Consider the following 72,089-nt stretch of genomic DNA (forward strand, 5'->3'; position numbering starts at 1 on the left):
TAGATCACGAGAGTGGCAATTGATTGTGTTGAGAGAAATTTGATTGCCAAGAGATTGGGATCCAATTATTCACAATCCGCCATGGATCTATACCCATGATTGAGAAGGAGTTGAACCAAGTCAATTCATGATAATTTACATCTCTGATCCCTAATGATCTCTCCATCATTCATTCTCATCTCCTTTGTTCTTTAGTTCTTGAATACCCACTACCCAATTCCCTTCTATTTTCTTGCAATTTATCATTCCGTCACTTACACTCTGTTTTCTATTCCTTGCAATTTACTTTTCTGCTCTCTAAAATTCTGCACTCTTTAATTTCTTGCAATTTATTTTCAATGTCATTTAAGTTTTTTGCATTTTAAGTTTCAGTTATTTACTTTCATTTTCTTTCCCTATTCTAGTTCTTTAAATTCCTTGTCATTTAACTTTCTGCAATTACATTCAACAATTAAATCTCATGAATTCAAAACCATGTTTGCTTGACTAAATATATCATTTAACTAAAGTTGCTTAATCTACCAATCTCTGTGGGATCGACCTCACTCTTAGTGAGTTTTATTACTTGATGCGACCCAGTATACTTACCGGTAAGTACGTGAAATTAATTTTTTATGTATCACACGGCACGGCTAATCATCTGTCGGTTCTCAATCAGGTTGGAGTAGAATCCATTGATTCTTTTGCGTCTGTCACTAACGCCCAGCCTTCAGAAGTTTGAAGCTCGTCACAGTCATTCAATCATTGAATCCTACTCAGAATACCACAGACAAGGTTTAGACCTTCCGGATTCTCTTGAATGCCGCCATCAATTCTAGCTTATACCACGAAGATTCCGATTAAGGAATCCAAGAGATATCCACTCAATCTAAGGTAGAACGAAGGTGGTTGTCAGACACACATTCATAGGTGAGAATGATGATGAGTGTCACGGATCATCACATTCATCAAGTTAAGGAACAAGTGATATCTTAGAACAAGAACAAGCTGAATTGAATAGAAGAACAATAGTAATTGCATTAATACTCGAGGTACAGCAGAGCTCCACACCTTAATCTATGGTGTGTAGAAACTCTACCGTTGAAAATACATAAGAACAAGGTCTAGGCATGGCCGAATGGCCAGCCTCCCAATGATCTAAGAACTAGGCGTCCAAAGATAGCTACCCCGGTGATCAAAAGATCTAAAAATAATCCAAAGATGAGAATACAATAGCAAAAGGTCCTATATATAGAGAACTAGTAGCCTAGGGTTTACAGAAATGAGTAAATGACATAAAAATCTACTTCCGGGCCCACTTGGTGTGTGCTTGGGCTGAGAATTGAAGCTTTCATGTGTAGAGACTTTTCTTGGAGTTAAACGCCAGCTTTTGTGCCAGTTTGGGCGTTTAACTCCCATTCTTGTGCCAGTTCCGGCGTTTAATGCCGGACAGTTTTGAGCTGATTTGGAACGCCAGTTTGGGCCGTCAAATCTCGGGCAAAGTATGGACTATTATATATTGCTAGAAAGCCCAAGATGTCTACTTTCCAACGCAGTTGACAGCGCGCAAATTGGGCTTCTGTAGCTCCAGAAAATCTACTTCGAGTGCAGGGAGGTCAGAATCCAATAGCATCTGCAGTCCTTTTCAGCCTCTGAATCAGATTTTTGCTCAGGTCCCTCAATTTCAGCCAGAAAATACCTGAAATCACAGAAAAATACACAAACTCATAGTAAAGTCCAGAAAAGTGAATTTTAACTAAAAACTAATAAAAATATAATAAAAACTAACTAAAACATACTAAAAACATACTAAAAATAATGCCAAAAAGCGTATAAATTATCCGCTCATCACAACACCAAACTTAAATTGTTGCTTGTCCCCAAGCAACTGAAAATCAAATAAGATAAAAAGAAGAGAATATGCAATGAATTCCAAAAACATCTATGAAGATCAGTATTAATTAGATGAGCTGGGCTTTTAGCTTTTTGCCTCTGAACAGTTTTGGCATCTCACTTTATCCTTTGAAATTCAGAATGATTGGCTTCTATGGGAACTTAGAATCCAGATAGTGTTATTGATTCTCTTAGTTAAGTATGATGATTCTTGAACACAGCTACTTTATGAGTCTTGGCCGTGGCCCAAAGCACTCTGTCTTCCAGTATTACCACCGAATACATACATGCCACAGACACATAATTGGGTGAACCTTTTCAGATTGTGACTCAGCTTTGCTAGAGTCCCCAATTAGAGGTGTCCAGGGTTCTTAAGCACACTCTTTTTGCCTTGGATCACAACTTTATTTTTTCTTTTTCTCTCTTCTTTTTTTTTTTCGTTTTTCTCCCCTTTTTTTTCGTTTTTCTCCTTTTTTTTTGTATTCACTGCTTTTTCTTGCTTCAAGAATCATTTTTATGATTTTTCAGATCCTCAGTAACATGTCTCCTTTTTCATCATTCTTTCAAGAGCCAACATTCATGAACAACAAATTCAAGAGACTTATGCACTGTTCAAGCATACATTCAGAAACCAAAAGTATTGCCACCACATCAAAATAATTAATCTGTTATAAAATTTAAAATTCATGCAATTCTTCTCTTTTTCAATTAAAAACATTTTTCATTTAAGAAAGGTGATGGATTCATAGGACATTCATAACTTTAAGGCATAGACACTAAGACACTAATGATCATAAGACACAAACATAGATAAACATAAGTATGATTTTCGAAAAACAGGAAAATAAGGAACAAGGAGATTAAAGAACAGGTCCACCTTAGTGATGGCGGCTTGTTCTTTGATGAGCGGATATTTTATACGCTTTTTGGGGGTAATTTCATGTAGATTTTAGTATGTTTTAATTAGTTTTTAATAGAATTCTATTAGTTTTTAAGCAAAAATCATATTTCTGGACTTTACTATGAGTGTGTGTATTTTTCTGTAATTTCAGGTATTTTCTGGCTGAAATTGAGGGAGCTGAGCAAAAATCTGACTTAGGCTGAAAAAGGACTGCTGATGCTGTTGGATCCTGACCTCCCTGCACTCGAAATGGATTTTCTGGAGCTACAGGAGTCCAATTGGCGCGCTCTCAACGGCGTTGGAAAGTAGACATCCAGGGCTTTGCAGCAATATATAATAGTCCATACTTTGCGCAAGGATAGACGACGTAACTTGGCGTTGAACGCCAAGTTCATGCTGCTGTCTGGAGTTAAACGCCAGAAAAACGTCATGATCCGGAGTTGAACGCCCAAAACACGTCATAACCTGGAGTTTAACGCCAAGAAAGGCCTCTACTCGTGGATAGCTTTAATCTCAGCCCCAGCACACACCAAATGGGTCCCAGAAGTGGATTTCTGCACCAATTATCTTAGTTTACTTATTTTCTGTAAACCTAGGTTACTAGTTTACTATTTAAACAACTTTTACAGACATTTCTTGGACCTCATGACATTTTCAGATCTGAATTACATACTCTGTGACGGCATGAGTCTCTAAACTCCATTGTTGGGGGTGAGGAGCTCTGCAGCGTCTCGATGATTTAATACAATTCCTTTGTTTTCCATTCAAACACGCTTGTTCTTATCTAAGATGTTTATTCGCGCTTAATTGTGAAGAAGGTGATGATCCGTGACACTCATCACCTTCCTCAATCTATGAACGTGTGCCTGACAACCACCTCCGTTCTACATCAAACTGAATGAATATCTCTTAGATTCCCCAACAGAATCTTCGTGGTATAGGCCGGATTGATGGCGGCATTCATGAGAATCCGGAAAGTCTAAACCTTGTCTGTGGTATTCCGAGTAGGATTCTGGGATTGAATGACTGTGACGTGCTTCAAACTCCTGAGGGCTGGGCGTTAGTGACAGACGCAAAAGAATCAATGGATTCTATTCCAACCTGATTGAGAACCGACAGATGATTAGCCGTGCTGTGACAGAGCATAGGAACGTTTTCACTGAGAGGATGGGAAGTAGCCACTGACAACGGTGACACCCTACATAGAGCTTGCCATGGAAGGAATCTGCGTGTGAGAAGAGGATTTCAAGGAAGAGTTGAAGTCAAAGGACAAAGCATCTCCAAAACTCCAACATATTCTCCATTACTGCACAACAAGTAACGCTAGTATTCTTTATTATTCCAACTTACAATTTTAAGTAGTTTGGCTTTTTACAAGTAAAATCCAATTAACCTTATTGGCATCCTGACTAAGACAAATAAAATAAGTATTGATTGCTTCAAGCCAATAATCTCCGTGGGATCGACCCTTACTCACGTAAGGTATTACTTGGACGACCCAGTGCACTTGCTGGTTAGTTGAACGGAGTTGTGAAGTTGATTTTGGACCAGGCTCCATTATCATATTCCGTAAAGAGATACAATTTCGTCCACCAAGTTTTTGGCGCCGTTGCCGGGGATTATTGAGTTTGGACAATTGAAGGCTTATTTTATTTCTTAGATTAGGAATAATTTATTTTTATTTTTATTGTTATAGAGTCATTAAATCTTGATAGGATAGTTTCTTTTCAAAAATTTTTCTTTTCAAAATTTATTATTGTTCTTTTAATTAATTGCTAATTTTCGTGAGTTTAGTGTCTTGTTCTAAGTTTGGTGTTAATTGCATATTTTATATTTTCTCTAAAATTCTCGTGTTGAGTTTTCTTGGTTCTTCCTTGATTTTCAAGTTGTTCTTGATAATTGGTTATACCCTTTGGAACCTTTTTCAAAAATAATTTTTCTTGGATTGAATCTTGTACCAAACTCTAAGTTTGGTGTTTTCTTGTTAAGTTTTCTTTAATTTTCGAAAATTTGTTTTGATTTTCTAAAAATTTTAAGTTTGGTGTTCTTTCTTTTGTTCTTGGTGTTCTTGTGAATCTTCAAGGTGTCCTTGAGTTTTTCTTGTGTCTTGATCTTAAAATTTTTAAGTTTGGTGTTCCTTGGTGTTTTCCCTCCAAAAATTTTCGAAAATAAGGAGCATTGGATCTAAAAATTTTAAGTCTTGTGTCTTTTGTGTGTTTTTCTCTTTCATCATAAAATTCAAAATTCAAAAAAAAATATATATTTATTTTCTAACTAATTTTGAACTACTTTTTTTTTCGAAAATTTTATATTAAAAATTCAATTTTCAATTTCAAAATATTTTCACTTTCATTTATTTATTTCGTTTTTATTTTTATAAAATAAATAATACCAACACATTCCACAGTCCTTTATAAACAAATAACTCTATTGTTCAATATGGAAGCAAGTGGGAATGAACAGTCCAAGAGGACTCTGGGGTCATATGCTAACCCCACTACTGCTTCATATGGGAGTAGTATTTGTATACCCTCCATTGGAGTTAGTAGCTTTGAGCTGAATCCTCAGCTCATTATCATGGTGTAGCAAAACTGCCAGTATTCCGGTCTTCCACATGAAGAACCTACAGAGTTTCTGGCACAATTTCTGCAAATTGCTGATACAGTACATGATAAGGAAGTAGATCAGGATGTCTACAGATTATTACTGTTTCCATTTGCTGTAAAAGATCAAGCTAAGAGGTGGTTAAATAACCAGCCTAAGAGCAGCATAAAAACATGGAAACAGCTGTCAGAAAAATTCCTGAATCACTATTTTCCTCCCAAACGGATGACACAGCTAAGGCTAAACATTCAAGGCTTCAAACAAGGAGATAATGAATCCCTTTATGATGCTTGGGAGAGATACAGAGAGATGCTAAGAAAGTGCCCCTCTGAAATGTTTTCAGAATGGGTGCAATTAGACATCTTCTACTATGGGCTTACAGAAAAAGCTCAGATTTCTCTAGACCACTCAGCTGGTGGATCTATACACATGAGAAAAATAATTGAAGAAGCTCAAGAGCTTATTGATACAGTTGCCAGAAATCAGCATCTGTACCTAAGCAGTGAATCCTCTATGAAAGAAGAAGCTAAAACAGTAACTGCAGAACTCAGTCCAGTGGATCAGGCTAATGAATTCAATCAGCAATTAGATTTTCTAACTCAGCAGCTAGCCGAATTCAAGGAAATATTACAGGAAACAAGAATGGCTAACAGGAATATGGAAGTACAATTAAAGCAGACAGAAAAGCAACTGTCAAAACAAATAACAGAAGAGTGCCAAGCAGTTCAATTAAGAAGTGGGAAAACATTAAATACCTCACTTCAAAGCAGCAGGAAACCAAGAAATGAACAAGAGGATACTCAAAATCCCTCTGAGGACAATCAGAGCCCAGAGAGGAACAAAGCTGGCGCTGAACGCCCAGACCATGCTCATTCCTGGCGTTCAACGCCAGGAACAAGCATGAATCCGGCGTTGAACGCCCAAGGGGAACATGGTTCTGGCGTTCAAACGCCAGTAACAAACAAGGAAGTGGCGTCTAACGCCACCCCAGCCCCCACCATTGGCATTCAAATGCCAATGGGGAATCAGTCACATACAAGTGCTGATAACACCCCTTCTAAAAAGGCTTCCCAACCCACTTCTGTAGGTAATAAACCTGCAGCAACTAAGGTTGAGGAATATAAAGCCAAAATGCCATATCCTCAAAAACTCCGCCAAGCGGAACAGGATAAGCAATTTGCTCGCTTTGCAGACTATCTCAGGACTCTTGAAATAAAGATTCCATTTGCAGAAGCACTTGAGCAAATACCCTCTTATGCTAAGTTCATGAAAGAAATCTTAAGTCATAAGAAGGATTGGAGGGAAACTGAAAAAGTCTACCTCACTGAAGAATGCAGTGCAGTCATTCTGAAAAGCTTACCTGAGAAGCTTAAAGATCCGGGGAGCTTTATGATACCATGCACATTAGAGGGTAATTGTACCAAGCAAGCTTTATGTGATCTTGGGGCAAGTATCAACCTAATACCTGCATCTACTATCAGAAAGCTTGGTTTAACTGAAGAAATTAAACCAACCAGGATATGTCTTCAACTTGCTGATGGCTCCATTAAGTACCCATCAGGCGTGATTGAAGACATGATTGTCAAGGTTGGGCCATTTGCCTTTCCTACTGACTTTGTGGTGCTGGAAATGGAGGAGCACAAGAGTGCAACTCTCATTCTAGGAAGACCTTTCCTAGCAACTGGCCGAACCCTCATTGATGTCCAAAAAGGGGAAGTAACCTTGAGAGTCAATGAGGAGGAGTTCAAGTTAAATGTTGTCAAAGCAATGCAACATCCAGACACCCCAAATGATTGCATGAGTGTTGATATTATTGATTCTCTGGTAAGAGAGGTCAATATGGCTGAGAGTTTGGAATCAGAGCTAGAGGACATCTTTAAAGATGTTCAGCCTGATTTGGAGGAGTCAGAGAAGATAATAGAACCTCTGAAAATCCCTCAAGAAGAGGAGAAACCTCCAAAACCCGAACTCAAACCATTACCACCATCCATGAAATATGCATTTCTGGGAGAAGGTGATACCTTTCCTGTAATTATAAGCTCTACCTTAGAGCCACAGGAAGAGGAAGCACTAATTCAAGTGCTAAGGACACACAAGACAGCTCTTGGGTGGTCCATCAGTGATCTTAAGGGCATTAGCCCAGCCAGATGCATGCACAAGATCTTTTTGGAGGATGACGCCAAACCAGTGGTCCAACCACAAAGGCGGCTGAATCCAGCTATGAAAGAAGTGGTGCAGAAGGAGGTCACTAAATTACTAGAGGCTGGGATTATTTATCCTATTTCTGACAGCCCCTGGGTAAGCCCTGTCCAAGTTGTCCCTAAGAAGGGAGGCATGACAGTGGTTCATAATGAAAAAAATGAACTAGTTCCTACAAGAACAGTTACAGGGTGGCGTATGTGTATTGATTATAGAAGACTCAATACAGCCACCAGAAAGGATCATTTTCCTTTACCATTCATAGACCAAATGCTAGAAAGACTAGCAGGTCATGAATACTACTGCTTCTTGGATGGATATTCAGGTTATAATCAAATTGCAGTAGATCCCCAGGATCAGGAGAAAACGGCGTTCACATGCCCATCTGGAGTATTTGCATACAGAAGGATGCCATTTGGCCTGTGTAATGCACCTGCAACCTTTCAGAGGTGCATGCTCTCAATTTTCTCTGATATAGTGGAAAAATTCCTGGAAGTCTTCATGGATGACTTTTCAGTATTTGGAGACTCATTCAGCTCCTGCCTTAACCATTTAGCACTTGTTCTGAAAAGATGCCAAGAGACTAACCTGGTTTTAAACTGGGAAAAATGTCACTTTATGGTGACTGAAGGAATTGTCCTTGGGCACAAAATTTCGAACAAAGGAATAGAGGTGGATCAAGCTAAGGTAGAAGTAATTGAAAAATTACCACCACCTGCCAATGTTAAGGCAATCAGAAGCTTTCTGGGGCATGCAAGATTCTATAGGAGGTTTATAAAGGATTTTTCAAAAATCGCCAAACCTCTGAGCAACCTGCTAGCTGCTGACACGCCATTTATCTTTGATAAAGAGTGTCTGCAGGCATTTGAGACTCTGAAAGCTAAATTGGTTACAGCACCAATCATCTCTGCACCAGACTGGACTTTACCATTTGAGTTGATGTGTGATGCCAGTGACCATGCCATTGGTGCAGTGTTGGGACAAAGGCATGACAAGCTTCTGCACGTCATTTATTATGCTAGCCGTGTTCTAAATGACGCACAGAAGAACTACACAACCACAGAAAAAGAGCTACTTGCAGTGGTTTACGCCATTGACAAATTCAGATCCTATTTAGTAGGATCAAAAGTGATTGTGTACACTGATCATGCTGCTCTTAAATATCTACTCACAAAGCAGGATTCAAAACCCAGACTCATCAGATGGGTGTTGCTTCTGCAAGAGTTTGATATAGAAATAAGAGACAGAAAAGGGACAGAGAATCAAGTGGCAGATCACCTGTCCCGAATAGAACCAGTGGAAGGGGCGTCCCTCCCTCTCACTGAGATCTCTGAAACCTTTCCGGATGAGCAACTGTTTGCCATCCAGGAAGTGCCATGGTTTGCAGACATTGCAAACTACAAGGCAGTGAGATTCATACCCAAAGAGTACAGTAGGGTGCAATCAAAGAAATTAATCACAGATGCAAAGTACTATCTTTGGGATGAACCATATCTCTTCAAGAGATGTGCAGACGGAGTAATCCGTAGATGTGTGCCTAAAGAAGAAGCACAGAAGATCCTTTGGCACTGCCATGGATCACAGTATGGAGGACATTTTGGAAGTGAGCGAACAGCCACAAGGGTCCTCCAAAGTGGCTTCTACTAGCCCACTCTCTATAAAGATTCCCGAGCATTTGTGCTTAATTGTGACAGCTGCCAAAGATCAGGCAACTTACCTCACAGTTATGCCATGCCTCAACAAAGAATCTTGGAGATTGAGTTGTTTGATGTATGGGGCATTGACTTCATGGGACCTTTCCCACCATCATACTCAAACACTTATATTCTGGTGGCAGTGGATTATGTATCCAAATGGGTGGAGGCTATTGCAACACCCACAAATGACATTAAAACAGTGTTAAAATTCCTCCAGAAACACATCTTCAGCAGATTTGGTATCCCTAGAGTGTTAATTAGTGATGGGGGCACTCATTTCTGCAATAAACAGCTTTATGCTGCTCTGGTTCGTTATGGAGTTAGTCACCGGGTAGCTACTCCATATCACCCACAGACTAATGGGCAAGCTGAAGTCTCAAATAGAGAACTCAAAAGAATCCTGGAACGGACTGTACTTAACCGTAGAAAGGATTGGGCAAGAAGCTTGGATGATGCTCTGTGGGCATACAGAACAGCATTTAAGACCCCTATAGGGACCTCTCCATACCAACTTGTGTATGGAAAGGCGTGTCACTTGCCAGTGGAACTGGAACACAAGGCCTACTGGGCAACCAGATTCCTGAACCTTGATGCCAAGTAAGCTGGAGAAAGACGATTGCTTCAGTTAAATGAGCTAGAGGAATTTAGACTCAATGCTTTCGAGAATGCAAAAATTTACAAAGAGAAAGCAAAAAGATGGCATGATAAGAAATTGTCATCCAGAGTCTTTGAGCCAGGGCAGAAAGTTCTGCTATTTAATTCCAGGCTCAAAATATTCCCCGGGAAATTAAAATCCCGGTGGAGAGGTCCATATGTGATTACAAGCGTATCACCATATGGATACGTAGAGCTTCAGGATAATGAATCCAACAAAAAGTTCATTGTTAATGGACAGAGAATTAAACATTATCTTGAAAGTAACTTCGAGCAAGAATGCTCGAAACTGAGACTTGATTAGAACTCAGTGATAGTCCAGCTAATGACATTAAAGAAGCGCTTGCTGGGAGGCAACCCAGCCATTTACAAAGTATATTTACTAATTATATAAATTTTCTTTTTTTACAGGTATAGGTCCAAATCTCTTCAAGGTAAAATAGCAATTGGTTGAAGTCACAGAGTTACAGGGAAATTTGGAAGCTCACTGGCGTGAAAAAGCCAGTAAGAAATACTTTGGGCGTTAAACGCCCAAAAGAATCTCCCTCTGGGCGTTTAACGCCAGTAAGGGTAGCCATCTGGGCGTTAAACGCCAGAAAGGAGCATCTTCTGGGCGTTAAACGCCAGAAAGATGCACCTTCTGGGCGTTTAACGCCAGTCTGCTAGCATCCTGGGCGTTCAGAAAAACGCCCAGTGACGAAGGACTTTCTGGCGTTCAACGCCAGAAAGAAGCACCAAATGGGCGTTGAACGCCCAGGAGAAGCAACATGTGGGCGTTGAACGCCCAAAACATGCACCATGTGGGCGTTCAACGCCAGGATGATGGGAGGAGGTAAAATTCGTTTTTCTTTACAAATTTTCTAAATTTTTAAGTTTCAATTCATGATTTCTTGCATAAACATGTTTCAAAATGTCATCCTTCAAAATCAAATTGGTTTTCTAAGAATCCTAATTTCTAAAATCCCTTTTTCAAAAATATCAAATGTATCTTAATTCCTAAACACAAATCTTTTTCCAATCCAATTCTTTTTCAAATATTTTTAATTTCTTCTCATATCTTTTTCAACTCATCTTACCTTTATTTGAAAATGCCTTTCCTTCTACTCCTCTCCTTTCCTTTCTTTTGCTTGAGGACAAGCAAACCTCTAAGTTTGGTGTGATTTGCCATGATCACTGAGCTAAAACTCATTAAGATCATGGCACCTAAGAGAACAGGAAGAGCAAGGATGTGAACTTAAGGGAGCTGAAGCGTCAGATTCTTGAAGGCACCCCACAGACTAGAGGAACATCCACTTCCCAAAATACAGGTTGTTAAGTTCTAATTCCAGCTTTAACTCTGTGATAGTATTATTATAGGATTTTACCTTAGATGTTATATAGTAGTAGTAGTAATTAGTATGTCTATTTTGATTTTATTTCCAATTAAGCTATAATTTATTTTTCTCATCATCATCAGGCATGAATAAAGTAGTAGAATTTTTTAGAATAAAGAAGTAATCTATATTTATGAGTTCTTAGTAATAAAGACTATAATTAATTATATGTGGTGGCAATACTTTTTGTTCTCTGAATGAATGCTTGAACAGTGCATAAATTTTATCTTGAATTTTATGAATATTGGCTCCTGAAAGAATGAGGAACACGAAAAATATTATTGATGATCTGAAAAATCATGAAATTGATTCTTGAAGCAAGAAAAAGCAGTTCAAAAAAAAAAAAAAAAAAAAACAAGCCATGAGCACTAGCCAAGAGTAAAAAAGGGATCCAAGGCTTTGAGCATCAATGGATAGGAGGGCCCAAGGAAATAAAATCCAGGCCTAAGCGGCTAAACCAAGCTGTCCCTAACCATATGCTTGTGGCATGCAGGTCCAAGTTACAAGCTTGAGACTGAGTGGTTAAAGTCGTGATCCAAAGCAAAAGAGTGTGCTTAAGAGCTCTGGACACCACTAACTGGGGACTTTAGCAAAGCTAAGTCACAATCTGAAAAGGTTCACCCAGTTATGTGTTTGTGGCATTTATGTATCTGGTGGTAATACTGGAAAACAAAGTGCTTAGGGCCACAGCCAAGACTCATAAAATAACTGTGTTCAAGAATCAACATACTACACTAGGAGAGTCAATAATACTATCTGAATTCTGAGTTCCTAAGGATGCCAATTATTCTGAAAATTTAAAGATACAGGGGGATGCCAAAACTGTTTAGAAACAAAAAGCTACAAGCCCCGCTCATCTAATAAGAATATGAGCTTCATTTAAAACTCTAAAATATTATTACTTCTTAATTTCTACTAAAGCCTATTTTATTTATCTAGTTGCTTGAGGACAAGCAACAGTTTAAGTTTGGTGTTGTGATGAGCGGATATTTTATACGCTTTTTGGGGGTAATTTCATGTAGATTTTAGTATGTTTTAATTAGTTTTTAATAGAATTCTATTAGTTTTTAAGCAAAAATCATATTTCTGGACTTTACTATGAGTGTGTGTATTTTTCTGTAATTTCAGGTATTTTCTGGCTGAAATTGAGGGAGCTGAGCAAAAATCTGACTTAGGCTGAAAAAGGACTGCTGATGCTGTTGGATCCTGACCTCCCTGCACTCGAAATCGATTTTCTGGAGCTACCGGAGTTCAATTGGCGCGCTCTCAACGGCGTTGGAAAGTAGACATCCAGGGCTTTCCAGCAATATATAATAGTCCATACTTTGCGCAAGGATAGACGACGTAACTTGGCGTTGAACGCCAAGTTTATGCTGCTGTCTGGAGTTAAACGCCAGAAAAACGTCATGATCCGGAGTTGAACGCCCAAAACACGTCATAACCTGGAGTTTCACGCCAAGAAAGGCCTCTACTCATGGATAGCTTTAATCTCAGCCCCAGCACACACCAAGTGGGCCCCAGAAGTGGATTTATGCACCAATTATCTTAGTTTACTCATTTTCTGTAAACCTAGGTTACTAGTTTACTATTTAAACAACTTTTACAGACATTTCTTGGACCTCATGACATTTTCAGATCTGAATTACATACTCTGTGACGGCATGAGTCTCTAAACTCCATTGTTGGGGGTGAGGAGCTCTGCAGCATCTCGATGATTTAATACAATTCCTTTGTTTTCCATTCAAACACGCTTGTTCTTATCTAAGATGTTTATTCGCGCTTAATTGTGAAGAAGGTGATGATCCATGACACTCATCACCTTCCTCAATCTATGAACGTGTGCCTGACAACCACCTCCGTTCTACATCAGACTTAATGAATATCTCTTAGATTCCCCAACAGAATCTTCGTGGTATAGGCCGGATTGATGGCGGCATTCATGAGAATCCGGAAAGTCTAAACCTTGTCTGTGGTATTCCGAGTAGGATTCTGGGATTGAATGACTGTGACGTGCTTCAAACTCCTGAGGGCTGGGCGTTAGTGACAGACGCAAAAGAATCAATGGATTCTATTCCAACCTGATTGAGAACCGACAGATGATTAGCCGTGCTGTGACAGAGCATAGGAACGTTTTCACTGAGAGGATGGGAAGTAGCCACTGACAACGGTGACACCCTACATAGAGCTTGCCATGGAAGGAATCTGCGTGTGAGAAGAGGATTTCAAGGAAGAGTTGAAGTCAAAGGACAAAGAATCTCCAAAACTCCAACATATTCTCCATTACTGCACAACAAGTAACGCTAGTATTCTTTATTATTCCAACTTACAATTTTAAGTAGTTTGGCTTTTTACAAGTAAAATCCAATTAACCTTATTGGCATCCTGACTAAGACAAATAAAATAAGTATTGATTGCTTCAAGCCAATAATCTCCGTGGGATCGACCCTTACTCACGTAAGGTATTACTTGGACGACCCAGTGCACTTGCTGGTTAGTTGAACGGAGTTGTGAAGTTGATTTTGGACCAGGCTCCATTATCATATTCCATAAAGAGATACAATTTCGTCCACCATTCTTCCTCTTGAATATCTTATGGAGTGCTTGAGCTCCTCAATGTCTCTTCCTTGCCTTTGTTGCTCCTCTCTCATGATTCTTTGATCTCTAATTTCATGGAGGAGGATGGAATGTTCTTGGTGCTCCAACCTTAGTTGTCCCATGTTGGAACTCAATTCTCCTAGGGAGGTGTTGATTTGCTCCCAATAGTTTTGTGGAGGAAAGTGCATCCCTTGAGGTATCTCAGGGATTTCATGATGAGTGGGATCTCTTGTTTGCTCCATCCTTTTCTTAGTAATGAGCTTGTCCTCATCAATGAGGGTGTCTCACTCTATGTCAATTCCAACTGAATAACAAAGGTGACAAATGAGATGAGGAAAGGCTAACCTTGCCAAGGTAGAGGACTTGTCCGCCACCTTATAAAGTTCTTGGGCTATAACCTCATGAACTTTTACTTCCTCTCCAATCATGATGCTATGAATCATGATAGCCCGATCTATAGTAACTTCAGACCGGTTGCTAGTGGGAATGATTGAGCGTTGGATAAACTCCAACCATCACCTAGCCACGGGCTTGAGGTCATGCCTTCTCAGTTGAACCGGCTTCCCTCTTGAATCTCTCTTCCATTGAGCGCCCTCTTCACAAATGTCTATGAGGACTTGGTCCAACCTTTGATCAAAGTTGACCCTTCTAGTGTAAGGGTGTTCATCTCCTTGCATCATGGGCAAGTTGAATGCCAACCTTACATTTTCCGGACTAAAATCTAAGCATTTCCCCCGAACCATTGTAAGCCATTTCTTTGGGTTCGGGTTCACACTTTGATCATGGCTCTTGGTGATCCATGCATTGGCATAGAACTCTTGAACCATTAAGATTCTGACTTGTTAAATGGGGTTGGTAAGAACTTCCCAACCTCTTCTTCGGATCTCATGTCGGATCTCCGGATATTCACTCTTTTTGAGTTTGAAAGGGACCTCGGGGATCACCTTCTTCAAGGCCACAACTTCATAGAAGTGGTCTTGATACACCCTTGAGATGAATCTCTCCATCTCCCATGACTCAGAGGTGGAAGCTTTTGCCTTCCCTTTCCTCTTTCTAGAGGTTTCTCCGGCCTTGGATGCCATAAATGGTTTTGGAAAAACAAAAAGCAATGCTTTTACCACACCAAACTTAAAAGGTTTGCTCGTCCTCAAGCAAAAGAAGAAAGAAGAGAGTAGAAGAAGAAGAAATAGAGGAGATGGAGATGGCTTTGTGGTTCGGCCAAAGGGAGAGAAGTAGTGTTTAGGGTGTGTGAAAATGAAGGAGTGAAGATGGGTTTATATAGGGGTATGATTCGGTTATGTAAGGGTGGGTTTGGGAGGTAAAGTGGTTTGAATTTGAATGGTGAGGTAGGTGGGATTTTATGATGGATGGATGTGATTGGTGAAGAGAATAGTGGGATTTGATAGGTGAGGGGTTTTTGGGAAAGAGTGGTTGAGGTGATTGGTGAATGAGTGAAGAAGAAGAGAGAGGGTGGTGGGATAGGTGGGGATCCTGTGGGGTCCACAGATCCTGAGGTGTCAAGGAAAATTTATCGCTGCACCAAGTGGCGAGCAAAAATGCTCTTTATGCCAATTCTGGCGTTAAACGCCAGGCTGGTGCCCAATTCTGGCATTTAACGCCAGCTTCTTGCCCTTTCCTGGCGTTTAACGCCAGTCTGGTGCCCCTTTCTGGCGTTAAACGCCCAGAATGGTGCCAGACTGGGCGTTAAACGCCCATTTGCTGCCCTTACTGGCGTTTAAACGCCAGCAGGTTCTTCCTCCAGGGTGTGCTATTTTTCTTTCAGTTTTTCATTCTTTTTTTGCTTTTTCAATTGATTTTGTGACTTTCCATGATCATCAACCTACAGAAAACATAAAATAACAAAGGGAAATAGATAAATATAACATTGGGTTGCCTCCCAACAAGTGTTTCTTTAATGTCAGTAGCTTGACAGTGGGCTCTCATGGAGCCTCACAGATACTCAGAGCAATGTTGGAACCTCTCAACACTAAATTTAGAGTTTGAATATGGGGGTTCAACACCAAACTTAGAATTTAGTTGTGGCCTCCCAACACCAAACTTAGAGTTTGACTGTGGGGGCTCTGTTTGACTCTGTTTTGAGAGAAGCTCTTCATGCTTCCTCTCCATGGTGACAGAGGGATATCCTTGAGCCTTAAACACAAAGGATTCTTCATTCACTTGAATGATCAATTCTCCTCTGTCCACATCAACCACAGCCTTTGCTGTGGCTAGGAAGGGTCTGCCAAGGATGATAGATTCATCCATGCACTTCCCAGTCTCTAAGACTATGAAATCAGCAGGGATGTAGTGGTCTTTAATCTTTACCAGAACATCCTCTACAAGTCCATAAGCTTGTTTTCTTGAATTGTTTGCCATCTCTAGTGAGATTCTTGCAGCTTGTACCTCAAAGATCCATAGCTTCTCCATTACAGAGAGAGGCATGAGGTTTACACTTGACCCTAGGTCACACAAGGCCTTCTTAAAGGTCATGGTGCCTATGGTACAAGGTATTGAAAACTTCTCAGGATCCTGTCTCTTTTGAGGTAATTTCTGTCTAGACAAGTCATCCAGTTCTTTGGTGAGCAAAGGGGGTTCATCCTCCCAAGTCTCATTACCAAATAACTTGTCATTTAGCTTCATCGTTGCTCCAAGGTATTTAGCAACTTGCTCTTCAGTGAGATACTCATCCTCTTCAGAAGAAGAATACTCATCAGAGCTCATGAATGGCAGAAGTAAATCCAATGGAATCTCTATGGTCTCATTATGAGCCTCAGATTCCCATGGTTCCTCATTAGGGAATTCATTGGAGGCCAGTGGACGTCTATGGAGGTCTTCCTCAATGGCGTTCACTGCCTCTTCCTCCTCTCCTAGTTCAGCCATGTTGATGACCTTGCACTCTCCTTTTGGATTCTCTTCTGTATTGCTTGGAAGAGTGCTAGGAGGGAGTTCAGTAATTTTCTTGCTCAGCTGTCCCACTTGTGCCTCCAAGTTTCTAATGGAGGACCTTGTTTCAGTCATGAAACTTTGAGTGGTTTTGATTAGATCAAAGACCATGGTTGCTAAGTCAGAGTGGTTCTGCTTAGAATTCTCTGTCTGTTGCTGAGAAGATGATGAAAAAGGCTTGCCATTGCTAAACCTGTTTTTTCTACCATTATTGTTGTTGAAACCTTGTTGAGGTCTCTGTTGATCCTTCCATGAGAGATTTGGATGATTTCTCCATGAAGGATTATAGGTGTTTCCATAGGGTTCTCCCATGTAATTCACCTCTTCCATTGAAGGGTTCTCAGGATCATAAGCTTCTTCTTCAGATGAAGCGTCCTTAGTACTGCCTGGTGCAGCTTGCATTCCAGACAGACTTTGAGAAATCAAATTGACTTGCTGAGTCAATATTTTGTTCTGAGCCAATATGGCATTCAGAGTATCAATCTCAAGAACTCCTTTCTTCTGATTCGTCCCATTTCTCACATGATTCCTTTCAGAAGTGTACATGAATTGGTTATTTGCAACCATTTCAATGAGTTCTTGAGCTTCTACAGGCGTCTTCTTCAGATGAAGAGATCCTCCAGCAGAACTATCCAATGACATCTTGGACAGTTCAGACAGACCATCATAGAAGATACCTATGATGCTCCATTCAGAAAGCATGTCAGAAGGACACTTTCTGATCAATTGTTTGTATCTTTCCCAAGCTTCATAGAGGGATTCTCCTTCCTTCTGTTTGAAGGTTTGGACTTCCACTCTAAGCTTACTCAATTTTTGAGGTGGAAAGAACTTTGCCAAGAAGGCATTGACTAGCTTTTTCCAAGAGTTCAGGCTTTCTTTAGGTTGTGAGTCTAACCATATCATAGCTCTGTCTCTTACAGCAAAAGGGAATAGCATAAGTCTGTAGACATCAGGGTCAACCCCATTAGTCTTAACAGTGTCACAGATTTGCAAGAATTCAGCTAAAAACTGATGAGGATCTTCCAATGGAAGTCCATAGAACTTGCAATTCTGTTGCATTAGAGAAACTAATTGAGGCTTAAGCTCAAAGTTGTTTGCTCCAATGGCAGGGATAGAGATGCTTCTCCCATAGAAGTCGGGAGTAGGTGCAGTAAAGTCACCCAGCACCTTCCTTGCATTGTTGGTATTGTTGTTGTTTTCGGCTGCCATGGGTTCTTCTTCTTTGAAGATTTCTGTTAGGTCCTCTACAGAGAGTTGTGCCTTAGCTTCTCTTAGCTTTCGCTTCAAGGTCCTTTCAGGTTCAGGGTTAGCCTCAACAAGAATGCTTTTGTCTTTGCTCCTGCTCATATGAAAGAGAAGAGAACAAGAAAATATGGAATCCTCTATGTCACAATATAGAGATTCCTTGAGGTGTCAGAGGAAAAGAAAAATAGAAGGAAGAGGTAGAAAATTCGAACTTATCAATGAAATATTGAGTTCAAATTGTGCATTGAGGAGTAGTGTTAGTCCATAAATAGAAGGATATGAGAAGAAGGGAAGAAATTTTCGAAAATTAAGTAAAAGATTTTTTTAAAAACATTTTGAAAAATTGATTGATGATTTTCGAAAACTAAAAGTGGGTAAGAAATCAAGTGATTTTTGAAAAAGAATTTGAAATTAGAAATCAAAAAGATATGATTGAAAACTATTTTGAAAAAGATGTGATTAAGAAGATATGATTGAAAAGTTATGGTTTTAAAAAGATGTGATTGAGAATATATGATTTGAAAAACAATTTAAAAAAAGATTTGATTTTGAAAATTAATGACTTGGCTAACAAGGAAAGATATGATTCAATCATTAAACCTTTCTCAACAGAAAAGGCAACATACTTGAAATGTTGAATCAAATCATTAATTGTTAGCAAGTATCTTTGAAAATGGAAAGAAATTGATTTTGAAAAAGATTTGATTGAAAAGATTTGATTTGAAAAAGATTTGATTTTGAAAAGAGTTTGAAAACTTGAAAAAATTTGAGTTAAAAACAAAATCTTTCCTCTTGTGCCATCCTGGCGTTAAACGCCTAGAATGGTATCCATTCTGGCGTTTAACGCCCAAAACACTACCCTCTTGGGCGTTAAACGCCCAACCAGGCACCCTGGCTGGTGTTTAAACGCCAGTTTGCCTTCCTCACTGGGCGTTTTGAACGCCCAGCTTTTTCTGTATAATTCCTCTGCTGCATGTTCTGAATCTTCAATTCTCTGTATTATTGACTTGAAAAGACACAAATTAAAAATATTTTTGGATTTTTAATAATGAGGAATAATCAAAATGCAACTAAAATCAAATAACAATGCATGCAAGACACCAAACTTAGCAGTTTGTATACTACTGACACTAACAAAATGAGAATGCATATGACAAACAACAAAAATACTCAAGATAAGAGAATTTAAAGATTAGAGCAAGGAAATCATCAAGAACATCTTGAAGATCACTTAAGACACATGAATGAATGCAAGAAGAACAGAAACATGCAATTGACATCAAACTTAACATGAGACACTAGACTCAACAAGAAACATACAATATTTTTGGTTTTTATGATTTTGTAATTTTTTTTGGATTTTTTTCGAAAATTAAGTGGAAAAGAAAATAAAGGTATCAAAATTCTTAATGAGAATTCCAGGAATCATGCAATGTTAGTCTAAAGCTTTAGTCTAAAGAAATTAGACATGGCTAGCCAAGCATCAGCAGGACATTACATTCAAGAGCTAAATTGATGAGAATCAATCAGCTTTGTTGATGATAAGAACATCACCTTGAAACACTAGAATTCATTCTTAAGAACTCTGAAGAAAAATACCTAATCTAAGCAACAAGATGAACCATCAGTTGTCCAAACTCGAAACAATCCCCGGCAACGGCACCAAAAACATGGTGAACGAAATTGTGATCATCAATGGCGCCATCAACATGGTACGCTCAATTGCAATCTCAACTCTTTATCACAACTTCGCACAACTAACCAAAGATCTAAGAACTAGGCGTCCAAAGATAGCTACCCCGGTGATCAAAAGATCTAAAAATGATCCAAAGATGAGAATACAATAGCAAAAGGTCCTATATGTAGAGAACTAGTAGCCTAGGGTTTACAGAAATGAGTAAATGACATAAAAATCCACTTCCGAGCCCACTTGGTGTGTGCTTGGGCTGAGCATTGAAGCTTTCATGTGTAGAGACTTTTCTTGGAGTTAAACGCCAGCTTTTGTGCCAGTTTGGGCGTTTAACTCCCATTCTTGTGCCAGTTTCGGCGTTTAACACCGGGCAGTTTTGAGCTGATTTGGAACGCCGGTTTGGGCCATCAAATCTCGGGCAAAGTATGAACTATTATATATTGCAGGAAAGCCCAGGATGTCTACTTTCCAACGCCGTTGAAAGCGCAAATTGGACTTCTGTAACTCCAGAAAATCCACTTCGAGTGCAGGGAGGTCAGAATGCAACAGCATCTGCAGTCCTTTTCAGCCTCTGAATCAGATTTTTGCTCAGGTCCCTCAATTTCAGCCAGAAAATACCTGAAATCATAGAAAAAACACAAAAACTCATAGTAAAGTCCAGAAAAGTGAATTTTAACTAAAAACTAATAAAAATATATAAAAACTAACTAAAAAATACTAAAAACATACTAAAAATAATGCCAAAAAGCGTATAAATTATCCGCTCATCACTTGTCTAGGCAGAAATTACCTCAAAAGAGAAAGGACCCTGGAATGTTCTCAATACCTTGTACCATAGGCACCATAACCTTTAAGAAGGCTCTATGTGACTTAGGGTCAAGCATAAACCTCATGCCTCTCTCTGTAATGGAGAAGCTAGGGATCTTTGAGGTACAAGCTGCAAGAATCTCACTAAAGATGGCAGACAATTCAAGAAAATAAGCTTATGGACTTGTAGATGATGTTCTGGTAAAGATTGAAGACCATTACATCCCTGCTGATTTCATAGTCCTAAAGACTGGGAAGTGCATGGATGAATCCATCATTCTTGGCAGACGCTTCTTAGCAACAGCAAAGGCTGTGATTGATGTTGACAGAGGAGAATTGATCATTCAAGTGAATGAAGAATCCTTTGTGTTTAAGGCTCAAGTGAATGAAGAATTGATCATTCAAGTAAATTCACTCATTTTCTCTAAATAAACAAGTCCTTTTATGAGTTTTGTTTCCATGCATGATGATATCAAGGAACTTGGCCCTGGAAGCAAGGTTGGCGTTGCCAACTCTAGAACCAAGTTGCCAACGCCACACACAAGACACAAGCAAGGAACTTGGCCCTGGAGGAAGCAAAGTTGGCGTTGCCAACTTGAAGCTGGCGTTGCCAACGCCCACACAAGGAACTTGGCCCTGGATTTGGAGCCTCGAGCACGTTGCCAGCCTAGAAATGAGGGGCGTTTTTGAGGACAACGCAGGCTAACAACGCCAAACAATCAAGCTTGGCCCTGGAAGAAAAGGAGCTGGCGTTGCCAACTCAAGATGGGCGTTGCCAACGCCACACAACCAAGCAACAAATGGAGCCCTGGAAGAAAAGGAGCTGGCGTTGCCAACTCAAGAATGGCGTTGCCAACGCCACACAAGAAAGCTTGGCTAGGCACCAAGTTTTGGTGCCAGCCAAGTTGCCAAACGCCCAATGGCGCACCAACCAGGCTGCTAAACGCCCAATGGCGCACCAACCGCGTTCCAAACGCCCAAATGCCGCACCACTCACGTTGCCAACGCTAGATGGGCGTTGTCAACGCCAACTTACCAAAACAAGGCAGCCTGAACATGTCCACTTCAATGGAAGATATCTTGAGCTACAGAGATCCAAATTGAGTACTTCCAGTTGCGTTGGAAAGCTAACATTCAGAGCTTTCCAACCATATATAATAGTCCATGGTGGAGCACAAGATTGGAGCCAAACCAGAGTCATCTTTAGGCCCTAAAAATAAGAACATGAAGTGAAATTCAAGGGAGCTAGAGATGATCCTTGGATGTGGGATCGAGCACGTTGCCAACGTGCACAAAGGGGGCGTGTTTTGCAACAACGCCAGCCTCAAGTCCTTGCCTTGGGAGAGTGATGCTCGAGCACGTTGCTAACTTGGGGTTGAGGGTGCGTTATTCACAACAACTTGGCAACAACTTGGCAGCTTGACCTTACCTTCTTTGAGGAACCATAACTTGAGCTAGGAAAGTCCAATTGAGGTGATTCCAATGGCATTAGAAAATAGACATCAAGAGCTTTCCAATGATGTATAATAGTCCATATTGAAGCTGAAGGTTGACACTCAAATTCTGGGCTACATTTAGCATGAAAGTAAGGCCAAGAAGAGAAAGAGCAAGTTGTTTGCAACAACTTGGGCTAGCAACGCCCAAGTCTCAAACTCACTTCCAGGAAATTGGCATGCACGTTGCCAACGTGCACTAAGGCCTGAGTTATTGCCAACAACGCCCCTCAATGGGCCAGAATTGGTGCCAACTTGCTTTGCTTCCCCTATTCATCACAAAGGCCAACAACTTCTTCAATTGAGCCAAGAATTCAACAAAGAGAAGCCCATATTGCTAAACCAATTGAAGATCTTTGGAAGAGTTTTAAAGTAGTATAAATAGAAGAGATTGATGTACTTGTGGGGGATTTTTTTTTTACACTTTTACTCTACTTTTTACACTTAGTCATTTTTTTACACTTTTAGCACTTGTATTTGGAAACTCTTTTGGTACTTCCGAGAGAAGACCCAGAGAGCTAATTTTGGGTTCATCTTGGAACTTCTCTTCTTCATTTTCTTAATCTTCAAGCAATTACCTCTTCTTTTTCATCTTTCTTTGCAATTTAGTTTAACTTTGATTGATGGCAATTGTTGTTAAAATTGGAGCTATGATTCACTAAACCCCTTTCATTAGGGGGAGGAGCTCTGTTGGTTGGAATGAATTGGTGAACCCATCTCCTCTTTCTCAATTTTAGTGGTTGATCTAAAGAGGGAACTCTTGCTCTTCAAAGATTCAACCACCATCGAGAGAGGGGTTAATCTATATGAATTAAGTGGTGAAATTGATGAATGAGCCACATAATTCAGTTTAGAGTTCATCCTCTCATGGTTTCCTCAATCAACATACCTTGGTTAGTATGTGAGATGTAACTCTCCTTGGTTGAGATTTGGAAATTGTGTGGCTGGATTAAATTGATCTTCATCTCTTCTCATGAACAATTAGATCACGAGAGTGGCAATTGGCTATGTTGAGAGAGATTGAATCACCAAGAGATTGGGATTCAATCACCCATTTGCCATGGATCTATACCCATGATTGAGGAGGATTTGACTAACATCAATTCATGAAAACTAACATCTCTAATCCCTAATGATCCTCTCTATCATTAATTCTCATTTCTCTTGCTCTTAGTGTTGAAAACCCATCACCCAATTCCCTTCTACATTCTTGCAATTTATTATTCTTGTCATTTACATTCTGTTCATTTACCTCTTACCATTTACTCTTATGTTGTTTTAAATTTCTGCACTCTTTAATTTCTTGCAATTTACTTTTGATGTCATTTATGTTTCTTGCACTTTAAGTTTCCGTCATTTACTTGCACTTTATTTCTTTATTCTAGTTCTTTACATTCTTGCCATTTAAATTCTTGCAATTATGTTCAAAAATCAAAATGCTCATGAAATCAAAATCTTATTCGCTTAACTAAATCTACCATTTAACTAAAGTTGCTTAATCTACCAATCTCCGTGGGATCGACCTCACTCTTTGTGAGTTTTATTACTTGATACGACCCGGTATACTTGCCGGTTGTACGTGAAATCTTAATTTTTACGTATCAAGTTTTTGGCGCCGTTGCCGGGGATTGGAAAGATTGACAATGATTAAGTGAAAGGTGGTTTAGATTAAGCATTTTTTTTATTTTTGTTAAGCCCACTAACTGTTTGATACTTTGTTTCACTAACTCCAATTCCATTCTAGTTCTAGAATATTTCACTTGTGATTTTGGTTCTGTTTGTGTATGTCAGGAACAAGTAGACGTGATATTGAGGACGAGAGAACCCGCCGAAGGTTAAGGAGAGCAGAAAGAGGAACGTTCATAGTTGGTGAAGAAGGGTCAGAGGAATCAGAGGGAGAAGATCAAGTCATGGAGGATGAGATGCACAACCCTCCTGGAGGGGTCAATAATAATGGTGGACACGCTAGAAGGGTGTTATCCTCATATACTATCCCTGATCCAAGACATTGTGGGAGCAGCATTGCTACACCAAATGTTCAGGCCAATAACTTTGAGCTAAAACCTCAGCTCATCACTTTGGTACAGAACAATTGCTCTTATGGAGGGGGACCTCTTGAAGACCCAAATCAACATCTCTCTGTTTTTCTGAGGATATGCAATACAGTGAAGACAAATGGAGTGCATCCAGATGTCTACAAGTTGTTGCTATTTCCATTCTCCTTGAGGGATAAAGCCACTCAATGGCTAGAATCATTCCCCAAGGAAAGCCTCAATGATTGGAATGAAGTGATGGGCAAATTTCTAGCAAAATTCTACCCACCTCAAAAGGTCATCAAGTTGAAGAAAGAGGTTCAGACTTTTAGGCAAATGGAAGGGGAGTCATTGTACGAAGCCTGGGAAAGATATAAGGCACTAATGAGAAGATGTCCACCAGACATGTTTAGTGATTGGGTTAAGCTCCAAAACTTCTATGAAGGCTTAAGCTTAGAAGCAAGGAAGGGACTAGACTACTCATCAGGAGGATCACTCAACATGATGAAAACTGCTGAGGAGGCTCAAAACCTCATTGAGATTGTGGCAAACAATCAATATTATTACTCATCAGAGAGGCAACACAATCCACCCCAAAGAAAGGTGTAATGGAGCTTGAAGGTGTTGATGCTATCTTGGCACAAAACAAGTTAATGCACCAACAAATCCAACAACAAATGGAGATGATAACAAAGAGAATGGATGGTATGCAACTTGCATCAGTGAACACAACAAATCAACCATCACTTGAATGGAACCAAGGTGAAGGGATCACGGTTGAACAACCACAAGAACAAGTTCAATACATGCAGAATACCTCAAACTCTCAGGATGAATTCCATGGTGATACATACAACTCATCTTGGAAGAATCATCCCAATTTAAAGTGGGGAGAAAACCATTGGCAAAAGAACAACAACCACAATCACACCCGTAACACAAACAACCAAAATCACCATACTAACAACACTAACCAATATAGAAAAACACAAAACACATATCAACACCCCCATCATAACTCACAAACCCACCAAAATAACTTCTCTGCACCAACATCCAACTCACAAAATTACCACACTAATCCACCCAACAACTTCCAACAACAATCAACCCCATCATACCTCCAATTGACCATCATGAGGCCAGAATCTCAAGTCTGGAAGCAACCTTGCAAGCACTTGCTCAAACCACTCAAGCTTTAGCTAAGGGACAACAAGAACAAGCGGTCACTATGAAGAACATTGAGAGACAAGTGGGACAACTAGCCAAACAAGCCGAGAAACCAACCCATGTCCTCCCAAGTGACACAATACCCAACCCAAGAGAAGAATGTAAGGCTTTGCAGTTAAGGAGTGGCAAGGTAGTTGGTGAAAGTTCAAATAAAGAAGCAACAAAACCCAAAGAGCAAGACACAGTGGAGAGGCAAGATGGAGAAAAGGCTTCAACATCTAACAAAGGCAAAGAGGTTGTCAAGCCACAAGGCAATCCACCAAGTCAAGGAGGCAACCGTGATGGCAAGGAGAGTATGAATCCACAAAAAGAAAACAAAGATGAAGGAGTGAAAGCTTATGTACCCAAGCTTCCATACCCAACTAGGATACACAAAGGAGCAAAGGACCAACAATTCCCAAGGTTCTTAGAGATCTTCAAGAAACTTGAAATCAACATCCCATTGGCAGAGGCTCTAGAACAGATGCCATTGTATGCAAAGTTTCTTAAGGAGTTGATCACCAAGAAGAGGAGTTGGCAAGAAAAAGAAACCGTGGTTCTCAATCAAGAGTGTAGTGCCATCATTCAACAAGGGTTACCTCCAAAACTCAAAGACCCTGGCAGCTTTCTCATACCTTGCACGATTGGGAGCATGGCTGTTGACAAATCACTTTGTGACCTGGGAGCAAGCATTAACTTAATGCCCCTTACCATGATGAAGAAAATGATGATTGAAGAGCTCAAACCCACAAGGATGTCACTCCAACTTGCTGACAGATCCATCAAAGTGCCAAATGGAGTAGTTGAGAACCTCTTGGTGAAGGTGGGAAACTTCATATTCCCAGCTGATTTTGTGGTCCTAGACATGGATGAAGAGGGAAACAATTCAGTCATTCTTGGTAGACCCTTTTTGGCTACAGCTAGAACAATCATTGATGTGGAAAAGGGAGAGATGATCTTCAGGGTGCATGATGAGCAAATGACCATAAATGTCTTCAAAGCAATGCAACACCCTGTTGAGAAAGAAAATTGCATGAGGATCGATGTAGTAGACTCTTTGGTTGAAGAAGTGCTTGACACAAACCATCAAATGAAACAAGAGGAAGTCCATAACATCAAAGGGCAAGAAGAAAACACGTTGGAAGCATCAAGAGAACCAAGTGAAGCTACCAAAGAAAAGGCACCACAACAAGAGTTGAAACCACTACCTCCTCATCTTAAATATGCATTTTTTGGTGAGAAGGATAGCTTCCCAGTGATCATCAATTCCACATTGAATGCAGAAGAAGAAGAAAAGCTCTTAGTGGTTTTGAGAGCTCACAAAGAGGCTTTGGGGTGGACCATTGATGACTTGAAAGGCATAAGCCCTGCTGTATGCATGCACAAGATACTCTTAGAGGAGGGTTCCAAACCGGTGGTACAACCCCAAAGAAGATTGAATCCTACAATGAAGGAGGTTGTTCAAAAGGAAATCCTTAAGTTGTGTAAAGCTGGGATCATCTACCCTATATCTGACAGCCCTTGGGTCAGTCTAGTGCACGTGGTTCCCAAGAAAGGGGGGATGACTGTCATTGTTAATGAGAAGAATGAGCTTATCCCAACACGAACAGTGACAGGGTGGAGGATGTGCATAGACTATAGGAGGTTGAATGATGCAACAAGAAAAGACCACTTTCCTCTACCTTTCATTGATCAGATGCTTGAAAGGTTGGCTGGCCATGCTTATTATTGTTTTCTTGATGGATATTCTGGGTATAATCAGATAGTGGTTGACCCCATGGATCAAGAGAAGACTTCCTTCACTTGTCCCTTTGGAGTCTTTGCATACCGGAGGATGCCATTTGGACTTTGCAATGCCCCAGCTACCTTTCAAAGATGCATGCTTTCAATCTTCTCAGACATGGTAGAAAAATTCATTGAAGTCTTTATGGATGATTTCTCTGTTTTTGGTGATTCATTCAATACTTGCTTGCACCATCTTACCTTAGTCTTGAAAAGATGCCAAGAAACAAACTTAGTTTTGAATTGGGAAAAATGCCATTTCATGGTACCCGAAGGCATTGTTCTTGGTCATAAAATTTCAAGAAAAGGTATAGAGGTTGACAAGGCAAAAGTAGAAATTATAGAAAAACTTCCTTTGCCAACTAGTGTGAAAGCCGTTAGGAGTTTCTTGGGGCATGCTGGATTTTATAGGAGATTTATCAAAGATTTTTCCAAAATAGCAAAGCCACTAAGCAATTTGCTGGTGGTAGAAAATTCTTTTATCTTTGATGATGAATGCAAGCATGCTTTTGAAACTCTAAAGGCTAAGCTCACCACAGCACCAATCATCATACCCCCAACTTGGGGACTACCTTTTGAACTCATGTGTGATGCAAGCAACCTTGCAATCGGTGCTGTGTTGGGGCAGAGGAAGGAAAAGAGGCTTCATGTTATCTACTATGCAAGTAAGGTATTGAATGAAACTCAAAGAAACTACACCACAACAGAGAAAGAGTTACTAGCCGTGGTGTATGCCTTTGATAAGTTTAGACAATATTTGATTGGATCTAAAGTCTTAGTGTATACTGACCATGCTGCCATTAAGTATCTTATGTCAAAACAGGATGCCAAACCAAGGCTAATTAGATGGGTGCTACTCCTACAAGAGTTTGACATTGAGATCAAAGATAGAAAGGGCAGTGAAAATCAAGTTGCTGATCACTTATCAAGGGTGCCACAAGATGAATGCCAAGACAACCTTCCATCAATAAATGAAGAGTTTCCAGATGAACATCTCTTGCACATTCAACATGTCCCATGGTTTGCAGACATGGCCAACTACAAGGCAGGAAGAATCATTCCACAAGAGTACACAAGACAACAAGTGAAGAAGCTGTTGCATGAGGCTAGGTTCTTCTTTTGGGATGAACCATTCTTGTTCAAAAGATGCCCAGACGGAATGATAAGAAGATGTGTGCCAGAAAATGAGATGAAGGACATACTATGGCATTGTCACAACTCTAGTTATGGTGGTCATTTTGGAGCTGAAAGAACTGCTGCTAAGGTCCTTCAAAGTGGTTTCTATTGGCCTTCAATCTTCAAGGATGCTAGGGAGTTTGTGAGCCAATGCAATGAATGTCAAAGAGCAGGGGGTTTGTCAAAGAAAAATGAGATGCCCCAAAAGTTCATTTTGGAAGTGGAACTCTTTGATTTGTGGGGAATAGATTTCATGGGACCTTTTCCTCCATCCTACACGTTCAAATACATCCTGGTAGCAGTAGAGTATGTCTCCAAATGGGTAGAAGCAATAGCCACCACCACATGTGATACCAACGTGGTCTTGCAATTCCTCAAGAAGAACATCTTCACAAGATTTGGAGTACCCAAAGGGCTTATAAGTGATGGGGGAAGCCACTTTTGCAACAAGCAACTCAATTCCTTACTCCACAAGTATGGTGTTACACACAAAGTAGCTACCCCATATCACCCACAAACCAATGGACAAGCTGAACTTGCTAACAGAGAGCTAAAAAGGATCTTGGAGAAAACTGTGGGAACAACAAGAAAGGATTGGGTTAGGAAGCTAGATGATGCACTTTGGGCATATAGGACAGCCTTCAAGACACCCATAGGAAAATCTCCCTTTCAATTGGTGTATGGAAAGGCATGCCACCTCCCTGTAGAGCTTGAACATAAGGCTTTCTGGGCCACCAAACTTCTAAATCTAGATGCTCAAGCAGCAGGAGAGAAGAGGTTGCTACAACTCAATGAGCTTGAGGAGTTCAGATTGGAGGCATATGACAATGCCAAAATATACAAGGAGAGAGCAAAGAGATGGCATGATAAGAGGATCTCTCAAAGAACATTTGAACCAGGCCAAAAGGTGTTATTATTCAATTCAAGATTGAAGATCTTCCCTGGGAAGCTGAGGTCTAGATGGACTGGTCCATACACCATCACCAAAGTATCACCTCATGGCTATGTTGAATTGCTTGATGAAGCCTCAAAACAAACCTTCACATCAATGGACATAGGGTGAAGCACTATTTGGTGGCCCTTGGAGCAAGGAAGAGAGTGTGCAACTCTTAACATGAGCAAAGAAGCTGCAATGTCGAGCTAAGGACAATAAACAAAGCGCTTCATGGGAGGCAACCCATGCACAGGGAGTCTTTAATTTCATGTTTTAGTAACCAATAATGATCAAGTAGACTAGTACATGGTGTATGCAAGGCACTAAGTTTGGTGTGGCCAATCTTGAAGTAATGGCAAATGTGTGTTCTATAACACTTAGCCACAAACTAAGTTTGGTGTCCATACATACACGAAAATGCTAAGCTATGAAAGTTTTGTCATCTACTTTAGTTATAAAATAAAATAAAAAAAAAACGTGAAAAAAAAAAGCATTTAATGTAGGTAAATTACTAAGTTTGATGTGGCTATCTTTGGAATTAATTCCATAGAACACTTAGTCACAAACTAAGTTTGGTGTCTTTACTTGCATTATTAATGCTAAAAAAATAGATTAGGGAATCTAATTTAGTCAATTTTGTATAGGAACATAATCATAAGTTTTTAGCCATTAATGTCACTTTAAGAATCTCAAGCCTTTGGCATTTTGTTGCAGGAAAGAAAGAAAGAAGTGATGGGGAATCTTGGAAGCATATAATGAAAGAAGGAAAGAAATGATGGGGAATCTTGAAGAAAGATCACGGATACATAAGGAAGGGTAGTCACATGAATTTTAAACTTTGTGCATGGGGAAAAAGAAATCAACATGCATTGTGCACAAGGAAGCATGCCATGACCGAGCCTTAAATGCCTTCCCACCAACTTTCACTTTAAATACTTCAACCATATTCATTCATCATTCATTCTTCTACCCACCAACTTTCACTTCACTAGCCGAACTCATACTCAACCTCCAACCTACTCCATGTTTCACAAATTCTAACCTTGAACCTCATCTTTACCCAACAAAAACTCTTGAAGCATCACATCTCTCACATAACCGAAACACTCAATCTCCTTCACCATCATTTTCTACCTTCTCTAAGTCACCGTGCTTATCCCATATCTCTCTCATTCACAATCATTTTCCTTATGCTTGAGGACAAGCATTCATCTAAGTTTGGTGTTGGGGAGATTCAATCTTGCAAGTGAATCTCAATGGCCTCATCATCAAGGGATAGGAGAGAAGATGAATTTGATCAAAGAAGATTCAAATCCAAACACAATGAGCGAATTTTTAGTTGGATGTCAAGCAAAGATGTTGTTCCAGAGCTACCATTCAAGCTTAAAAAAAGATGAATACCCTGAGATACAAAAAATAATCAGAAAAAGGGGATGGGAGCTTCTCTGTGACCAACCTCAAGAAATAAGCATGCTTCTCATCCATGAGTTCTTCACTAATGTGATAAGAGAATATGATGATGAAGAACCATACATGAGCTATGTAAGAGGTGTGGATGTTGATTTTAGCCCGGACACCATCAATAGGGTGCTAAGGGTCAAGCACAAACAGTTCAAACGACCTAGCTATGAAGAAAGGGTTGAAAATGACCCAAGATATGTGGATGTGGTGAGTGACTTGTGCAGAATAGGCACTGATTGGGTATTGGATTCACATGGCCGACCACTCAAACTTCGGAGAGGTGATCTCATACCTCAAGCAAAAGGATGGCATGACATAGTGAGGAGGTCATTGATCTCTACTTCAAATAACTCTGAGGTAACGGTGAATAGAGCTATAATGATCCATTGCATAATGAAAGGAGGGGAAATCAATGTTGGAGACATTATAGCCAAGAACATCATTGAAATAGCTCAAAAGGTCAAACAGGACAGCTGGCTAGGATACCCTAGTACTATTCTGCGCCTATGTGAAGAAGCTGGAGTGCCTCTGGGAGAATTTGAAGAAACTGATTTGGTCTCTATTGGAAAACCTCTTACCAAAGAAAGGTTGGAGTTCATCACCACAACCCAATTGGAAAGGCAACCTTTAGCAAGAAGGAAGAAAAGGAAAGAAGTAAGACAAGAGGAGGAGCCTCAAGAAATGGATGAATCCCACACCTTGAACATGAACCAACTCCAAGCCGCCTTGGAAGGGATTTCTGGGCAATATTCACAAATTCAAAGAAGCCAAGAGGAACAAGCACAACAACAAAGGGACCTTTGGCAATTGATGGATCAACAAAGAGGGGTTCAAGTTCAATGGATGAACCAACAAAATGAGTACCAAACACACATGATGGAGTTGCAACAAGAACAATATGCCAAGATGCAAGAAGCCATCAACAATTCAGCTATGGAACATGAAAAAGCCATGGAGAAACTGATACAAGAACAAGCTCAACTAAGGATAGAGCAAGCTCAGCAAAGAGAACTTCTCCATAGGTTGGATGCTAGACATGAAACACTCTACAGAGATTTCAATGAAAACAGAATGTTCAAGGAAGCCAGGCACAAGGACAGACTTGACTATGACATATGCACCCAAGAAAAGCTTAGTTACCTCTGTTCCACACCCCCATTGATCAACCCACAAATCAAATGTTTTAATGAGGCTCGGAAGATATTTGAACAGCAAGAACTAGCAAGGGTGAGATTCAATCAACAGAGGCTACAGGAGACAATGATAAGCTCAGGAATTTGGCAAAGAGAAGAGAGGGATGCAACGACACAACAACAAGGGGAAAGGAGGAGCAAAAAGAAAGAAGATCCAAAGGGAGATTCAACAACAAAGCAACAAGGAGAGCTAAGAAGCAAAAAGAAACAAGATCCAAAGGGCAAAGGAAAGCAAGGAGAATCAAGCAAAGGAAAAGGGACATGAAGACTAAAGGTGGTGAAGTTCCTTTATTTTTTCTTTATGTTTCTTTATGTTTTAAATAAAGAAGATGTATGTCTGAAATATGGTATACCTTCTAGGATGCATTTTTTTTTCTTTTTGAAGCATTATCTTTTATGTTGCCCATTCCATGCATCACCACTCACAGATTTGGAATAGTTGCTTGTCTTTAATATTTTTACTTGTCATTGGAATAAAAGATGTAGTTTGAGCAAGAACAGAGAGAAATCTAGCTTAAAAAGGATCATGTTGTCCCATAAGAAAAGTGCTAGTATATTTATTGTGAAAGAAGCAATGTTCAAGAAATTCAAAAGAATGCTTGCTAATACAAGACTAGTTGGTTAAGGATCACAAGGGCTTTATCAGTAAAAGCACAAATAACCTTGACAATAAAGAAAATAGAATACAAAGAATGAAAGGCTAGGCATCAATGACAAAAGTTGGATATGTGTCTGTGGTGATTGATGTTAAGAGACATACTTGGGCTAGTAAATCCGAGGGGTGCTTCATCACCCGGTAACTTGAGTTAACTAACTCGGGATTATCGATTGAAAACCCACAATCAAGAGTAGCTCTATAACAGAACATTTAGCAACCCAAAGAGGTGCTGGACACCACTATCCAAACAAAATTTCAATGTTATATGCCTGTGACTGAATGTGTTAAGGAAAGAGGCTTGAGTGAGTAAATCTTTAAGAGTGTCTCAACACTTAACAACTTGAACCAACTGGTTTGGGATTGTTGATTGAAAGCTTATGCTAAAGAGCCGCCTTAAGACAAGATTTCGAGCTTAATTGAAAGAAAAAGGGAAAGAAAAAAAAGAAGGAAAAAGAAATAAGCAGAAAAAAATTGGTTCAAGGATCATGTGCTAAGGTGTGAAAGAAGTCTAGTGAAGTTAACCAATTTAGTAGTGAAGCAAGCATTTTAATTGAAAAAGTTGAATAGTTGTGTTCAATTACAATAAATTTATGACCACACAAGTGAGGATAACATGCTCAATGAGAAATTACTCTCTGGGAGAACATTCAAGTCTTACATCTTAAATTCTTGTGACAAAGTCCTTTATATTTTGCTTGAGGACAAGCAATACTTTAAGTTTGGTGTTGTGATGCAAATGCATATTTGCATTATTAGTTAGTTAGTTTAGTTAGTTTTAGTTTAAATTCACTCATTTTCTCTAAATAAACAAGTCCTTTTATGAGTTTTGTTTCCATGCATGATGATATCAAGGAACTTGGCCCTGGAAGCAAGGTTGGCGTTGCCAACTCTAGAACCAAGTTGCCAACGCCACACACAAGACACAAGCAAGGAACTTGGCCCTGGAGGAAGCAAAGTTGGCGTTGCCAACTTGAAGCTGGCGTTGCCAACGCCCACACAAGGAACTTGGCCCTGGATTTGGAGCCTCGAGCACGTTGCCAGCCTAGAAATGAGGGGCGTTTTTGAGGACAACGCAGGCTAACAACGCCAAACAATCAAGCTTGGCCCTGGAAGAAAAGGAGCTGGCGTTGCCAACTCAAGATGGGCGTTGCCAACGCCACACAACCAAGCAACAAATGGAGCCCTGGAAGAAAAGGAGCTGGCGTTGCCAACTCAAGAATGGCGTTGCCAACGCCACACAAGAAAGCTTGGCTAGGCACCAAGTTTTGGTGCCAGCCAAGTTGCCAAACGCCCAATGGCGCACCAACCAGGCTGCTAAACGCCCAATGGCGCACCAACCGCGTTCCAAACGCCCAAATGCCGCACCACTCACGTTGCCAACGCTAGATGGGCGTTGCCAACGCCAACTTACCAAAACAAGGCAGCCTGAACATGTCCACTTTAATGGAAGATATCTTGAGCTACAGAGATCCAAATTGAGTACTTCCAGTTGCGTTGGAAAGCTAACATTCAGAGCTTTCCAACCATATATAATAGTCCATGGTGGAGCACAAGATTGGAGCCAAACCAGAGTCATCTTTAGGCCCTAAAAACAAGAACATGAAGTGAAATTCAAGGGAGCTAGAGATGATCCTTGGATGTGGGATCGAGCACGTTGCCAACGTGCACAAAGGGGGCGTGTTTGCAACAACGCCAGCCTCAAGTCCTTGCTTGGGAGAGTGATGCTCGAGCACGTTGCTAACTTGGGGTTGAGGGTGCGTTATTCACAACAACTTGGCAACAACTTGGCAGCTTGACCTTACCTTCTTTGAGGAACCATAACTTGAGCTAGGAAAGTCCAATTGAGGTGATTCTAATGGCATTAGAAAATAGACATCAAGAGCTTTCCAATGATGTATAATAGTCCATATTGAAGCTGAAGGTTGACACTCAAATTCTGGGCTACATTTAGCATGAAAGTAAGGCCAAGAAGAGAAAGAGCAAGTTGTTTGCAACAACTTGGGCTAGCAACGCCCAAGTCTCAAACTCACTTCCAGGAAATTGGCATGCACGTTGCCAACGTGCACTAAGGCCTGAGTTATTGCCAAAAACGCCCCTCAATGGGCCAGAATTGGTGCCAACTTGCTTTGCTTCCCCTATTCATCACAAAGGCCAACAACTTCTTCAATTGAGCCAAGAATTCAACAAAGAGAAGCCCATATTGCTAAACCAATTGAAGATCTTTGGAAGAGTTTTAGAGTAGTATAAATAGAAGAGATTGATGTACTTGTGGGGGATTTTTTTTTTACACTTTTACTCTACTTTTTACACTTAGTCATTTTTTTACACTTTTAGCACTTGTATTTGGAAACTCTTTTGGTACTTCCGAGAGAAGACCCAGAGAGCTAATTTTGGGTTCATCTTGGAACTTCTCTTCTTCATTTTCTTAATCTTCAAGCAATTACCTCTTCTTTTTCATCTTTCTTTGCAATTTAGTTTAACTTTGATTGATGGCAATTGTTGTTAAAATTGGAGCTATGATTCACTAAACCCCTTTCATTAGGGGGAGGAGCTCTGTTGGTTGGAATGAATTGGTGAACCCATCTCCTCTTTCTCAATTTTAGTGGTTGATCTAAAGAGGGAACTCTTGCTCTTCAAAGATTCAACCACCATCGAGAGAGGGGTTAATCTATATGAATTAAGTGGTGAAATTGATGAATGAGCCACATAATTCAGTTTAGAGTTCATCCTCTCATGGTTTCCTCAATCAACATACCTTGGTTAGTATGTGAGATGTAACTCTCCTTGGTTGAGATTTTGGAAATTGTGTGGCTGGATTAAAATTGATCTTCATCTCTTCTCATGACAATTAGATCACGAGAGTGGCAATTGGCTATGTTGAGAGAGATTGAATCACCAAGAGATTGGGATTCAATCACCCATTTGCCATGGATCTATACCCATGATTGAGGAGGATTTGACTAACATCAATTCATGAAAACTAACATCTCTAATCCCTAATGATCCTCTCTATCATTAATTCTCATTTCTCTTGCTCTTAGTGTTGAAAACCCATCACCAATTCCCTTCTACATTCTTGCAATTTATTATTCTTGTCATTTACATTCTGTTCATTTACCTCTTACCATTTACTCTTATGTTGTTTTAAATTTCTGCACTCTTTAATTTCTTGCAATTTACTTTTGATGTCATTTAAGTTTCTTGCACTTTAAGTTTCCGTCATTTACTTGCACTTTATTTCTTTATTCTAGTTCTTTACATTCTTGCCATTTAAATTCTTGCAATTATGTTCAAAAATCAAAATGCTCATGAAATCAAAATCTTATTCGCTTAACTAAATCTACCATTTAACTAAAGTTGCTTAATCTACCAATCTCCGTGGGATCGACCTCACTCTTTGTGAGTTTTATTACTTGATACGACCCGGTATACTTGCCGGTTGTACGTGAAATCTTAATTTTTACGTATCATGTAACCATGGAGAGGAAGCATGAAGAGCTTCTCTCAAAACAGAGTCAAACAGAGCCCCCACAGTCAAACTCTAAGTTTGGTGTTGGGAGGCCACAACCAACTTCTAAGTTTGGTGTTGAACCCCCACATTCAAACTCTAAGTTTGGTGTTGGGAGGTTCCAAAATTGCTCTGAGTATCTGTGAGGCTCCATGAGAGCCCACTGTCAAGCTACTGACATTAAAGAAACGCTTGTTGGGAGGCAACCCAATGTTATATTTATCTATTTTCCTTTGTTATTTTATGTTTTTGTAGGTTGATGATCATGGGAAGTCACAAAATCAATTGAAAAAGCAAAAACAGAATGAAAAACAGAAAGAAAAATAGCACACCCTGGAGGAAAACCTTGCTGGCGTTTAAACGCCAGTAAGGGCAGCAAATAGGCGTTTAATGCCCAGTCTGGCACCATTCTGGGCGTTTAACGCCAGAAAGGGGCACCAGACTGGCGTTTAACGCTAGGAATGGGCATCAAGCTGGCGTTAAACGCCAGAAATGGGCACCAGCCCGGCGTTTAACGCCAGAATTAGCAGAAAGAGCAATTTTGCTCGCCACTTGGTGCAGTGATGAATTATCCTTGACACCTCAGGATCTGTGGACCCCACAGGATCCCACCTACCCCACCACTCTCTCTCTTCTTCATCCATTCACCAATCACCTCAACACCTCTTCCCCAAAAAAACCCCTCACCTATCAAATCCTACCATTCTCTTCACCACTCACATCCATCCTTCATAAATCCCCACCTACCTCACCATTCAAATTCAAAACACTTTCCCTCCCAAACCCACCCATACATGACCGAAGCTTACCCCTCTCTCCAACCCTATATAAACCCATCTTCACTCCTTCATTTTCACACAACCTACACACTACTTCTCCCCCTTGGCCGAAAAAAAAGCCACCTCCATCTCCTCCATTTCTTCCTCTTCTACTCTCTTCTTTCTTCTTTTGCTCGAGGACGAGCAAACCTTCTAAGTTTGGTGTGGTAAAAGCATTGCTTTTTGTTTTTCCATAACCATTTATGGTACCTTAGGCCGGAGAAACCTCTAGAAAGAAGAAAGGGAAGGCAAAAGCTTCCACCTCCGAGTCATGGGAGATTGAGAGATTCATCTCAAGGGTGCATCAAGACCACTTCTATGAAGTTGTGGCCATGAAGAAGGTGATCCCCGAGGTCCCTTTCAAACTCAAAAAGAGTGAATATCCGGAGATCCGACATGAGATCCGAAGAAGAGGTTGGGAAGTTCTTACCAACCCCATTCAACAAGTCAGAATCTTACTGGTTCAAGAGTTCTATGCCAATGCATGGATCACCAAGAACCATGATCAAAGTGTGAACCCGGACCCAAAGAATTGGCTTACAATGGTTCGGGGGAAATGCTTAGATTTTAGTCCGAAAAGTGTAAGGTTGGCATTCAACTTGCCCATGATGCAAGGAGATAAACACCCTTACACTAGAAGGGTCAACTTTGATCAAAGGTTGGACCAATTCCTCATAGACATTTGTGAAGAGGGCGCTCAATGGAAGAGAGATTCAAGAGGGAAGCTGGTGCACGAAATTGCAATCACACTTTTGCAATCCTGCACAACTAACCAGCAAGTGCACTGGGTCGTCCAAGTAATACCTTACGTGAGTAAGGGTCGATCCCACGGAGATTGTCGGCTTGCAGCAAGCTATGGCTATCTTGTAACTCTTAGTCAGGATATCAAAAATTATCAGGATTGATTGTGAAAAGCAAAAGAACATGAAATAAGTACTTGTTTTGCAGTAATGGAGAATAGGTTGAGGTTTTGGAGATGCTCTGTCTTCTGAACCTCTGCTTTCCTACTGTCTTCTTCTTCAAACACGCAAGGCTCCTTCCATGGCAAGCTGTATGTTGGGTTTCACTATTGTCAATGGCTACCTCCCATCCTCTCAGTGAAAATGTTCAACGCGCTCTGTCACAGCACGGCTAATCATTTGTCGGTTCTCAATCGGGTCGGAATAGAATCCAGTGATTCTTTTGCGTCTGTCACTAACGCCCAGCCCTCAGGAGTTTGAAGCTCGTCACAGTCATTCAATCATTGAATCCTACTCAGAATACCACAGACAAGGTTTAGACCTTCCGGATTCTCTTGAATGCCGCCATCAATTCTAGCTTATACCACGAAGATTCCGATTAAAGAATCCAAGAGATATCTACTCAATCTAAGGTAGAACGGAGGTGGTTGTCAGGCACACGTTCATAGGTGAGAATGATGATGAGTGTCACGGATCATCACATTCATCCGGGTTAGGAACAAGTGATATCTTAGAATAGAAGCAAGCGTGATTGAATGAAAAACAGTAGTAATTGCATTAATCCATCAAGACACAGCAGAGCTCCTCACCCCCAACCATGGGGTTTAGAGACTCATGCTGTAGAAGATACAATGAGAAACGTGTAAAGTGTCATCCGGTCCAGATACAGAGTCAAAAGATCCTATTAATAGTGAACTAGTGATCTAGGGTTTACATAAATGAGTAAATGACAGAAAAATCCACTTCCGGGCCCACTTGGTGTGTGCTTGGGCTGAGCATTGAAGCATTTTCGTGTAGAGACTCATCCTGGAGTTCAACGCCAGCTTTTATGCCAGTTTGGGCGTTTAACTCCAATTTTTATGCCAGTTCCAGCGTTAAACGCTGGGAATTCTGAAGCTGATTTGCAACGCCGGTTTGGGCCATCAAATCTCGGGCAAAGTATGGACTATTATACATTGATGGAAAGCCCAGGATGTCTACTTTTCAACTCCGTTGAGAGCGCGCCAATTGGGCTTCTGTAGCTTCAGAAAATCCACTTCGTATGCAGGGAGGTCAGAATCCAACGGCATCTGCATTCCTTTTCAGTCTCTGAATCAGATTTTTGCTCAGGTCCCTCAATTTCAGCCAGAAAATACCTGAAATCACAGAAAAACACACAAACTCATAGTAAAGTCCAGAAAAGTGAATTTTAATTAAAAACTAATAAAAATATACTAAAAACTAACTAAATCATACTAAAAACATACTGAAAACAATGCCAAAAAGCGTATAAATTATCCGCTCATCACAACACCAAACTTAAATTGTTGCTTGTCCCCAAGCAACTGAAAATCAAAATAGAATAAAAAGAAGAGAATATACTATAGACTCCAAAATATCAAAGAAACTTAGCTCCAATTAGATGAGCGGGACTAGTAGCTTTTTGCTTCCGAACAGTTTTGGCATCTCGCTTTATCCTTTGAAGTTCAGAATGATTGGCATCCATAGGAACTCAGAACTCAGATAATGTTATTGATTCTCCTAGTTAAGTATGGTGATTCTTGAACATAGCTTTTTTTATGAGTCTTGGTTGTGGCCCAAAGCACTCTGTCTTCCAGTATTACCACCGGATACATACATGCCACAGACACATACTTGGGTGAACCTTTTCAGATTGTGACTCAGCTTTGCTTGAGTCCCCAATTAGAGGTGTCCAGGGTTCTTAAGCACACTCTTTTTGTCTTGGATCACAACTTTATTTCTTTCTTTTTCTTCTTCTTCTTTTTTTTTGTTTTTTTTTTTTGCTTTTGAATCACTGCTTTTTCTTGCTTCAAGAATCAATTTGATGATTTTTCAGATCCTCAATAACAGTTCTCTTTTTCTATCATTCTTTCAAGAGCCAACAATTTTAACATTCTTAAAACAACAAATTCAAAAGACATATGCACTGTTCAAGCATTCATTCAGAAAACAAAAAGTATTGTCACCACATCAAACTAATTCAACTAGTTTCAAAGATGAATTTAAAATCCTGTACTTCTTGTTCTTTTGTGATTAAAGCATTTTTCATTTAAGAGAGGTGATGGATTCATAGGACATTCATAGCTTTAAGGCATAGACACTAAGATACTAATGATCATGTAATAAGACACAAACATAGATAAACAATAGCATAAAAATTCGAAAAATAGAAAATAAAGAACAAGGAGATTAAAGAATGGGTCCACCTTAGTGATGGCGGCTTGTTCTTCCTCTTGAAGATCTTATGGAGTGCTTGAGCTCCTCAATGTCTCTTCCTTGCCTTTGTTGCTCCTCTCTCATGATTCTATGATCTTCTTTAATTTTATGGAGGAGGATGGAATGTTCTTGGTGCTCCACCCGTAGTTGTCCCATGTTGGAACTCAATTCTCCTAGGGAGGTGTTGACTTGCTCCCAATAGTTTTGTGGAAAAAAGTGCATCCCTTGAGATGAATCTCTCCATCTCCCATGGCTCGGAGGTGGAAGCTTTTGCCTTCCCTTTCCTCTTTCTAGAGGTTTCTCCGGCCTTAGGTGCCATAAATGGTTATGGAGAAACAAAAAGCAACGCTTTTACCACACCAAACTTAGAAGGTTTGCTCGTCCTCGAGCAAAAGAAGAAAGAAGAGAGAGAGTGGTGGGGTAGGTGGGGATCTTGTGGGGTCCACAGATCCTGAGGTGTCAAGGATAATTCATCCCTGCACCAAGTGGCGAGCCAAAAATGCTCCTACTACCAATCCTGGCGTTAAACGCCGGGCTGGTGCCCATTTCTGGCATTTAACGCCAGCTTGGTGCCCATTCCTGGCGTTTAACGCCAGTCTCGTGCCCCTTTCTGGCGTTAAACGCCCAGAATGGTGCCAGACTGGGCGTTAAACGCCAGCAAGGTTTTCCTCCAGGGTGTGTTATTTTTCTTTCTGTTTTTCATTCTGTTTCTGCTTTTTCAATTGAATTTGTGACTTCCCATTATCATCAACTTATAGAAAACATAAAATAACAAAGGAAAATAATAAATATAACATTGGGTTGCCTCCCAACAAGTGCTTCTTTAATGTCAGTAGCTTGATAGTGGGCTCTCATGGAGCCTCACAGATGTTCAGAACAATGTTGGAACCTCCCAACACCAAACTTAGAGTTTGAATGTGGGGGTTCAACACCAAACTTAGAAGTTGGTGGTGGCCTCCCAACACCAAACTTAGAGTTTGGCTGTGGGGGCTCTGTTTGACTCTATTTTGAGAGAAGCTCTTCATGCTTCCTCTCCATGGTTACAGAAAGAGAACCTTGAGTCTTATAGTTTGCACTGTCTGCAAGCCACGGAGCTTCCTGAATAGCAAACAATTGCTCATCTGGAAAGGTTTCAGAGATCTCAGTAGGAGGGAGGGATGCTCCTGCTACTGGTTCTATCCGGGACAGGTGATCAGCCACTTGATTCTCTGTCCCTTTTCTGTCTCTTATTTCTATATCAAACTCTTGCAGAAGCAACACCCATCTTATGAGCCTGGGTTTTGAATCCTGCTTTGTGAGTAGATATTTAAGAGCAGCATGGTCAGTGTACACAATCACTTTTGATCCTACTAAATAAGATCTGAACTTGTCAATAGCATAAACCACTGCAAGTAACTCCTTTTCTGTGGTTGTGTAGTTCTTCTATGCATCATTTAGAATACGGCTGCCATAATAAATGACGTGCAGAAGCATACCATGCCTTTGTCCTAGGACTGCACCAATGGCATGGTCACTGGCATCACACATTAGTTCAAATGGTAATGTCCAGTCTGGTGCAGAGATGACTGGTGCTGTGACCAGCTTAGCTTTCAGAGTTTCAAACGCCTATAGACACTCATTATCAAAAATAAATAGAGTGTCAGCAACTAACAGATTACTCAGAGGTTTGGCAATTTTTGAAAAATCCTTTATAAACCTTCTGTAGAATCCTGCATGCCCCCAGAAAGCTTCTGATTGCCTTAACATTTGTAGGTGGTGGTAATTTTTCAATTACTTTAACTTTAGCTTGATCCACCTCTATTCCTTTATTTGAAATTTTATGCCCAAGGACAATTCCTTCAGTCACCATAAAGTGACATTTTTTCCAGTTTAAAACCAGGTTAGTCTCTTGGCACCTTTTCAGAACAAGTGCTAGGTGGTTAAGACAGGAGCTGAATGAGTCTCCATATACTGAGAAGTCATCCATGAAGACTTCCAGAAATTTCTCCACCATATCAGAGAAGATGGATAGCATGCATCTCTGAAAGGTTGCAGGAGCATTACACAGACCAAAGGGCATCCTCCTGTAGGCAAACACGCCAGAAGGGCAAGTAAATGCTGTTTTCTCTTGGTCCTGAGGATCTACTGCAATTTGGTTGTAGCCTGAATAGCCATCCAAAAAGCAATAATAGTCATGACCAGCTAGTCTTTCTAGCATTTGGTCTATGAATGGTAAAGAAAAGTGATCCTTTCTGGTGGTTGTATTGAGCCTTCTGTAATCAATACACATGCACCACCCTGTGACTGTCCTTGTAGGAACCAGTTCATTTTTTTCATTATGAACCACTGTCATGCCTCCCTTCTTGGGGACAACTTGGATAGGGCTCACCCAGGGGCTATCAGAAATAGGATAAATAATCCCAGCCTCTAGTAATTTAGTGACCTCTTTCTGCCCTACCTCCTTCATGGCTGGATTTAGCCGCCTTTGTGGTTGGACCACTGGTTTGGCATTATCCTCCAATAGGATCTTGTGCATGCATCTTGCTGGGCTAATGCCCTTAAGATCACTTATGGACCACCCAAGAGCTGTCTTGTGTGTCCTTAGCACTTGAATCAGTGCTTCCTCTTCCTGTGGATTTAAAGCAGAGCTTATAATCACTGGAAAAGTGTCACCCTCTCCCAGAAATGCATACTTCAGGGATGGTGGTAGTGGTTTGAGTTCAGGTTTGGGAGGCTTATCCTCCTCCTGAGGAATTTTCAAAAATTATTTTGTTTCCTCTGGTTCTTCCTGATCAGGTTGAGCATCCTTGAAGATGTCCTCAAGCTCTGATTCTAGACTTTCAGTCATATTGATCTCTTCCACCAAAGAGTCAATAATGTCAGCGCCCATGCAGTCATTTGGTGTGTCTGGATGCTGCATAGCTTTTACAGCATTCAACTTGAACTCATCCTCATTGACTCTCAGGGTTACTTCCCCTTTTTGTACATCAATGAGAGTTCATCCAGTTGCTAGGAAAGGTCTTCCTAGAATGAGAGTTGCATTCTTGTGCTCCTCCATTTCCAGCACTACAAAGTCAGTTGGAAAGGCAAATGGCCCAACCTTGACAATCATGTCCTCAATTATGCCTGATGGATATTTAATGGAGCCATCAGTAAGTTGGAGGCATATCCGAGTTGGTTTGACTTCTTCAGTCAACCCAAGCTTTCTGATAGTGGATGCAGGTATTAGATTGATACTTGCTCCAAGGTCACACAGGGCTATCTTGGTGCAAGCACCTTCTAATGTGCATGGTATCATAAAGCTTCCTGGATCTTGAAGCTTTTCTGGTAAGCTTTTCAGAATGACTGCACTGCATTCTTCAGTGAGAAACACTTTTTCATTTTTTCTCCAATCCTTCTTATGGCTTAAGATCTCTTTCATGAACTTGGCATAAGAAGGTATTTGCTCAAGTGCCTCTGCAAACGGAATCTTTATTTCAAGAGTCCTTAGATAGTCTGCAAAGCGGGCAAATTGCTTATCCTGTTCCGCTTGGCGGAGTTTCTGAGGATAAGGCATCTTGGCTTTATATTCTTCAACCTTAGTTGCTGCAGGTTTATTCCTTACAGAGGTGGTTGGAGAAGCCTTTTTAGAGGGGTTATTATCAGCACTCTCAGGTGTTTGATTCCCCTTTTGCGTTTGAACGCCAGGAGTGGGTGGAAAATGGGCGTTTAACGCCAACTTTTCCCCCTTTTCTGGCATTTGAACGCCAGAACTGGGCAGGGAATGGGCGTTTAATGCCAGCTCTCCCCCCTTTTTTGGCGTTTGAACGCCAATAGTATTCCTCTCTGGACTTTTACTGTCCTCAGAGGGATTTTGGATAGTGGTTTGGCTATCCTCTGTCAGTTATTCCTTTATTGACTTTTTGCTACTTTGAGCAGTGTTATTCAATGTCTTCCCACTCCTCAGTTGAACTGCTTGGCATTCTTCTATTATCTGTTTAGATAGCTGCTGTTTTGCCTGATTCAACTGTGATTCCATGTTCTTGTTAGCAATTTTAGTCTCTTGGAGCATCTCTTTAAATTCTGCTAACTGTTTTGTCATCAGTTGTAGTTGTTGATTGAGCTCAACCATCTGTTCTTGAGGATTAGGATCAGTAGCTAATGCCATAACTTCTTCTTTTGTAGATGACTCATTGCTAGAGTACAAATATTGATTTCTAGCAACAGTGTCTATAAGCTCTTGAGCCTCCTCAATCGTCTTCCTCATATGTATAGATCCACCAGCTGAGTGGTCTAGAGACATCTGAGCTTTTTCTGTAAGCCCATAGTAAAAGATGTCTAACTGTACCCACTCTGAAAACATTTCAGAGGGGCATTTTCTTAGCATACCTCTATACCTCTCCCAGGCATTATAAAGGGATTCATTATCCTCTTGTTTGAAGCCTTGGATGTCCAGCCTTAGCTGTGTCATCCTTTTTAGAGGATAAAAGTGATTCAGGAATTTGTCTGATAATTGTTTCCATGTCTTTATGCTTGCTGTAGGTTGGTTATTCAACCACTTTTTAGATTGATCTTTTACAGCAAATGGAAACAGTAATAATCTGTAGACATCCTGATCTACCTCTTTATCACGTACTGTGTCAGCAATTTGTAAGAACTGTGCCAGAAACTCAGTAGGTTCTTCCTGTGGAAGACCGGGATACTGGCAATTTTGCTGCACCATGATAATGAGTTGAGGGTTTAGCTCAAAGCTGCTTGCTTTGATAGGAGGTATACAGATGCTACTCCCATATGCAGCTGTAATGGGGTTAGCATATGACCCCAGAGTCCTTTTGGACTGTTCATTCCCACTTATGTCCATGATGGAGAAAAGGGAATTGATGTGAATAGTAATCAAGATATATATGTATATATATTTTTTTGAAAAGAGGAAAGATAAAAACAACAAAGAGACACCAAACTTAAAATTTTTTAGAAAATCAAACATGAATTTTCGAAAACCTAAAGAAAAACACAAAGAAGACACCAAACTTAGAATTTTTTAAAGATCAAAAAGGGACTAAGGACATGCAAATTTGAAAATTAAAAGAAAAACAAAAGCATGCAATTGACACCAAACTTAAAATATGAAACTACACTCAAATAAAAGACTCTAAACCAACAAAAATAAAACAGTCCTAATCTAAGCAACAAGATAAGCCGTCAGTTGTCCAAACTCGAACAATCCCCGGCAACGGCGCCAAAAACTTGGTGCACGAAATTGCAATCACACTTTTGCAATCCCGCACAACTAACCAGCAAGTGCACTGGGTCGTCCAAGTAATACCTTATGTGAGTAAGGGTCGATCCCACGGAGATTGTCGGCTTGAAGCAAGCTATGGCTATCTTGTAACTCTTAGTCAGGATATCAAAATTTATCAGGATTGATTGTGAAAAGCAAAAGAACATGAAATAAGTACTTGTTTTGCAGTAATGGAGAATAGGTTGAGGTTTTGGAGGTGCTCTGTCTTCTGAACCTCTGCTTTCCTACTGTCTTCTTCTTCAAACACGCAAGGCTCCTTCCATGGCAAGCTGTATGTTGGGTTTCACTGTTGTCAATGGCTACCTCCCATCCTCTCAGTGAAAATGTTCAACGCGCTCTGTCACAGCACGGCTAATCATTTGTCGGTTCTCAATCGGGTCGGAATAGAATCCAGTGATTCTTTTGCGTCTGTCACTAACGCCCAGCCCTTAGGAGTTTGAAGCTCGTCACAGTCATTCAATCATTGAATCCTACTCAGAATACCACAGACAAGGTTTAGACCTTCCGGATTCTCTTGAATGCCGCCATCAATTCTAGCTTATACCACGAAGATTCCGATTAAAGAATCTAAGAGATATCTACTCAATCTAAGGTAGAACGGAGGTGGTTGTCAGGCACACGTTCATAGGTGAGAATGATGATGAGTGTCACGGATCATCATATTCATCCGGGTTAGGAACAAGTGATATCTTAGAATAGAAGCAAGCGTGATTGAATGAAAACAGTAGTAATTGCATTAATCCATCAAGACACAGCAGAGCTCCTCACCCCCAACCATGGGGTTTAGAGACTCATGCTGTAGAAGATACAATGAGAAACGTGGAAAGTGTCATCCGGTCCAGATACAGAGTCAAAAGATCCTATTAATAATGAACTAGTGATCTAGGGTTTACAGAAATGAGTAAATGACAGAAAAATCCACTTTCGGGCCCACTTGGTGTGTGCTTGGGCTGAGCATTGAAGCATTTTCGTGTAGAGAGTCTTCCTGGAGTTAAATGCCAGCTTTTATGCCAGTTTGGGCGTTTAACTCCAATTTTTATGCCAGTTCTAGTGTTAAACGCTGGGAATTCTGAAGCTGATTTGCAGCGCCGGTTTGGACCATCAAATCTCGAGCAAAGTATGGACTATTATACATTGCTGGAAAGCCCAGGATGTCTACTTTCAAACGCCGTTAAGAGCGCGCCAATTGAGCTTCTGTAGCTCCAGAAAATCCACTTCGAGTGCAGGGAGATCAGAATCCAACAGCATCTGCAGTCCTTTTCAGTCTCTGAATCAGATTTTTGCTCAGGTCCCTCAATTTCAGCCAGAAAATACCTGAAATCACCGAAAAACACACAAACTCATAGTAAAGTCCAGAAAAGTGAATTTTAAATAAAAACTAATAAAAATATACTAAAAACTAACTAAATCATACTAAAAACATACTGAAAACAATGCCAAAAAGCGTATAAATTATCCGCTCATCAGAAGCCGGTTCAACTGAGAAGGCATGACCTCAAGCCCGTGGCTAGGGAATGGTTGGAGTTTATCCAATGCTCAATCATTCTCACTAGCAACCGGTCCGAAGATACTATAGACCGGGCCATCATGATTCAAAGCATCATGATCGGAGAGGAAGTAGAAGTTCATGAGGTTATAGCCCAAGAAATTTATAAGGTGGCGGACAAGTCCTCTACCTTGGCAAGGTTAGCCTTTCCTCATCTCATTTGTCACCTCTGTTATTCAGTTGGAATTGACATAGAGGAAAACACCCTCATTGATGAGGACAAGCCCATCACTAAGAAAAGGATTGAGCAAACAAGAGATCCCACTCATCATGAAATCCCTGAGATGCCTCAAGGGATGCACGTTCCTCCACAAAACTATTGGGAGCAAATCAACACCTCCCTAGGAGAATTGAGTTCCAACATGGGACAACTAAGGGTGGAGCACCAAGAACATTCCATCTTCCTCCATGAAATTAGAGAAGATCAAAGAATCATGAGAGAGGAGCAACAAAGGCAAGGAAGAGACATTATGGAGCTCAAGCACTCCATAAGATCTTCAAGAGGAAGAACAAGCCGCCATCACTAAGGTGGACCCGTTCTTTAATTTCCTTGTTCTTTATTTTCCTGTTTTTCAAATTTTATGCTTATGTTTATCTATATTTGTGTCTTATTACATGATCATTAGTGTCTTAGTGTCTATGCTTTAAAGTTATGAATGTCCTATGAATCCATCACCTTTCTTAAATGAAAAAATATTCTTAATTGAAAAAGAGAAGAATTGCATGAATTTTAAATTTTATAACAGATTAATTATTTTCATGTGGTGGCAATACCTTGACCTCTGAATGTATGCTTGAACAGTGCATATGTCTTTTGAATTTGTTGTTCATGAATGTTCGCTCTTGAAAGAATGATGAAAAAGGAGAACATGTTTCTGAGGATCTGAAAAATCATAAAAATGATTCTTGAAGCAAGAAAAAGCAGTGAATATTCAAAAAAAAAACGAAAAGAAAAAGAAAAAGAAAAAAATAATAATAAATTCGTGATCCAAGGCAAAAAGAGTGTGCTTAAGAACCCTGGACACCTCTAACTGGGGACTCTAGCAAAGCTGAGTCACAATCTGAAAAGCTTCACCCAATTATGTGTCTGTGGCATGTATGTATCCTGTGGTAATATTGGAAGACAGAGTGCTTTGGGCGACGACCAAGACTCATAAAGTAACTGTGTTCGAGAATCATCATACTTAACTAGGAGAATCAATAACACTATCTGCATTCTAAGTTCCTATAGAAGCCAATCATTCTGAATTTCAAAGGATAGAGTGAGATGCCAAAACTGTTCAGAGGCAAAAAGCTAAAAGCCCCGCTCATCAAATTAATACTGATCTTCATAGATGTTTTTGGAATTCATTGCATATTCTCTTCTTTTTATCTTATTTGATTTTCAGTTGCTTGGGGACAAGCAACAATTTAAGTTTGGTGTTGTGATGAGCGGATAATTTATACACTTTTTGGCATTATTTTTAGTATATTTTTAGTATGTTTTAGTTAGTTTTTATTATATTTTTATTAGTTTTTATTTAAAATTCACTTTTCTGGACTTTACTATGAGTTTGTGTGTTTTTCTGTGATTTCAGGTATTTTCTGGCTGAAATTGAGGGACCTGAGCAAAAATCTGATTCAGAGGCTGAAAAGGACTGCAGATGCTATTAGATTCTGACCTCCCTACACTCGAAGTGGATTTTCTGGAGCTACAGAAGCCCAATTGGCGCGCTCTCAACTGCGTTGGAAAGTAGACATCCTGAGCTTTCCAGCAATGTGTAATAGTCCATACTTTGTCCGAGATTTGATGGCCCAAACCGGCGTTCCAAATCAGCTCAAAACTGCCCGGCGTTAAATGCCGGAACTGGCACAAGAATGGGAGTTAAACGCCCAAACTGGCACAAAAGCTGGCGTTTAACTCCAAGAAAAGTCTCTACACATGAAAGCTTCAATGCTCAGCCCAAGCACACACCAAGTGGGTCTGGAAGTGGATTTTTATGTTATTTACTCATCTTTGTGAACCCTAGGCTACTAGTTCTCTACAAATAGGACCTTTTGCTTTTTTATTTTTATCTTTAGATCTTTGAATCTTTTGATCACGTTTTGGGAGGCTGGCCTCACGGCCATGCCTAGACCTTGTTCTTATGTATTTTCAATGGTGGAGGTTCTACACACCATAGATTTAGGTGTGGAGCTCTGCTGTACCTCGAGTATTAATGCAATTACTACTGTTCTTCTATTCAATTCAGCTTGTTCTTGTTCTAAGATATCACTTGTTCCTCAACTTGATAAATGTGATGATCCGTGACACTCATTATCATTCCCACCTATGAACGTGTGCCTGACAACCACCTCTGTTCTACCTTAGATTGAGTGGATATCTCTTGGATCCCTTAATCGGAATCTTCGTGGTATAAGCTAGAATTGATGGCGGCATTCAAGAGAATCCGGAAGGTCTAAACCTTGTCTGTGGTATTCTGAGTAGGATTCAATGATTGAATGACTGTGACGAGCTTCAAACTCCTGAAGGCTGGGCGTTAGTGACAGACGCAAAAGAATCACTGGATTCTATTCCAACCTGATTGAGAACCGACAGATGATTAGCCGTGCTGTGACAGAGCGCGTTGAATATTTTCACTGAGAGGACGGGACTGTAGCCACTGACAATGGTGATGCCCAACATACAGCTTGCCATGGAAAGGAGTAAGAAGGATTGGATGAAGACAATAGGAAAGCAAAGAGACGGAAGGTACAAAGCATCTCTATACGCTTATCTGAAATTCTCACCAATGAATTACATAAGTATCTCTATCTTTATTTTATGCTTTATTCATAAATCATCCATAACCATTTGAATCTGCCTAACTGAGATTTACAAGATGACCATAGCTTGCTTCATCCAACAATCTCCGTGGGATCGACCCTTACTCGCATAAGGTTTATTTCTTGGACGACCTAGTACACTTGCTGGTTAGTTGTGCGAAGTTATGATAAAGAGTTGTGATTGTAATTGAGTATACCATGTTGATGGCGCCATTGATGATCATAATTTCGTGCACCAGAATGCTGATGAGTCTCACGGATCATCACATTCATCATAGTGAAGTGCAACGAATATCTTAGAACAGGAATAAACTGAATTGAATAGAAAATATTAGTAATTGCATTAAAACTCGAGGTACAGGAGAGCTCCACACCCTTAATCTATGGTGTGTAGAAACTCCACCGTTGAAAATACATAAGTGATGAAGGTCCAGGCATGGCCGAATGGCCAGCCCCCAAAACGTGATCAATAGTCTCCTAAGATGAATAATGGAATAAAACCGAGACCAAAGATGTGGTCAAAGACCGAATGGTCAAAAAGACTGAATGGTCAAAGACTGAATGGTCAAAGACACTTAGTACAATAGTAAAATGTTCTATTTATACTAGACTAGATACTAGTGTCTACAGAAGTAAGTAATTGATGCAGAAATCCACTTCCGAGGCCCACTTGGTGTGTGCTTGGGCTGAGCTTGAGCTTTACACGTGCAGAGGCTTCTTTTGGAGTTGAACGCCAAGTTGTAACATGCTTTTGGCGTTCAACTCTGGTTCATGACGTGTTTCTAGCGTTTGACTCCAGAATGCAGCATGGAACTGGCGTTGAGCGCCAGTTTGCGTCGTCTAATCTCAAATAAAGTATAGACTTTTATATATTGCTGGAAAGCTCTGGATGTCTACTTTCCAACACCATTGAGAGTGTACTATTTGGAGTTCTGTAGCTCCAGAAAATCCATATCAAGTACAGGGAGGTCAGAATCCAACAGCATCAGCAGTCCTTTGTTAACCTTCTTATCAGAGTTTTGCTCAGGTCCCTCAATTTCAGCCAGAAAATACCTAAAATCACAAAAAAACACACAAACTCATAGTAAAGTCCAGGAATGTGAATTTAGCATAAAAACTAATGAAAATATCCCTAAAAGTAGCTAGATCCTACTAAAAACTACCTAAAAACAATGCCAAAAAGCGTATAAATTATCCGTTCATCAATACTCTAGCCGGCCTTGGCTTCACAGGTCAAGCTCGGAGCTTGATATCTGTATTTTTGAACTCTGATCTCTGTGTGTGTGTGTGTGTGTGTGTGAGTGTGTGTGTGTGTGTGTGTGTGTGTGTGTGTGTATACGTCTTTAGTCTTCTTCCGATCTTGGCTATTCGTTTACGTGTATCTTTGCGACTGTGACACGAATTTTTATTTTCGCTTTTGTTTAACTCTTTCTTCAAGGCTCCTAGATATGAATTCCTTCTGTTATAATTATATATGTTTATTTCTTTTAGAGATCGTAATACCATGCCACCTCTTCTTTATGATTTAAGCGTAAGGCTCTGTGTGGTAGGGTATTACATTGATGATTAACCAACTTCTTCTTATTTTTGTGGATACTTTTCTATACCCGACTTCTTGTGATGATTTTGTTTGTTATATTATAGGTATAATTTATATGTCTCATTCAGTAATTCACAATATGTCCTTTGAGTTTCCCGTCCGACCTGACTTTGGGTAGATATATCTGTTCTTACTCCCATCCCTATTATAGATAACGAGTATATTGAGATCTTTTGTAGGCATCATAGGTTATGTTTAAATCATGAGGATGAGAGAAAATACGAAATCATAGTTGCCAATCCTGAAGAGAGGGTCTATTTCTCCTGACTTGATAAGCCAAAGCGTCATTTCTTCCAATCCTAGGTCTTCAAGGTCTATACATTGGCCCTTCCTAACTTCATCCCAAGCCTTTCCGAGCTGTTCAAGGCAGGAAGGTCTTTGCCATTTTTGATGATTCCTTCCACAACATCAAAATTTACTTCTTTAAAATCTAGACAATTGAGGGTGTCAGACCTTCTTTTTTGGATGAGAGGGACGAGGCCCTTTTTTCTATGTATTGGGAGGAGTTTCCCGTAATAGTTAAGTATTATTTGGATGACTTAGATGAGGTTAAGGAGAGCATCGTCGGGTTATTCCAGGAATGTTGGGGCCAAGCTCCTTCTCTGGATACTAAGAAATTTTTAAGAAATCCAAGCCAACCTCAGTCCGAACTAGGTAGCCTTTTTTCATTTTTATAGGTACTTTTTTTTTATTTGTTTTGGTGGCTAGCATATCTGACTTTGATCTCGTGCAAAAAGCATGGCTCCCAAGTCTGCTGCCATGAAAACTTTTTGAACTGCCAGAAAAAATGCGGTTGCCCAAAATATACAGCTAAAAGTGTTTGATGAACCTGTAACCCCTCTTCAACCTCTAAGTCGGACTCAGGTGTTTCATCCTCGATCAAAATTACTGCTGCCTTAACTCCTCTTCCTTCCAATTCAGAGAAATAACCAATTAGTTCTTCACCTCCCAATCCCAAGCCAAAACAGGAAAAGCGTAAGATTGCTGAGTCAGTGAGCATTTACGAGTAAGACTTTAATGTTGTGGCTTGGCGTGAGAAACACATCCTTCCTAAAAGATTTATTAGTATGGACGACATTTTCATAAAAAATCACCTTTAAGTACTTGCCTGAGGTAAAATTTGGACAGTCGAGGTGTGTTCTGCTTTGTTGAATGACTTGGAGAAGACTCCCCTTGGTGCCACTCAAGGTAATTTGACCGATCTATAAGATGAAGTGGCATCTTTAATAGAATAGAAAAAGAAGTGGGATGGTTGATGAGCGGATAATTTATACACTTTTTGACATTGTTTTTAGTATGTTTTAGTTAGTTTTTATTATATTTTTATTAGTTTTTAGTTAAAATTCACTTTTCTGGATTTTACTATGAGTTTGTGTGTTCTTCTGTGATTTCAGGTATTTTCGGGCTGAAATTTAGGGACCTGAGCAAAAATCTGATTCAGAGGCTGAAAAGGACTGCAGATGCTGTTGGATTCTGACCTCCTTACACTCAAAGTGGATTTTCTGGAGCTACAGAAGCCCAATTGGCGCGCTCTCAACGGCTTTGGAAAGTAGACATTCTGGGCTTTCCAGCAATGTGTAATAGCCCATACTTTGCCCGAGATTTGATGGCCCAAACAGGCGTTCCAAGTCAGCTCAAGAAATCTGGCGTTTAACGCCGGAACTGGCACAAGAATGGGAGTTAAACGCCCAAACTGGCACAAAAGCTGGCGTTTAACTCCAAGAAAAGTATCTACAAATGAAAGCTTCAATGCTCAGCCAAAGCGCACACCAAGTGGGCCTGGAAGTGGATTTTTATGTCATTTACTCATCTTTGTAAACCCTAAGCTACTAGTTCTCTACAAATAGGACCTTTTGCTATTGTATTTATATCTTTTGATCACTTTAGATCTGAGGATCATCTTTGGACGTCTAGTTCTTAGATTATTGAGGGGTTGGCCTCTCGGCCATGCCTAGACCTTGTTCTTATGTATTTTCAACAGTGGAGTTTCTACACACCATAGATTAAGGTGTGGAGCTCTATTGTACCTCGAGTATTAATGTAATTACTATTGTTCTTCTATTCAATTCAGCTTATTCTTGTTCTAAGATATCACTTGTTCCTCAACTTGATGAATGTGATGATCCGTGACACTCATCATCATTCTCACTTATGAAGGTGTGCCTGACAACCACCTTCGTTCTACATTAGATTGAGTGGATATCTCTTGGATCCCTTAATCGGAATCTTCATGGTATAAGCTAGAATTGATGGCAGCATTCAAGAGAATCCGGAAGGTCTAAACCTTGTCTGTGGTATTATGAGTAGGATTCAAGGATTAAATGACTGTGACGAGCTTCAAACTCGCGATTGTGGGGCATTAGTGACAGACGCAAAAGAATCAATGGATTCTATTCCGACATGATCGAGAACCAACAGCTGAATAGCCGTGCTGTGACAGAGCGCATTGAACATTTTCACTGAGAGGATGGGAGGTAGCCATTGACAACAGTGAAACCCTACATACAGCTTGCCATGGAAAGGAGTAAGAAGGATTGGATGAAGACAGTAGGAAAGCAGAGAGACGGAAGGGACAAAGCATCTCCATACGCTTATCTGAAATTCTCACCAATGAATTACATAAGTATCTCTATCTTTATTTTATGCTTTATTCATAAATCATCCATAACCATTTGAATCTGCCAGACTGAGATTTACAAGATGACCATAGCTTGCTTCATACCAACAATCTTTGTGGGATCGACCCTTACTCGCGTAAGGTTTATTACTTGGACGACCCAGTGCACTTGCTAGTTAGTTGTGCGAAGTTGTGATAAAGAGTTGATATTGCAATTGAGCGTACCATGTTGATGGCGCCATTAATGATCACAATTTCCGCGCACCAAGTTTTTGGCGCCGTTGTCGGGGATTGTTTGAGTTTGGACAACTGACGGTTCATCTTGTTGCTTAGATTAGGTATTTTTCTTCAGAGTTCTTAAGAATGAATTCTAGTGTTTCAAGGTGATGTTCTTATCATCACCAAAGCTAATTGATTCTCATCAATTTAGCTCTTGAATGCAATGTCCTGCTGAAGCTTGGCTAGCCATGTCTAATTTCTTTAGACTAAAGCTTTAGACTAACATTGCATGATTCCTGGAATTCTCATTAAGAATTTTGAAACCTTTATTTTACTTCTCCATATAATTTTCGAAAAATCTAAAAAATTATAAAATCATAAAAACCAAAAATATTTTATGTGTTTTTTTTAGTCTTGTGTCTCATTTTAAGTTTGGTGTCAATTGCATGTTTCTATTCTTCTTGCATTTTTTTGAATTCATTCATGTGTCTTCATTAATCTTCAAGTGTTCTTGATGATTTCCTTGTTCTGATCTTTAAAATCTCTTGTCTTGAGTGTTTTGTTATTTTTCATATGCATTCTTATTTTGTTAGTGTCAATAGTATACAAATTTCTAAGTTTAGTGTCTTGCATGCATTGTTTAGTTGATTTTAGTTGCATTGTGATCATTCCACATCATTAAAAATCCAAAAAATATTTTTTAATTTGTGTCTTTTCAAGTCAATAATACAGAGAATTGAAGATTCAGAACATACAGCAGAGGAATTACACAGAAAAAGTTGAGCATTCAAAATGCCCAGTGAGGAAGGAAAACTGGCATTTAAACGCCAGCCAGGGTGCCTGACTAGGCGTTTAACGCCAGCCAGGGTGCCTGACTAGGCGTTTAACGCCCAAAAGGGGTGAGTTTTGGGCGTTAAACGCCAGAATGTATACCATTCAGGGCGTTTAACGCCAGGATGGCACAACAGGGAAGCTTTTGTTTTTAATTCAAATTTTTTCAAGTTTTCAAAATTTTTCAAAATCAAATCTTTTTCAAATCATATATTTTCAAAATCAATTCCTTTCCATTTTCAAAAATACTTGCTAACAATTAATGATTTGATTCAACATTTCAAGTATGTTGCCTTTTCTGTTGAGAAAGGTTTAATGTTTGAATCATATCTTTTCTTGTTAGCCAAGTCATTAATTTTAAAAATCAAATTTTTTCTAAGTTGTTTTTCAAATCATATCTTCTCAATCACATCTTTTTAAAACCACATCTTTTCAATCATATTTTCTTAATCACATCTTTTTCAAAATAGTTTTCAATCATATCTTTTTTATTTCTAATTTCAAAATCTTTTTCAAAAATCACTTTATTTCTTTCCCAATCACATTTTTCGAAAATCATTCATCAATTTTTCAAAATATTTTTAAAATCTTTTTAATTTATTTTCAAAAATTTCTTCCCCTCTTCTCACATCCTTCTGTTTATGGACTAACACTACTCCTCAATGCACAATTTGAATTCTATCTTTCTTGATAAGTTCGAATTCTTCTACCTCTTCCTTCTATTTTTCTTTTCCTCTGACACCTCAAGGAATCTCTATACTGTGACATAGAGGATTCTATATTTTCTTGTTTTCTTCTCTTTCATATGAGCAGGAGCAAAGACAAAAGCATTATTGTTGAGGCTGACCCTGAACCTGAAAGGACCTTGAAGCGAAAGCTAAGAGAAGCTAAGGCACAACTCTCTGTAGAAGACCTAACAGAAATCTTCAAAGAAGAAGACATGGCAGCCGAAAACAACAACAATGCCAACAATGCAAGGAAGGTGCTTGGTGACTTTACTGCACCTACTCCCGATTTCTATGGGAGAAGTATCTCTATCCCTACTATTGGAGCAAACAACTTTGAGCTTAAGCCTCAATTAGTTTCTCTAATGCAACAGAATTGCAAGTTCCATGGACTTCCATTGGAAGATCCTCATCAGTTTTTAGCTGAGTTCTTGCAAATCTGTGACACTGTCAAGACCAATAGGGTTGACCCTGAAGTCTACAGACTTATGCTATTCCCTTTTGCTGTAAGAGACAGAGCTAGAATATGGTTGGACTCACAACCTAAAGAAAGCCTGAACTCTTGGGAAAAGCTAGTCAATGCCTTCTTGGCAAAGTTTTTTCCACCTCAAAAATTGAGTAAGCTTAGAGTGGAAGTCCAAACCTTCAGACAGAAGGAAGGTGAATCACTCTATGAAGCTTGGGAAAGATACAAACAATTGATCAGAAAGTGCCCTTCTGACATGCTTTCTGAATGGAGCATCATAGGTATATTCTATGATGGTCTGTCTGAACTGTCCAAGATGTCATTGGACAGCTCTGCTGGAGGATCTCTTCGTCTAAAGAAGACGCCTGCAGAAGCTCAAGAACTCATAGAAATAGTTGCAAATAACCAATTCATGTACACTTCTGAAAGGAATCCTATGAACAATGGGACGAATCAGAAGAGATGAGTTCTTGAGATTGATACTCTGAATGCCATATTGGCTCAGAACAAAATACTCAGCAAGTCAATATAATTTCTCAAAGTCTGTCTGGAATGCAAGCTGCACCAGGCAGTACTAAGGACGCTTCATCTGAAGAAGAAGCTTATGATCCTGAGAACCCTTCAATGGAAGAGGTGAATTACATGGGAGAACCCTATGGAAACACCTATAATCCTTCATGGAGAAATCATCCAAATCTCTCATGGAAGGATCAACAGAGACCTCAACAAGGTTTCAACAACAATAATGGTGGAAGAAACAGGTTTCGCAATGGCAAGCCTTTTCCATCATCTTCTCAGCAACAAACAGAGAATTCTAAGCAAAGCCACTCTGACTTAGCAACCATGGTCTCTGATCTAATCAAAACCACTCAAAGTTTCATGACTGAAACAAGGTCCTCCATTAGAAACTTGGAGGCACAAGTGGGTCAGCTGAGTAAGAAAGTTACTGAACTCCCTCCTAGCACTCTTCCAAGCAATACAGAAGAGAATCCAAAAGGAGAGTGTAAGGCCATCAACATGGCCGAATTTGGAGAGGAGGAAGAGGTAGTGAGCGCCACCGGGGAAGACCTCAATGGACGTCCACTGGCCTCCAATGAGTTCCCTAATGAGGAACCATGGGAATCTGAGGCTCACACTGAGACCATAGAGATTCCACTGGATTTACTTCTGCCATTCATGAGCTCTGATGAGTATTCTTCCTCTGAAGAAGACGAAGATGTCACTGAAGAGCAAGTTGCTAAGTACCTTGGAGCAATCATGAAGCTAAATGACAAGTTATTTGGTAATGAGACTTGGGAGGATGAACCCCCTTTGCTCACCAAAGAACTGGATGACTTGACTAGGCAGAGATTACCTCAAAAGAGACAGGACCCTTGGAAGTTCTTAATACCTTGTACCATAGGCACCATGACCTTTGAGAAGGCTCTGTGTGACCTAGGGTCAAGCATAAACCTCATGCCTCTCTCTGTAATGGAGAAGCTAGGGATCTTTGAGGTACAAGCTGCAAGAATCTCACTAGAGATGGCAGACAATTCAAGAAAACAAGCTTATGGACTTGTAGAGGATGTTCTGGTAAAGATTAAAGAACATTACATCCCTGCTGATTTCATAGTCCTAGAGACTGGGAAGTGCATGGATGAATCCATCATCCTTGGCAGACCCTTCCTAGCCACAGCAAAGGCTGTGATTGATGTTGACAGAGGAAAATTGATCATTCAAGTGAATGAAGAATCCTTTGTGTTTAAAGCTCAAGGATATCCCTTTGTAACCATGGAGAGGAAGCATGAAGAGCTTCTCTTAAAACAGAGTCAAACAGAGCCCCCAGAGTCAAACTCTAAGTTTGGTGTTGGGAGGCCACAATCAACTTCTAAGTTTGGTGTTGAACCCCCACATTCAAACTCTAAGCTTGGTGTTGGGAGGTTCCAACATTGCTCTGAACATCTGTGAGGCTCCATGAGAGCCCACTGTCAAGCTATTGACATTAAAGAAGCGCTTGTTGGGAGGCAACCCAATGTTATATTTATCTATTTTCCTTTGTTATTTTATGTTTTCTGTAGGTTGATGATCATGGGAAGTCACAAAATCAATTGAAAAAGTAAAAATAGAATGAAAAACAGAAAGAAAAATAGCACACCCTGGAGGAAAACCTTGCTGGCGTTTAAACACCAGTAAGGGCAGCAAATGGGCGTTTAACGGCTAGTCTGGCACCATTCTGGGCGTTTAACGCCAAAAAGGGGCACCAGACTGGCATTTAACGCCGGGAATCGGCATCAAGCTGGCGTTAAATGCCAGAAATGGGCACTAGCCCGGTGTTTAATGCCAGGATTGGCAAAAGGAGCATTTTTGCTCGCCACTTGGTGCAGGGATGAATTATCCTTGACACCTCAGGATCTGTGGACCCCACAGGATCCCCACCTACCCCACCACTCTCTCTCTTCTTCACCCATTCACCAATCACCTCAACACCTCTTCCCTAAAAACCCCTCACCTATCAAATCTTACCATTCTCTTCACCACTCACATCCATCCTTCATAAAACCCCACCTACCTCACCATTCAAATTCAAAACACTTTCCCTCCCAAACCCACCCATACATGACCGAACCCTACCCCTCTCTCCACCCCTATATAAACCCATCTTCACCACCTCATTTTCACACAACCTAAACACTACTTCTCCCCCTTGGCCAAACCACAAAGCCCCCTCCATCTCCTCCATTTCTTCTTCTTCTACTCTCTTCTTTCTTCTTTTGTTCGAGGATGAGCAAACCTTCTAAGTTTGCTGTGGTAAAAGCATTGCTTTTTGTTTTTCCATAACTATTTATGGCACCTAAGGCCGGAGAAACCTCTAGAAAGAGGAAAGCGAAGGCAAAAGCTTCCACATCCGAGTCATGAGAGTTGGAGAGATTCATCTCAAGGGTGCATCAAGACCACTTCTATGAAGTTGTGGCCATGAAGAAGGTGATCCCCGAGGTCCCTTTCAAACTCAAAAAGAGTGAATATCCAGAGATCCGACATGAGATTCAAAGAAGAGGTTGGGAAGTTCTTACCAACCCCATTCAACAAGTCATAATCTTAATGGTTCAAGAGTTCTATGTCAATGCATGGATCACCAAGAACCATGATCAAAATGTGAACCCAGACCCAAAGAATTGGCTTACAATGGTTCGGGGGAAATGCTTAGATTTTAGTCCGAAAAATATAAGGTTGGCATTCAACTTGCCCATGATGCAAGGAGATGAACACCCTTACACTAGAAGGGTCAACTTTGATCAAAGGTTGGACCAAGTCATCATAGACATTGTGAAGAGGGCACTCAATGGAAGAGAGATTCAAGAGGGAATCCGGTTCAACGAAGAAGGCATGACCTCAAGCCCGTGGCTAGGGGATGGTTGGAGTTTATCCAACGCTCAATCATTCCCACTAGCAACCCGTCCGAAGTTACTATAGACCGGGCTATCATGATTCATAGCATCATGATTGGAGAGGAAGTAGAAGTTCATGAGGTTATATCCCAAGAACTTTATAAGGTGGCGGACAAGTCCTCTACCTCGGCAAGGTTAGCCTTTCCTCATCTCATTTGTCACCTCTGTTATTCAGTTGGAATTGACATAGAGGAAAACACCCTCATTGATGAGGACAAGCCCATCACTAAGAAAAGGATGGAGCAAACAAGAGATCCCACTCATCATGAAATCCCTGAGATGCCTCAAGGGATGCACTTTCCTCCACAAAACTATTGGGAGAAAATCAACACCTCCCTAGGAGAATTGAGTTCCAACATGGGACAACTAAGGGTGGAGCACCAAGAACATTCCATCATCCTCCATGAAATTAGAGAAGATCAAAGAATCATGAGAGATGAGGAACAAAGGCAAGGAAGAGATATTGAGGAGCTCAAGCACTCCATAAGATCTTCAAGAGGAAGAGCAAGCCGCCATCACTAAGGTGGACCCGTTCTTTAATTTCCTTGTTCTTTATTTTCCTGTTTTTTGAATTTCTATGCCTATGTTTATCTATATTTGTGTCTTATTACATGATCATTAGTGTCTTAGTGTCTATGCCTTAAAGTTATGAATGTCCTATGAATCCATCACCTTTCTTAAATGAAAAATGTTCTTAATTGAAAAAGAGAAGAATTGCATGAATTTTGAATTTTATAACAGATTAATTATTTTGATGTGGTGGCAATACTTTGACTTCTGAATGTATGCTTGAACATTGCATATGTCTTTTGAATTTGTTGTTCATGAATGTTGGCTCTTGAAAGAATGATGAAAAAGGAGACAAGTTACTGAGGATCTGAAAAATCATAAAAATTATTCTTGAAGCAAGAAAAAGCAGTGAACACAAAAAAAAAGAGAAAAAACGAAAAAAAAGGGAAAAAGAAAGAGAAAAAGAAAAAAATAAAGTCATGATCCAAGGCAAAAAGAGTGTGCTTAAGAACCCTGGACACCTCTAATTGAGGACTCCAGTAAAGCTGAGTCACAATCCGAAAAGGTTCACCCAATTATGTGTCTGTGGCATGTATGTATCTGGTGGTAATACTGGAAGACAGAGTGCTTTGGGCCACGGCCAAGACTCATAAAGTAGATGTGTTCAAGAATCATCATACTTAGTTGTTAAAGAAGCCATTCATTCTAAATTTCAAAGGATAAAGTGAGATGCCAAAACTGTTCAGAGGCAAAAAGCTAAAAGCCCCGCTCATCTAATTAATACTGATCTTCATAGATGTTTTTGGAATTCATTGCATATTCTCTTCTTTTTATCTTATTTGATTTTCAGTTGCTTGGGGACAAGCAACAATTTAAGTTTGGTGTTGTGATGAGCGGATAATTTATACGCTTTTTGGCATTGTTTTTAGTATGTTTTAGTTAGTTTTTATTATATTTTTATTATTTTTTAGTTAAAATTAACTTTTTTGGACTTTACTATGAGTTTGTGTGTTCTTTTGTGATTTCAGGTATTTTCTGGCTGAAATTTAGGGACCTGAGCAAAAATCTGATTCAGAGGTTGAAAAGGACTGCAGATGCTGTTGGATTCTGACCTCCCTGCACTCGAAGTAGATTTTCTGGAGCTAAAGAAGCCCAATTGGCGCGCTCTCAATTGCGTTGGACAGTAGACATTCTGGGCTTTCCAGCAATGTATAATAGTCCATACTTTGCCCGAGATTTGATGGCCCAAACAGGCATTCCAAGTCAGCTCAAGAATTCTGGCGTTTAACGCCGGAACTGGCACAAAAGCTGGCGTTTAATTCCAAGAAAAGTCTCTACACATGAAAGCTTCAATGCTCAGCCCAAGCACATACCAAGTGGACCCGGAAGTGGATTTTTATGTCATTTACTCATCTTTGTAAACCCTAAGCTACTAGTTCTCTACAAATAGGACCTTTTGCTATTGTATTTATATCTTTTGATCACTTTAGATCTGAGGATCATCTTTGGACGTCTAGTTCTAACATTATTGAGGGTTTGGCCTCTCGGCCATGCCTAGACCTTGTTCTTATGTATTTTCAACGGTGGAGTTTCTACACACCATAGATTAAGGTGTGGAGCTCTGCTGTACCTCGAGTATTAATGCAATTACTATTGTTCTTCTATTCAATTCAGCTTATTCTTGTTCTAAGATATCACTTGTTCCTCAACTTTATGAATGTGATGATCCGTGACACTCATCATCATTCTCACTTATGAACGTGTGCCTGACAACCACCTCCGTTCTACCTTAGATTGAGTGCATATCTCTTGGATCCCTTAATCGGAATCTTCGTGGTATAAGCTAGAATTGATGGTGGCATTCAAGAGAATCCGGAAGGTCTAAACCTTGTCTGTGGTATTCTGAGTAGGATTCAAGGATTGAATGACTGTGACGAGCTTCAAACTCGCGATTGTGGGGCGTTAGTGACAGACGTAAAAGAATCAATGGATTCTATTCCGACATGATCGAGTACCGACAGCTGAATAGCCATGCTGTGACAGAGAGCGTTGAACATTTTTACTGAGAGGATGGGAGGTAGCCATTGACAACAGTGAAACCCTACGTACAGCTTGCCATGGAAAGGAGTAAGAAGGATTTGATGAAGACAGTAGGAAAGCAGAGAGACGGAAGGGACAAAGCATCTCCATACGCTTATCTGAAATTCTCACCAATGAATTACATAAGTATCTCTATCTTTATTTTATGCTTTATTCATAAATCATCCATAACCATTTGAATCTGCCTGACTGAGATTTACAAGATGACCATAGCTTGCTTCATACCAACAATCTCCGTGGGATCAACCCTTACTCGCATAAGGTTTATTACTTGGACGACCCAGTGCACTTGCTGGTTAGTTGTGCGAAGTTGTGATAAAGAGTTGAGATTGCAATTGAGCGTACCAAGTTGATGGCGCCATTGATGATCACAATTTCCGCGCACCAATGGTGAAAAAGTCTCCCACATTTTTACTTTGGCAAAGCTTAGGCGAGAACAAAACAAGATGAGGCCACCTTAGCCATGGCGGAGGGTTTGAAAAAGAAAGCCGAGGAGAGATACCCCAGGGTTTCCAAGGGGAAGCTTGACTTGGTAGATTAAGTTACCATGTCCAGAGATAAATATGTAGTACTTGAGGCGGCCATAGCTGAGAGTATAGATGAAATGGTGGAAACCTGAAAGCTCAGTTCCTGGTTGTTGCTCTCGAGGCAGACCTCTTTTTAAGACAATATTGTGGTTGATTGGAAGATTTTCCCTACACCCGAAGATGATGAGGACACTCCCATGCTTGACCCGAAGACCTCAGAAGTCTGAGTTGAGGGACCTTCCCATAGTTTTTCAACCCAGATGGAAGATGAGCCTATCATACCACCTCCTAAGGAACTCCCCAACAAGAGCAAACAAGAGAGACCACTCATGGACCTCAACAAGAGCATGAGGAAGTTCCTCATATAAAAATCCCTGAGATGCCTCAAGGGATGCATTTTCCTCCACACAACTATTGGGAGCAACTCAATACTTCTTTAGGAGATTTGAGCTCCAATATGGAGCAACTAAGGATGGAGCACCAAGGGCACTCCGTTATCCTCCATGAAATTAGAGAGGACCAAAGAGCCATGAGGGAGGAGCAACAAAGGCAAGGAAGAGATATTGAGGAGCTTAAGCACTCGATAGGATCTTCAAGAGGAAGAACTAGCCACCGTCACTAAGGTGGACCTGTTCTTTAATTTCCTTCTTCTTATTTTTCTGTATTTTGGTTTTTATGCTTTATGTTTTGTCTATGTTTGTGTCTTCATTACATTATCATTAGTGTTTAGTGTCTATGTCTTAAAGCTATGAATGTTCAATGAATCTTTCACCTTTCTTAAATGAAAAATGTTTCTATTTGCAAAAGAAAAAGAAGTACATGAATTTCGAATTTTATCTTGAAATTAGTTCAATTATTTTGATGTGGTGGCAATAGTTTTTGTTTTCTGAATGAATGCTTCAACCGTGCATATTTTTTATAGTGAAGTTTATGAATGTTAAAATTGTTGGCTCTTGAAAGAATAATGAAAAAAGAGAAATGTTATTGATAATATGAAAAATCATAAAATTGATTCTTGAAGCAAGAAAAAGCAGTGAAAAACACAAAGCTTGCGAAAAAAAAAATGTGGCGAAAAATAAAGAAAAAAAACAAAGAAAAAGAAAAAGCAAGTAGAAAAAGCCAATAGCCCTTTAAACCAAATTTCAAGGGTAAAAAGGATCCAAGGCTTTGAGCATTAATGGATAGGAGGCCCCAAAGGAATAAAATCCTGGCCTAAGCGGCTAATTCAAGCTGTCCTTAACCATGTGCTTGTGTCATGAAGGTCCAAGTGAAAAGCTTGAGACTGAGTGGTTAAAGTCGTTATCCAAAGCATAAAGAGTGTGCTTAAGAACTTTGGGCACCTCTAACTGGGAACTCTAGCAAAGCTGAGTCACAATCTGAAAAGGTTCACCCAGTTATGTGTTTGTGGCATTTATGTATCCGGTGGTAATACTGGAAAACAAGATGCTTAGCATCATGGCCAAGACTCATAAAGTAACTGTGTTCAAGAATCAACATACTAAACTAGGAGAATCAATAACACTATCTGAATTATGAGTTCCTATGGATGCCAATCATTCTGAACATCAAAGGATAAAGTGAGATGCCAAAACTGTTCAGAAGCAAAAAGCTACTAGTCTCGCTCATCTAATTAGAAGTAAAATTCATTGATATTTTGAAATTTATTGTATATTCTCTTCTTTTTAACCTATTTTATTTTTGGTTTCTTGGGGACAAGCAACAATTTAAGTTTGGTGTTGTAATGAGCGGATAATTTATATGCTTTTTGACATTGTTTTTAGGTAGTTTTTAGTATGTTTTAGTTATTTTTTAATATATTTTTTTTTTAGTTTTTATTCAAAAAACACATTTCTGTACTTTGGTATGAGTTTGTGTGTTTTTTATAATTTCAGGTATTTTCTGGCTGAAATTGAGGGACCTGAGCAAAAGTCTGATTCAGAGGCTGAGAAAGGACTGCAGATGTTGTTGGATTCTGACCCTCCTCCACTCGAAGTAGATTTTTCTGGAGCTATAGAAGCTCAATTGGCGCGCTTTTAATTGCATTGAAAAGTAGACATCTTGGGCTTTCTAGCAATGTATAATAGTTTATACTTTGCTTGAGATTTGATGGCCCAAACTGGCGTCCAAAATCCCACCAGAGACCCTTTTCTGGCGTAAAACGCCGGAACTGGCACCAGAACTAGAGTTAAACGCCGAAACAGGCATCCAAGCTGGCGTTTAACTCCAGAAAAGGCCTATGCACGTGTAAAGCTCAATGCTCAGCCCAAGCACACACCAAGTGGGCCCCAGAAGTGAATTTCTGCACTATCTGCACTTAGTTACTTATTTTCTGTAATCCCTAGTAACTTGTTTAGTATAAATAGCACTTTTTACTATTGTATTTGATAAATTTTAGAACTTTTTGATCTTTTGATCAACCTTATGCTTGGATGGCCTCACGGCCATGCCTAAGCTATCTGTTCTTATGTATTTTCCAACGGTGGAGTTTCTACACCTCAAAGATTAAGGTGCGGAGCTCTGCTATTCTTCATGAATTAATGCAAGTACTATTTTTTTTTCAATTCATGCTTACTTCTTCTCCAAGGTATACTCTCATACTTAATTCAGTTAAGTCAGAATGAAGGGGTGACCCGTGACAATCACCCACTATCTTCGTTACTCGCTTCGCCAAGATCTGCGTGCCTGACCACCACAAGCGGTCTACATGATATTCAACGTATTTCTTGGACGACAGCCGAAGTATAGTCTCTTGGGTCTTTGATCTACGGACTGAGTCCGTGAGGTTAGAAACTTCGTGCTATAGGCTAGAACCGATTGGCAGCATTCCTGAAATCTGGAAAGTCTAAACCTTGTCTGTGGTATTCCGAGTAGGATCTGGGATGGGATGACTGATAAACACATATTTTATGATATATATTGTGCTCAATTTAAGTGATTTATTTAACCCTTCACATACTTATTCATAGAAATTGCATAAGTTTTGCTTTCCCTTCCCTATTATGTGATATATATATGAAATACATGTTTTCTATGCTTTAAAAGTAATTATTTTAACTACCCTTTATTACCATTCGATGCTGTGATTTGTGTGTTGAGTACTTTCAGGTTTTATAGGGCAGGAATGAATTAAAGGTTGGAAAGGAAACATACAAAAATGGAAGGAAAGCACAAATTGGAGTTTTGGAGCAACTGGTAGTGATGTGTCCGCATGGACGACGCGAACGCGTGGTTCGCACAAAAGAGAATCGAGGCGAGCACATGGATGAGGTGAACGCGTGACTTGCGAAACACAACTGACGCGGGCGCATGACTGACGCGACCGCGTGGAAGAGCAACACTCCAGATGACACGACCGCGTGACCCACGCAAACGCGTGACGTGCGCGATCTCCAAAATTTGCAGATCTCGTTTCCATCAATTTTTGGGCCCTTTTGGCCTAGATCCAAATCCAAGAGGCACAGATTAGAAGTTATGAAGTGGGGAAATGCATTCATAGGGAGAGGACAATCAGATAGAGAGTAATTTTCACTTTTCATAGTTTAGATGTAGTTTTTAGAGAGAGAGGCTCTCTCATCTCTCTTAGGATTTAGGATTAGGATTTCTATTAGGATTAGGATTTATCTCATCTTCATATCAGGTTCAGTATTCCTTTTACTTTGTATTTCTCTTTTACTTTCAGATACTTTGATGCTTGTATTACTTATGTTGCCTATTTGGCTTATGCACCATTTATGTTAGGATTTTCTTAAATAATATAATTTGAGGTATTTTCAGATCTATGATTTTTATCTAGCTTTTTATATTCTTGGCTTTAATTGATTAATTGGTAACTCTTGAGTTGTCAAACTCATTGTCGACTGAAAATTGGAATTCTTCAAGAATTAACTCGAGTTCCAATAACTCTAGCCTTTTCCACTTCTAACATATTTTGGAATGTGAATTCTCATCTCAGCTTTTCAACTCCAAAACAATCCAAAATATACATTTACTTAGCTCATTTCATTTTTCTACTGCTCATTTGCCACTTTGTGCTTATTTTATTATTTGCCTACTTGTTTTCCTGCTTTTATTCCTCAATTATATCTTGAAAAGTTTGTTTTTCAGGATGTCTGACTCTCAAGGCAGGGGTAAGGGCAAAGCAACAACTAGCAAACAGAAAAGAGGTGAATCCTCTATGTCTCTCCTGGAGCTTCTGCATGATGACTCCTGGCGGGAAAAGCACTTTACCGCGCAGAAGATGGCTGACATGCTCCTCCCTGCCAATGATCCAATTAAGTTTGCAAACCGATACTGTGAGCTGAAGTTTCCCGTGTTTGCTACCTCCAGAAATCTGTACCTGGAGCGGACCTTGAAAATTCCCGAAGAACTACAGCAGTACTCCTCTGATCAAATCAAACAACGAGGCTGGTTCTTCTTGGAGAGAAACTTGACTGAGGTAAATGCTTCCTGGGTAAGAGAGTTTTACTACAATTATTTCAAGACTTCCCTGGATGCAGTGCACCTCAGAGGTAAACAGATACTGGTCACTGAAGAAGCCATTGAGGATATTCTGCGCCTTCAGCCTAAGTCAGATCAGCCTGACGGTTACCAAAAGGCTGAAGAGGACATGTGCTTTCTGAGATTTGACTGGGATGCTGTCAAGGAGAGGATAGCCCTTGACCCTACTGTCCCTTGGGTCATGGGTAAGAACACCACCATGCCTAAAGGAATTAAGCGGATATACCTGAATGATGAAGCTCGGCTCTGGCACCAGATCTTGAGTAACTATATTATGCCGAGCACTCATGAAATAGAGCTGCCTGCTACTATGATCACCCTCATCTGGTGTGTGATGGAGGGTAAGGACCTGTACCTGCCACGATTCATCCGGAACTATATGGCCAGGGTCCATATCAGAGGCACCATCCCCTTCCCTTATCTGGTCACCTAGCTAGGCCGTCGAGCTGACGTGCCTTGGGAGGATGCTGATGAGAAGCCACCTGCTGCGGACTGCAAGAAGATCATTCCTCACAGTAGGAACTTTCTGGCTTTGGGCTACAGACCTCTATTCCTTACTGCTTCTGATGAGACAGCCACACCTTCAGCTGCCCCCTCTTTTTCCAATGCTGCACCTGCCCCGCCCACTGCACCTCCAGCTGCCCCTGAGCCTATCTACCATTTGGTGCATCGACTCTTCGCCCGCCTGGATCGTATGGAGCGTCGCAAAAAGCGACGCTATGAGCACCTCAAGTTGTTGATCTGGTCCGGCAGCGACATTCCCTCCGAGCCTGACACCCCTTCTGACATATCTGAGGCAGAGGCGAGCGCTCATGAGGAGGAGACACCTACCCAGGCTGAGCAGGCAGACCCAAAATAGGCTGCACCACATCCTGAGGTGCCACACCAGATACAGGCCATAGATCCCGAGATTCCTATCTAATCAGACCCTCTTCTACAGCAGACAGATTCTCCTACCCTCATTCAGTCTACAGATCCTCAGACCACCACCGAGACACTAGCAGCCCATCCTTCTGGAGATGACACACCTTCACACCAGGCTTGAGTGAGCATCGAGGACGATGCTATTATTTAAGTGTGGGGAGGTCGCCATCTTTGGCATATATTCATTTTGGTGAACTACTACAGACTCTCTTCTTATTTTGTCCATTTTCTGTATTTTTGCACATTTCTCTCTTTTGCTTTTATTGTATTTGTTGTATTATGCACTTTGGGCTGTATATATCTTGGATATTTTAGCTTAATTTGCACATTAGTTTACTAGTTATATATTATGTGGATTATTTAGTATAGTTTACCCTTTTTAGCATATGATAGTTGATTTGAATGAAAAATAAAAAGAGTAAGCTAAAAACCATAGTATAGTAAAACAATCCACACACCTTGTATATATAGCATTACATGTTAGTAAGTTAACAACATTTCATCAAGGAGAAACACTAAAACTTTAAAGCCATCCAATACATTTTACATTGAGTTGAATGAAAACTCTTGAATTTCTACTTACATGACATACATAAAAGATATATGATTTATGAGCTTGAGAACACACAGCCTTTGAGTTTTGAGCCTAATTGTATGCTTACATTCAAACCATAATTTTTATTCCTGTGTGCTTCGCCCTTCTTTTTTTATTCTAGTGTTCTTTACCTTGCTTTAATCTATATGTCCAATATAGAATATAGATACATACCAAGATAGGATTGAAGCCATATTTGATTATTAACTCACTTATCTTAAATAAAGCCTGCATTTTATGCCATCCTTGTTAGCCCTCTTCAGCTTTTTAATCCCCTTCTGTTTTATAACCACATTACTAGCCTTAAGTAGAAAAACAAAATAAAAATCCCAAGTTGAATCCTTGGTTAGATTAAGATAGAAATTGTGTATAATTTAAGTGTGGAGAATTTTATGGAAACATGGGATGATAGAAAAAGTAGGAAATTAAATTGAACGAGTTATGTAAAAATTTGGGAAGCAAGCTCATGTGAAATCAAAATAATTAAATTACCATGTGCAAAAAAAAAAATTATTTTCAATAAGGGGATACGAAAAAATTCCCCAAACACAAAATAAAAGAACCAATGCACATGGGACGAAGTTAAATTTAATGCATGAGTTTGTAATACAAAGTGGAAAAATTTGGGCAAATAGGTTAAGAAACTTTTGATTTGTGTAAAGTATGTATATGTTAGGTGAGATCTTAGACTAATCAAGGATTCACTTATTAGCTTACTTAGCCTTATACATACACTCTTACCTCTACCTTGGCCCTAACCTCAAAAAGACCTCATGATCTTTGCATGTCTGTATTCTATAATTGTTGATTGGTTAGATGAAGAACAAAGTTATAGAAAGCAAGGATAAAAAGAATATTAGAGTGAGTAACCCAATAAACACTGAGTGACTAGAGAGTAAACACAAAATCTAGTGAGGGTTCAATAGCTCATCACCATATATATCTACCTCTATTGTTAATTGTCTTGCAAGTTTGAAAAAAAAACATTTTCTTTAACCATCTCAATTGTAAAAGTGCTTTAACATTATCTAAGGTTGGCTATGCATATATGATCCCTTGAGAATGTGAATTAATCTAACTACATGTGAAGCTTTATATATAGGTGAATAATAACTAGATTTGCATGACTCATTTAGGTAGTTGCATCTAGGATAGATTGCATTGCATGAAATTCCACCACGTTACCTTATTCTTTATCTTAGGTTTAGCATGAGGACATGCTATTGTTTAAGTGTGGGGAGGTTGATAAACCCATATTTAATGATATATATTGTGCTCAATTTTAGTGATTTATTCAACCCTTCACATACTTATTCATAGAAATTACATAAGTTTTGCTTTCCCTTTCCTATTATGTGATATATATATATATATATATATATATATATATATATATATATATATGAAATACATGTTTTCTATGCTTTAAAAGTAATTATCTTAACTACCCTTTATTACCATTCGATGCCATGATTTGTGTGTTGAGTACTTTCAGGTTTTATAGGGCAGGAATGAATTAAAGGATGGAAAGGAAACATACAAAAATGGAAGGAAAGCACAAATTGGAGTTTTGGAGCAACTGGCAGTGACGCGTCCGCATGGACGACGCAAACGCGTGGTTCGCACAAAAGAGAATCGATGCGAGCGCATGGATGAGGCGAACTCTCCAGATGACGCGACCATGTGGAAGAGCAACACTCCAGAGGATGCGACCGCGTGACCCACGCGGACGCGTGACGTGCGCGATCTGCAGAATTTGCAGATCTCGTTTCCAGTGATTTTTGGGCCCTTTAGGCCCAGATCCAAATCCAAGAGGCACAGATTAGAAGTTATGAAGTGGGGAAATGCATTCATAGGTAGAGGACAATCAGATAGAGAGTAATTTTCACTTTTCATAGTTTAGATGTAGTTTTTAGAGAGAGAGGCTCTCTCCTCTTTTTTAGGATTTAGGATTAGGATTTATCTCATCTTCATATCAGGTTCAATATTCCTTTTACTTTGTATTTCTCTTTTACTTTCAGATACTTTGATGCTTGTATTACTTATGTTGCCTATTTGGCTTATGCACCATTCATGTTAGGATTTTCTTATATAATATAATTTGATGTATTTTCAGATCTATGATTTTTATCTAGCTTTCTATATTATTGGCTTTAATTGATTAATTGGTAACTCTTGAGTTGTAAAACTCATTGTCGACTGAAAATTGGAATTCTTCAAGAATTAACTCGAGTTCCAATAACTCTAGCCTTTTCCAAGGAAAGACTAGGACCTGAGGAACCAAATTTATTCCATCCACTTGACTTACCTTCATAGTTAGAGGTTAACTTAGTTAGAGAAAAATCCAATTCTCGTCACAATTGATAAGGATTACTGGGATAGGACTTCCAGTTTTCATACCTTGCCAAGAGTTTTATTAGTTATTAATTTATTAATTATTGCAATCTATTTTTCTTGCTTAAAACCTTTAGACAACAACATCCTCCTAGATATCATGGAGAAAGACCATTCTACAATGCATACCCAATTGATAGATTTGGTGGACCCCCTTGTTGCTACCAACGAGCCCCACCCTACGCTCAGAAACCATCCTCTCAGCATAACTTCGAACCACCATACTCACAAGCTTCTTTTCACCATTCGCCACCGTACGATCCTTATCCGCCCCAACACCAATCCAATTACTCCCAAGGACCACCACTACCCTATGCACCATGTCCATATCCATCAAGCCAAGAATCACAGGTTCGCTTCGAAGAATCAGTAGACCAATTTCATGCAACCCTTCATCAACTGGAGCAAGCAATAAATCAATTATCTTTCAAACGTTCAGACACTCAACAAACTCCCATGGCTTCATGTGGAGAATCTAATGAAGAACACAGCACGAAGAAGACACTAGGAGCTCCAGTAGACAGCATAGAGCACAACTTCATACTGGAACAAGTAGAGGACGCTGTCGTTGTAGAATAAGAAGAGTTGGTTGAGGATTTAGGAGATGCTGAACCTCTGTAGGAACCCAGAGTTGTGGAGAATTCCGTCGAATATGTTACAATTAATGCTAAGGAGGATAGTGCATGACCCCCAAGGTAGGTATCTTATGAAGAATTAGATGGAATTACCCAAGACCCAAGTTTTCCGAATGATGATAGTCACCACTCAAGTTCTCTTAATAATGAACTTGCATCCGCAAGTGAATTTTTTGAGACAGAAGAATCTTCCACAAGTGAATACGAAGATGATACAGAGGTCGACTTTTCTCAACCTCCCAATTAGGACTCAAGTGATGAGGAAGATATCAGTGACTTTGATCAAGACATGGTTGAAATGGAAGAAATTTTCCAAGAAGTGGAGGAATTCACTGAAGACCACAAGGGAGTAGAGCTTGCAGAACCACTAGAAACACCTATCCCAAGGCCAT

General features: G+C 40.0%; 1 non-coding gene across 1 annotated transcript; it reads left to right on the forward strand.

The window, feature by feature from the left end:
- Positions 1 to 17,534: 17,534 nt before the first annotated feature.
- Positions 17,535 to 17,642, forward strand: LOC130964225 (small nucleolar RNA R71). Its single transcript, XR_009080328.1, has one exon. It is a non-coding gene; the product is annotated as a small nucleolar RNA R71 (small nucleolar RNA).
- Positions 17,643 to 72,089: the final 54,447 nt, after the last annotated feature.

Source organism: Arachis stenosperma, chromosome 2, assembly GCF_014773155.1.
Source record: "Arachis stenosperma cultivar V10309 chromosome 2, arast.V10309.gnm1.PFL2, whole genome shotgun sequence".
Lineage (NCBI taxonomy): Eukaryota > Viridiplantae > Streptophyta > Magnoliopsida > Fabales > Fabaceae > Arachis > Arachis stenosperma.